This window comes from Hordeum vulgare, chromosome 5H (assembly GCF_904849725.1).
Source record: "Hordeum vulgare subsp. vulgare chromosome 5H, MorexV3_pseudomolecules_assembly, whole genome shotgun sequence".
NCBI classification, from domain to species: Eukaryota; Viridiplantae; Streptophyta; class Magnoliopsida; order Poales; family Poaceae; genus Hordeum; species Hordeum vulgare.
In genome coordinates this window covers 62,483,996-62,556,084 of record NC_058522.1, presented here as the reverse complement: position 1 = coordinate 62,556,084, position 72,089 = coordinate 62,483,996, and the positions used below count along the sequence as shown (strand labels likewise).

At 45.1% G+C, this 72,089-nt stretch overlaps 1 protein-coding gene across 1 annotated transcript; it reads right to left on the bottom strand.

The window, feature by feature from the left end:
* Positions 1-34,610: 34,610 nt before the first annotated feature.
* LOC123397661 (putative FBD-associated F-box protein At5g56440) lies at positions 34,611-36,582 on the bottom strand. Its single transcript, XM_045092198.1, has 3 exons — positions 35,368-36,582; positions 35,107-35,241; positions 34,611-35,003 (listed from the first exon to the last, which is right to left on the bottom strand). The coding sequence occupies exons 1-3, from the start codon at positions 36,328-36,330 to the stop codon at positions 34,656-34,658; spliced, it is 1,446 nt and encodes a 481-aa protein (XP_044948133.1). The 5' UTR covers positions 36,331-36,582; the 3' UTR covers positions 34,611-34,655.
* Positions 36,583-72,089: the final 35,507 nt, after the last annotated feature.

Sequence of the window (72,089 nt, the reverse complement as noted above, 5' to 3'; positions counted from 1 at the left end):
GTTTCGAACGAGAACTCATCTCTTACAAAGGGATTTCATTTTTTTGAACTTATTTGAACTCCATACTTTTTGTGTCTTCAAAATGCACCATTCAAAGGCACACAAAAGTTCAACAATTTCTGACTTCATTTGGTATTCTTCGTGCATTTACTTATTTTTTTTAGCTAGTTGACCCTGAAATTGAAAAGCACTACAAATGAACTCTAAAAATGTTGAAAGTTGGCATGCTATCATCGTTTCACCCACATAGCATGTGTTAAAAAGTTGAGAGGGCTACGACAAAAACTGGATGCACTTCGTGTAAAAAACGGACAATCTCTCTCGATGTATCAGGGTTTCGAATGAGAACTCATCTTTTACAAAGGGATTTCATTTTTTTGAACTTATTTGAACTCCATACTTTTTGTGTGTTCAAAATGTACCATTCAAAGGCACATCACAAAATTTCAAAAATTTCTAACTTCATTTGGTATTCTTCGTCCATTTACTTATTTTTTTTTGAGCTAGTTGACCCTGAAATTGAAAAGCACTACAAATGAACTCTGAAAATGTTGAAAGTTGGCATGCTAGCATCATTTCACCCACATAGCATGTGTTAAAAAGTTGAGAGGGCTACGACAAAAACTGGATGCACTTCGTGTACAAAACGGACAATCTCTCTCGAAGTATCAGGGTTTCGAACGAGAACTCATCTCTTACAAAGGGATTTCATTTTTTTGAAATTATTTAAACTCCATACTTTTTGTGTGTTCAAAATGCACCATTCAAAGGCACATCACAAAATTTCAACAATTTCGGACTTCATTTGGTATTCTTCGTGCATTTGTTTGAGCTAGTTGACCCTGAAATTGAAAAGCACTACAAATGAACTCTGAAAATGTTGAAAGTTGGCATGCTATAATCATTTCACCCACATAGCATGTGTTAAAAAGTTAAGAGGGCTATAACAAAAACTGGACGCACTTCGTGTACAAAACGGACAACATCTCTCGAAGTATCAGGGTTTCGAACGAGAACTCATCTCTTACATAGGGATTTCATTTTTTTGAACTTATTTGAACTGCATACTTTTTGTGTGTTCAAAATGCACCATTCAAAGGCACACAAAAGTTCAACAATTTCTGACTTCATTTGGTATTCTTCGTGCATTTACTTATTTTCTTTAGCTAGTTGACCCTGAAATTGAAAAGCACTACAAATGAACTCTAATAATATTGAAAGTTGGCATGCTATCATCATTTCACCCACGTAGCATGTGTTAAAAAGTTGAGAGGGCAACGACAAAAACTGGATGCACTTCGTGTACAAAACGGACAATCTCTCTCGAAGAATTAGGGTTTCCAACGAGAACTCAGCTCTTACAAAGGGATATCATTTTTTTGAACTTATTTGAACTCCATACTTTTTGTGTGTTCAAAATGCACCATTCAAAGGCACATCACAAAATTTCAACAATTTCCGACTACATTTGGTATTCTTCGTGCATTTACTTTTTTTTAGCTAGTTGACCCCGAAATTGAAAAGCACTACAAATGAACTCTGAAAATGTTGAAAGTTGGCATGCTAGCATCATTTCACCCACATAGCATGTGTTAAAAAGTTGAGAGGGCTACGACAAAAACTGGATGCACTTCGTGTACAAAACGGACAATCTCTCTCGAAGTATCAGGGTTTCGAACGAGAACTCATCTCTTACAAAGGGATTTCATTTTTTTGAAATTATTTAAACTCCATACTTTTTGTGTGTTCAAAATGCACCATTCAAAGGCACATCACAAAATTTCAACAATTTCGGACTTCATTTGGTATTCTTCGTGCATTTTTTTGAGCTAGTTGACCCTGAAATTGAAAAGCACTACAAATGAACTCTGAAAATGTTGAAAGTTGGCATGCTATAATCATTTCACCCACATAGCATGTGTTAAAAAGTTGAGAGGGCTATAACAAAAACTGGACGCACTTCGTGTACAAAACGGACAACATCTCTCGAAGTATCAGGGTTTCGAACGAGAACTCATTTCTTACAAACGGATTTCATTTTTTTGAACTTATTTGAACTCCATACTATTTGTGTGTTCAAAATGCACCATGCAAAGGCACACAAAAGTTCAACAATTTCTGACTTCATTTGGTATTCTTCGTGCATTTACTTATTTTTTTTAGCTAGTTGACCCTGAAATTGAAAAGCACTACAAATGAACTCTAATAATGTTGAAAGTTGGCATGCTATCATCATTTCACCCACATAGCATGTGTTAAAAAGTTGAGAGGGCAACGACAAAAACTGGATGCACTTCGTGTACAAAACGGACAATCTCTCTCGAAGTATTAGGGTTTCCAACGAGAACTCAGCTCTTACAAAGGGATTTCATTTTTTTGAACTTATTTGAACTCCATACTTTTTGTGTGTTCAAAATGCACCATTCAAAGGCACATCACAAAATATCAACAATTTCCGACTTCATTTGGTATTCTTCGTGCATTTACTTTTTTTTAGCTAGTTGACCCCGAAATTGAAAAGCACTACAAATGAACTCTGAAAATGTTGAAAGTTGGCATGCTATAATCATTTCACCCACATAGCATGTGTTAAAAAGTTGAGAGGGCTATAACAAAAACTGGATGCACTTCGTGTACAAAACGGACAATATCTCTCGAAGTATCAGGGTTTCGAACGAGAACTCATCTCTTATAAAGGGATTTCATTTTTTTGAACTTATTTGAACTCCATACTTTTTGTGTGTTCAAAATGCACCATTCAAAGGCACACAAAAGTTCAACAATTACTGACTTCATTTGGTATTCTTCGTGCATTTACTTATTTTTTTTAGCTAGTTGACCCTGAAATTGAAAAGCACTACAAATGAACTCTAATAATGTTGAAAGTTGGCATGCTATCATCATTTCACCCACATAGCATGTGTTAAAAAGTTGAGAGGGCTACGACAAAAACTGGATGCACTTCGTGTAAAAAACGGACAATCTCTCTCGAAGAATTAGGGTTTCCAACGAGAACTCAGCTCTTACAAAGGGATTTCATTTTTTTGAACTTATTTGAACTCCATACTTTTTGTGTGTTCAAAATGCACCATTCAAAGGCACATCACAAAATTTCAACAATTTCCGACTTTATTTGGTATTCTTCGTGCATTTACTTTTTTTTAGCTAGTTGACCCCGAAATTGAAAAGAACTACAAATGAACTGTGAAAATGTTGAAAGTTGGCATGCTATAATCATTTCACCCACATAGCATGTGTTAAAAAGTTGAGAGGGCTATAACAAAAACTGGATGCACTTCGTGTACAAAACGGACAATATCTCTTGAAGTATCAGGGTTTCGAACGAGAACTCATCTCTTACAAAGGGATTTCATTTTTTTGAACTTATTTGAACTCCATACTTTTTGTGTCTTCAAAATGCACCATTCAAAGGCACACAAAAGTTCAACAATTTATGACTTCATTTGGTATTCTTCGTGCATTTACTTATTTTTTTAGCTAGTTGACCCTGAAATTGAAAAGCACTACAAATGAACTCTAAAAATATTGAAAGTTGGCATGCTATCATCAGTTCACTCACATAGCATGTGTTAAAAGTTGAGAGGGCTACGACAAAAACTGGATGCACTTCGTGTAAAAAACGGACAATCTCTCTCGATGTATGAGGGTTTCGAATGAGAACTCATCTTTTAGAAAGGGATTTCATTTTTTTGAACTTATTTGAACTCCATACTTTTTGTGTGTTCAAAATGCACCATTCAAAGGCACACAAAATTTCAACAATTTCTGACTTCATTTGGTATTCTTCGTGCATTTACTTATTTTTTTTAGCTAGTTGACCCTGAAATTGAAAATCACTACAAGTGAACTCTAAAAATGTTGAAAGTTGGCATGCTATCATCATTTCACCCACATAGCATGTGTTAAAAAGTTGAGAGGGCTACGACAAAAACTGGATGCACTTCGTGTAAAAAACGGACAATCTCTCTCGATGTATCAGGGTTTCGAATGAGAACTCATCTTTTACAAAGGGATTTCATTTTTTTGAACTTATTTGAACTCCATACTTTTTGTGTGTTCAAAATGCACCATTCAAAGGCACATCACTAAATTTCAACAATTTCTGACTTCATTTGGTATTCTTCGTCCATTTACTTATCTTTTTTTGAGCCAGTTGACCCTGAAATTGAAAAGCACTACAAATGAACTCTCAAAATGTTGAAAGTTGGCATGCTAGCATCATTTCACCCACATAGCATGTGTTAAAAAGTTGAGAGGGCAACGACAAAAATGGATGCACTTCATGTACAAAACGGACAATCTCTCTCGAAGTATCAGGGTTTCCAACGAGAACTCATCTCTTACAAAGGGATTTCATTTTTTTGAACTTATTTGAACTCCATACTTTTTGTGTGTTCAAAATGGACCATTCAAAGGCACATCACAAAATTTCAACAATTTCCGACTTCATTTGGTATTCTTCGTGCATTTACTTTTTTTTTTGAGCTAGTTGACCCCGAAATTGAAAAGCACTACAAATGAACTCTGAAAATGTTGAAAGTTGGCATCCTATAATCATTTCACCCACATAGCATGTGTTAAAAATTTGAGAGGGCTATAACGAAAACTGGATGCACTTCGTGTACAAAACGGACAATATCTCTCGAAGTATCAGGGTTTCGAACGAGAACTCATCTCTTACAAAGGGATTTCATTTTTTTGAACTTATTTGAACTCCATACTTTTTGTGTGTTCAAAATGCACCATTCAAAGGCACACAAAAGTTCAACAATTACTGACTTCATTTGGTATTCTTCGTGCATTTACTTATTTTTTTTAGCTAGTTGACCCTGAAATTGAAAAGCACTACAAATGAACTCTAATAATGTTGAAAGTTGGCATGCTATCATCATTTCACCCACATAGCATGTGTTAAAAAGTTGAGAGGGCTACGACAAAAACTGGATGCACTTCGTGTAAAAAACGGACAATCTCTCTCGAAGAATTAGGGTTTCCAACGAGAACTCAGCTCTTACAAAGGGATTTCATTTTTTTGAACTTATTTGAACTCCATACTTTTTGTGTGTTCAAAATGCACCATTCAAAGGCACATCACAAAATTTCAACAATTTCCGACTTCATTTGGTATTCTTCGTGCATTTACTTTTTTTTAGCTAGTTGACCCCGAAATTGAAAAGCACTACAAATGAACTGTGAAAATGTTGAAAGATGGCATGCTATAATCATTTCACCCACATAGCATGTGTTAAAAAGTTGAGAGGGCTATAACAAAAACTGGATGCACTTCGTGTACAAAACGGACAATATCTCTTGAAGTATCAGGGTTTCGAACGAGAACTCATCTCTTACAAAGGGATTTCATTTTTTTGAACTTATTTGAACTCCATACTTTTTGTGTCTTCAAAATGCACCATTCAAAGGCACACAAAAGTTCAACAATTTATGACTTCATTTGGTATTCTTCGTGCATTTACTTATTTTTTTTAGCTAGTTGACCCTGAAATTGAAAAGCACTACAAATGAACTCTAAAAATATTGAAAGTTGGCATGCTATCATCAGTTCACTCACATAGCATGTGTTAAAAGTTGAGAGGGCTACGACAAAAACTGGATGCACTTCGTGTAAAAAACGGACAATCTCTCTCGATGTATGAGGGTTTCGAATGAGAACTCATCTTTTAGAAAGGGATTTCATTTTTTTTGAACTTATTTGAACTCCATACTTTTTGTGTGTTCAAAATGCACCATTCAAAGGCACACAAAATTTCAACAATTTCTGACTTCATTTGGTATTCTTCGTGCATTTACTTATTTTTTTTAGCTAGTTGACCCTGAAATTGAAAAGCACTACAAGTGAACTCTAAAAATGTTGAAAGTTGGCATGCTATCATCATTTCACCCACATAGCATGTGTTAAAAAGTTGAGAGGGCTACGACAAAAACTGGATGCACTTCGTGTAAAAAACGGACAATCTCTCTCGATGTATCAGGGTTTCGAATGAGAACTCATCTTTTACAAAGGGATTTCATTTTTTTGAACTTATTTGAACTCCATACTTTTTGTGTGTTCAAAATGCACCATTCAAAGGCACATCACTAAATTTCAACAATTTCTGACTTCATTTGGTATTCTTCGTCCATTTACTTATCTTTTTTTGAGCCAGTTGACCCTGAAATTGAAAAGCACTACAAATGAACTCTCAAAATGTTGAAAGTTGGCATTCTAGCATCATTTCACCCACATAGCATGTGTTAAAAAGTTGAGAGGGAAACGACAAAAATGGATGCACTTCGTGTACAAAACGGACAATCTCTCTCGAAGTATCAGGGTTTCCAACGAGAACTCATCTCTTACAAAGGGATTTCATTTTTTTGAACTTATTTGAACTCCATACTTTTTGTGTGTTTAAAATGGACCATTCAAAGGCACATCACAAAATTTCAACAATTTCCGACTTCATTTGGTATTCTTCGTGCATTTATTTTTTTCTTGAGCTAGTTGACCCCGAAATTGAAAAGCACTACAAATGAACTCTGAAAATGTTGAAAGTTGGCATCCTATAATCATTTCACCCATATAGAATGTGTTAAAAAGTTGAGAGGGCTATAACGAAAACTGGATGCACTTCGTGTACAAAACGGACAATATCTCTCGAAGTATCAGGGTTTCGAACGAGAACTCATCTCTTACAAAGGGATTTCATTTTTTTGAACTTATTGGAACTCCATACTTTTTGTGTGTTCAAAATGCACCATTAAAAGGCACACAAAAGTTCAACAATTACTGACTTCATTTGGTATTCTTCGTGTATTTACTTATTTTTTTAGCTAGTTGACCCTGAAATTGAAAAGCACTACAAATGAACTCTAAAAATGTTGAAAGTTGGCATGCTATCATCATTTCACCCACATAGCATGTGTTAAAAAGTTGAGAGGGCTACGACAAAAACTGGATGCACTTCGTGTAAAAAACGGACAATCTCTCTCGATGTATCAGGGTTTCGAATGAGAACTCATCTTTTACAAAGGGATTTCATTTTTTTGAACTTATTTGAACTCCATACTTTTTGTGTGTTCAAAATGCACCATTCAAAGGCACATCACAAAATTTCAACAATTTCTGACTTCATTTGGTATTCTTCGTCCATTTACTTATCTTTTTTTGAGCCAGTTGACCCTGAAATTGAAAAGCACTACAAATGAACTCTAAAAATGTTGAAAGTTGGCATGCTAGCATCATTTCACCCATTTAGCATGTGTTAAAATGTTGAGAGGGCAACGACAAAAACTGGATGCACTTCGTGTACAAAACGGACAATCTCTCTCGAAGTATCAGGGTTTCCAACGAGAACTCATCTCTTACAAAGGGATTTCATTTTTTTGAACTTATTTGAACTCCATACTTATTGTGTGTTCAAAATGCACCATTCAAAGGCACATCACAAAATTTCAACAATTTCCGACTTCATTTGGTATTCTTCGTGCATTTACTTTTTTTTTGAGCTAGTTGACCCCGAAACTGAAAAGCACTACAAATGAACTCTGAAAATGTTGAAAGTTGGCATGCTATAATCATTTCACCCAAATAGCATGTGTTAAAACTTGAGAGGGCTATAACAAAAACTGGATGCACTTCGTGTACAAAACGGACAATATCTCTCGAAGTATGAGGGTTTCGAACGAGAACTCATCTCTTACAAAGGGATTTCATTTTTTTGAACTTATTTGAACTCCATACTTTTTGTGTGTTCAAAATGCACCATTCAAAGGCACACAAAAGTTCAACAATTTCTGACTTCATTTGGTATTCTTCGTGCATTTACTTATTTTCTTTAGCTAGTTGACCCTGAAATTGAAAAGCACTACAAATGAACTCTAAAGATGTTGAAAGTTGGCATGCTATCATCATTTCACCCACATAGCATGTGTTAAAAAGTTGAGAGGGCTACGACAAAAACTGGATGCACTTCGTGTAAAAAACGGACAATCTCTCTCGATGTATCAGGGTTTCGAATGAGAACTCATCTTTTACAAAGGGATTTCATTTTTTTGAACTTATTTGAACTCCATACTTTTTGTGTGTTCAAAATGCACCATTCAAAGGCACATCACAAAATTTCAACAATTTCTGACTTCATTTGGTATTCTTCGTCCATTTACTTATTTTTTTGAGCTAGTTGACCCTGAAATTGAAAAGCACTACAAATGAACTCTGAAAATGTTGAAAGTTGGCATGCTAGCATCATTTCACCCACATAGCATATGTTAAAAAGTTGAGAGGGTTACGACAAAAACTGGATGCACTTCGTGTACAAAACGGACAATCTCTCTCGAAGTATCAGGGTTTCGAACGAGAACTCATCTCTTACAAAGGGATTTCATTTTTTTGAACTTATTTAAACTCCATACTTTTTCTGTGTTCAAAATGCACCATTCAAAGGCACATCACAAAATTTCAACAATTTCGGACTTCATTTGGTATTCTTCGTGCATTTTTTTGAGCTAGTTGACCCTGAAATTGAAAAGCACTACAAATGAACTCTAAAAATGTTGAAAGTTGGCATGCTATCATCATTTCACCCATATATCATGTGTTAAAAAGTTGAGAGGGCTACGACAAAAACTGGATGCACTTCGTGTACAAAACAGACAATCTCTCTCGAAGTATCAGGGTTTCGAATGAGAACTCATCTCTTACAAAGGGATTTCATTTTTTTGAACTTATTTAAACTCCATACTTTTTGTGGGTTCAAAATCCACCATTCAAAGGCACATCACAAAATTTCAAAAATTTCTGACTTCATTTGGTATTCTTCGTGCATTTACTTATATGTTTTTGAGCTAGTTGACCCTGATATTGAAAAGCACTACAAATGAACTCTCAAAATGTTGAAATTTGGCATGCTATCATCATTTCACCCACATAGCATGTGTTCAAAAGTCGAGAGGGCTACGACAAAAACTGGATGCACTTCGTGTACAAAACGGACAATCTCTCTCGAAGTATCAGCATTTCGAACGAGAACTCATCTCTTACAAAGGTTTATTAAAATTCTTTTTGCATATTTGAGAATTTGACAAAACTATGAAAATGAAAAGTGTTTGAAATTTAGTACATTCCATACATGCATTACATAAAAGGCATAATACATTATTACATTATTGCACCAATTTTCCTATCTATTATTTCTGTTTTCTTCTGGGTCGTAGCCATGGAGAATTTTCATCATTCAGTAGGATGCTTGGGTCAGTTTTCACTTTGAAGGGCGGAATTTCATGAAAATTATTATAATCTTCTGAGATGTCTGTCTTGTCATCTACTCCCACGATGTTTCTTTTCCCTGAAAGAACTATGTGGCGTTTTGGCTCATCGGACGATATCTTCTTTTGCTGATTTTTTTTCTCGTTTTTGTAGACATGTCCTTCACATAGAAAACCTGAGAGACATCATTGGCTAGGACAAATGGTTCGTCCATGTACGCAAGATTGTTGAGATCCACTGTTATCATGTCGTACTTTTGGTCTACAACTACCCCGCCTCCTGTCAGCTTCACCCATTTGCACCGAAACAAAGGGATCTTAAAAGTAGGTCCATAGTCAAGTTCCCATATATCCTCTATGTACCCGTAATATGTTTCCAAACAGTGCCCATTCTCGTCTGTTGCATCAAAGCGGACACCACTATTTTTGTTGGTGCTCTTTTTATGTAGAACTGTGGAATTGTGTAGAACTGTGTAGTGTGCTTGAGAGAAAGAATACCCGTCCATACATACTTTTGCTTTCCTTCCTAGTGTGCCTTTTCCTGTCAGCCTACCCTCATACTGAGATTCAGGAACACCAATCGGCTTAAGGTCAGGAAGAAAGTCCACACAAAACTCAATGACCTCCTCTGTTCCGTAGCCCTTGGAGATGCTTCCTTCTGGCCTAGCACGGTTACGAACATATTTCTTTAAGACTCCCATGAACCTCTCGAAGGGGAACATATTGTGTAGAAACACAGGACCGAGAATTCTAATCTCTTCGACTAGGTGAACTAGGAGGTGTGTCATTATATTGAAGAAGGATGGCGGGAACAACAACTCAAAGCTCACCAGACATTGGACCACATCAATCTGTGTCATTATATTGAAGAAGGTGTGTCATTATATGTAATAATGTAATAATGTATTAAACCTTTTATGTAATGCATCTATGTAATGTAATAAATTTAAAACACTTTTCATTTTCATAGTATCCATGTAAGAGATGAGTTCTCGTTCGAAAACCTGATACTTCGAGAGAGATTGTCCGTTTTGTACACGAAGTGCATCCAGTTTTTGTCGTAGCCCTCTCAACTTTTTAACACATGCTATGTGAGTAAAATGATGATAGCATGTCAACTTTCAACATTTTCAGAGTTCATTTGTAGTGCTTTTCAATTTTAGGGTCAACTAGCTCAAAAAAATTAAGTAAATGCACGAAATATACCAAATTAAGTCAGGAATTGTTGAAATTTTGTGATGTCCCTTTGAATGGTGCATTTTGAACACACAAAAAGTATGGAGTTCAAATAAGTTCAAAAAAATGAAATCCCTTAGGAAGAGATGAGTTCTCGTTCGAGACCCTGATACTTCAAGAGAGATTGTCCGTTTTGTACACGAAGTGCATCCAGTTTTTGTTGTAGCCCTCTCAACTTTTTAACACATGCTATGTGGGTGAAATGATGATAGCATGCCAACTTTCAACATTTTCAGAGTTGATTTGTAGTGCTTTTCAATTTCAGGGTCAACTAGCTCAAAAAATAAGTAAATGCACGAAATATACCAAATGAAGTCAGAAATTGTTGAAATTTTGTGATGTACCTTTGAATGGTGCATTTTGAACACACAAAAAGTATGGAGTTCAAATAAGTTCAAAAAAATGAAATCCCTTTGTAAGAGATGAGTTCTCGTTCGAAACCCTGATACTTCGAGAGAGATTGTTCGTTTTGTACATGAAGTGCATCCAGTTTTTGTCGTATCCCTCTCAACTTTTTAACACATGCTATGTGGGTGAAATGATGATAGCATGCCAACTTTCAACATTTTCAGAGTTCATTTGTAGTGCTTTTCAATTTCAGGGTCAACTCGTTCAAAAATAAAATAAGTAAATGCACGAAATATACCAAATGAAGTCAAAACGTATGGAGTTCAAAAAACCATATTATGAAATGAAATATTGTCATTGGCGATTCATATCTATTATTAAATTAAATATATAAAAAAACCATTGCAGAACATATGACCAAATTAATACAAGTTCATCATCACATTAAAGCCAAAGAACAGTAGTGATCAAATGTTATTATTGCAAAAAATAAATACATAAAGTTCTCTCATAAAACAATATACAACTATGTAAAACATTTAGATGCAACAACAAACGCGATCAAAATCGCAACTAAGGTAACAATTGACCTAACAGCATAATGATACCAAGCCTCTTTATCAATCGCATATTTTCTAATATTCCTAATCTTCAATCGCATTTCATCCATCTTCAAGCGCATTGCATCCATCTTCAACCGCATCGCATAGATCTTCATCTTGCGACCATCGATGACATCGGCGACATGCAACTCCAGTGCCATATTCTTATCCTCAATTATTTTCAATTTTTTCTTCAAGTATTTGTTTTCTTTTTCAACCAAATTTAACTTCTAGACAAGAATTTTTATGTGGGTTGGAATTTCCGGTTCACATACCTCCTAGATTAAAAAAATATATGTCACGTTGGTCGTCATAATTGTCATAAACACTAAATAAAACAAATAGTTATAAAAGATAATATATACCACATCCGAATTATAGACAGGACGAGGGCCGACGGAGGCGGATACCAAAACCATCACACTATGTAATAACAAAAAATAATGAAAGTGAGTAATTTATACAAGTATGTATCTAAATCATACAAGTAAGATTTTTTTTTCTTTTAAAAAGAAGATAAGAACAAGAGGCTCACCACGGTGGTGCTCGCGACGAGATCGACACTGGGCGATCGACAATGTTGAGGACGGCCATGGGACGACACCCTACGCATGTGCAGACTCTAAGAAGTTAATTTGAACATTTCAAATGAACTACACTAGAAGTGAAAGATGAAAGGATGAAGTAGCTAACCTTTTAAAACACTTGTGCAGTTGGTGCACGGCCAAACCTAGACAAATATTAAGGAAAATGGAGCTTGGAAGTCCAGCTTGGAGAGGAGAAAGCTTAAGTAGAGTGGCTCGGGAATTTCATCGAACACGTCATGTGCATGAACTAGAGTGGCAAGAGCATGGCATGGTCACACTTCAACAAACAAAAAACAGGGGATATGGTGGGCAGGGGCGAGGGTTTATATAGGCAACACTTTAGTCCCGGTTCTTGCCACGCCCCGGGACTAAAGGCCCCTGCTTCGCGCCTTCTGGTCTACCGAAAAAGGGCCTTTAGTCCCGGGTCGTGGCTCCACCCGGGACTAAAGGGGGTCTTTTGTCCCGGATGGAGCACCGCCCCGGGACTAAAGGCCCCTGCTTCCCGCCTTCTGGTCTGCCGAAAAAGGGCCTTTATGTTGGGGAACGTCGCATGGGAAACAAAAAAAATTCCTACGCGCACGAAGACCTATCATGGTGATGTCCATCTACGAGAGGGGATGAGTGATCTACGTACCCTTGTAGACCGTACAGCAGAAGCGTTAGTGAACGCGGGTGATGTAGTGGAACGTCCTCACGTCCCTCGATCCGCCCCGCGAACAATCCCGCGATCAGTCCCACGATCTAGTACCGAACGGACGGCACCTCCGTGTTCAGCACACGTACAGCTCGACGATGATCTCGGCCTTCTTGATCCACCAAGAGAGATGGAGAGGTAGAAGAGTTCTCCGGCAGCGTGACGGCGCTCCGGAGGTTGGTGATGACCTTGTCTCAGCAGGGCTCCGCCCGAGCTCCGCAGAAACGCGATCTAGAGGAAAAACCGTGGAGGTATGTGGTCGGGCTGCTGTGCAAAAGTCGTCTCAAATCAGCCCTAAACCCCCACTATATATAGGAGGGAGGGAGGGGAGGAAGCAGCCTCAAAACCTAAAGGTTTGGCCGAAATTGGAGGTGGAGGAGTCCTACTCCAATCCTACTTGGAGTAGGATTCCACCTTCCCACTTGGAAACTCTTTCCACCTTGTGTTTTTTCCTTCTCAAACCTTATGGGCCTTAGTGGGCACTTATTCCAGCCCACTAGGGGCTGGTTTATCTCTTCCCATAGCCCATGAGACCCCTTGGGGCGTGACACCCCTCCTGATGGTCCCCGGCACCCCTCCCGGCACTCCCGGTACACTACCGATGAGCCCGAAACTTTTCCGGTAATGCACGAAAACCTTTCGGTAACCAAATGAGGTCATCCTATATATCAATCTTCGTTTCCGGACCATTCTGGAAACCCTCGTGACGTCCGTGATCTCATCCGAGACTCCGAACAACATTCGGTAACCAACCATATAACTCAAATACACATAAAACAACGTCGAACCTTAAGTGTGCAGACCCTGCGGGTTCGAGAACTATGTAGACATGACCCGAGAGACTCCTCAGTCAATATCCAATAGCGGGACCTGGATGCCCATATTGGATCCTACATATTCTATGAAGATCTTATCATTTGAACCTCAGTGCCAAGGATTCATATAATCCCGTATGTCATTCCCTTTGTCCTTCGGTATGTTACTCTCCCGAGATTCGATCGTCAGTATCCGCATACCTATTTCAATCTCGTTTACCGGCAATTCTCTTTACTCATTCCGTAATACAAGATCCCGCAACTTACACTAAGTCACATTGCTTGCGAGGCTTGTGTGTGATGTTGTATTACCGAGTGGGCCCCGAGATACCTCTCCGTCACACGGAGTGACAAATCCCAGTCTCGATCCATACTAACTCAACTAACACCTTCGGAGATACCTGTGGAGCATCTTTATAGTCACCCAGTTACGTTGCGACGTTTGATACACACAAAGCATTCCTCCGGTGTCCGTGAGTTATATGATCTCATGGTCATAGGAACAAATACTTGACCCGCAGAAAACAGTAGCAACAAAATGACACGATCAACATGCTACGTCTATTAGTTTGGGTCTAGTCCATCACATGATTCTCCTAATGATGTGATCCCGTTATTAAGTGACAACACTTGCCTATGGTCAGGAAACCTTGACCATCTTTGATCAACGAGCTAGTCAACTAGAGGCTTACTAGGGACAGTGTTTTGTCTATGTATCCACACAAGTATTGTGTTTCCAATCAATACAATTATAGCATGGATAATAAACGATTATCATGAACTAAGAAATACAATAATAACTAATTTATTATTGCCTCTAGGGCATATTTCCAACAGTCTCCCACTTGCACTAGAGTCAATAATCTAGTTCACATCACCATGTGATTCCAACGAATCCAACACCCATATAGTTATGGGGTCTGATCACGTCTTGCTCGTGAGAGAGGTTTTAGTCAACGGTTCTGAAACTTTCAGATCCGTGCGTTCTTTACAAATCTTTATGTCATCTTATAGATGCTGCTACTACGTGCTATTAGGAAATGCTCCAAATATCTACTCTACTATACGAATCCGTTTCACTACTCATAGTTATTCGGATTAGTGTCAAAGCTTGCATTGACGTAACCCTTTACGACAAACTCTTTAACCACCTCCATAATCGAGAAAAATTCCTTAGTCCATTAGTTACTAAGGATAAATTTCGACCGCTGCTAGTGATTCAATCATGGATCACTCTCTGTACCTCTCAACATACTTTGAGTCAAGGCACACATCAAGTGCGGTACACAGCATGGCATACTTTAGATTCTACGGCTAAGGCATAGAAGACGACCTTCGTCTATTCTCTTTATTCTACCATGGTCGGGTTTTGAGTCTTACTCAAATTCACACCTCACAACGCAACCAAGAACTCCTTCTTTGCTGATCTATTTTGAACTCTTTCAAAAACTTGTCAAGGCATGCATCTTGTTGAAACTTCTATTAAGCGCTTTCGATCTATCTCCATAGATCTTTGATGCTCAACGTTCAAGTAGCGTAATCCAGGTACTCCTTTGAAAACTTCTTTCAAACAACCTTGTATGCTTTACAGAAATTCTACATTACTTCTGATTCACAATATGTCAACCACATATACCTATCAGAAATTCTATAGTGCTCCCACTCACTTCTTTGGAAATACAAGTTTCTCATAAACCTTGTACAAACCCAAAATCTTTGATCATCTCATCAAAGTGTATATTCCAACTCCGAGATGCTTGCACCAGTCCATTGAAGGATCACTGGAGCTTGCATACTTGCTAGTATCTTTAGGATCGACAAAACCTTCTGGTTGTATCACATACAATGTTTGCTCAAGGAAACCGTCGAGAAAACAATGTTTTGAAATCCTACGTGCAATATTTCATAAATAATGCATCAACAACTAACATAATTCTAACAGACCTTTAGCATCGCTACGAGTGAGAAAGTCTCATCATAGTCAACTGTTTGATCTTGTCGAAAACATCTTTGCGACAAGTCGAGCTTTTCTTAATAGTGACTTATCACCATCATTGTCTGTCTTCTTTTAAAGATCCATTTTTTACTCAATAGTCCTATGACCATCAAGTAGTTCTACCAAAGTCTACACTTTGTTTTCACACATGGATCCTCTCTCGGATTTCATGGCTTCCAGCCATTTGTCAGAATCTGGGCCCACCATCGCTTTCTCCATAACTCGTAGGTTCGCTGTTGCTCAACAACATGACCTCCAAGATAGGGTTACCGTACTACTCTGCAGCAGTACGTGACCTTGTCGACCTACGCGGTTTGTAGTAACTTGATTCGAAGCTCAATGATCATCATCATCAGCTTCCACTTCAATTGGTGTAGGCGCCACATGAACAACTTGCTGCGCCCTACTACACACTGGTTGAAGTGATGGTTCAATAACCTCATCAAGTTCTACTACCCTCCCACTCAATTCTTTCGATAGAAACCTTTCCTCGAGAAAGGACCCGTTTCTAGAAACAAACACTTTGCTTTCGGATCTGAGATAGGAGATGTACCCAACTGTTTTGGATATCCTATGAAGATGCATTTATCCGCTTTGGGTTCGATCTTATCAGACTGAAACTTTTTCACATAAGTGTCGAAACCCCAAACTTTCAAGAAACGACAGTTTAGATTTCTCTAAACCTCAGTCTATACTGTGTCATCTCAACGGAAATACGCGGTGCCCTATTTAAAGTGAGTGCGGTTGCCTCTAATGCATAACCCATAAACGATAGTGGTAATCCGATAAGAGACATCATAGTATGCACCATACCAAATAGTGTCTGGCTAAAACATTCAGACACATCATCACACTATGATGTTCCAGGCGGCATGAACTGCGAAACAATTTCCACATTGTCTTAACTGTGTACCAAAACTCGTAACTCAGATATTCATTTCCATGATCATATCATAGACAGTTTATCCTCTTGTTACGACGAACTTCACTCTAAAACGGAATTGAACTTTTCAACATTTCAGACTTGTGATTCATTAAGTAAATACTCCTGTATCTACTCAAATCATCAGTGAAGTAAGAACATAATGATATCCACTGCGTGCCTCAGCACCCATTGGACTGCATACATCAAAATGTATCACTTCCAACAAGTTACTATCTTATTTCATCTCAATGAAAACAAGGCCTTGCTCATGTGGTATGATTTGCATGTCACTAGTGATTCGAAATCAGGTGAGTACAAAGATCCATCAGCATGGAGCCTCTTCATGCAATTTATACTAACATGACTCAAGCGGCAGTGCCACAAGTAAGTGGTACTATCATCATCAACTCGTATCTTTTGGCACCAATATCATGAACATGTGTAACACTACGATCGAGATTCAATAAACCATTGAAGGTGATTATTCAAGAAAATAGAGTAACCACTATTCTCCTTAAATGAATAATCATATTGCAATAAACACGATCCAATCATGTTCATGCTTAACGCAAGCACCAAATAACAATTATTTAGGTTTAACACCAATCCCGATGGTAGAGGGAGCGTGCGACGTTTGATCATATCAACCTTGGAAACACTTCCAACAGGTATCGTCACCTCGCCTTTAGCTAGTCTCCGTTTATGCCATAGCTTACATTTCGTGTTACTAATCACTTAGCAACCGAACCGGTATCCAATACCCACATGCTACTAGGAGTACTAGTAAAGTACACATCAACATCATGTATATCAAATACACTTCTTCCGACTCTTGCTAGCCTTCTTATCTACCAAGTATCTAGAGATGCTCCGCCTCAGTGACTGTTCACCTTATTACAGAAGCACTTAGTCTCGGGTTTGGGTTTAATCTTGGGTCTTTTCATTAGTGCAGCAACTGTTTTGCCGTTTCACGAAGTATCCCTTCTAGCCCTTGCCCTTCTTGAAACTTAGTGGTTTTACAAACCATCAACTATTGATGCTCCTTCTTGATTTCTTCTTTCGCAGTGTCAAACATCGCGAATCACTCAAGGATCATTGTATGTATCCTTGATATGTTATAGTTCATCACGAAGCTCTTACAGCTTGGTGGCAGTGACTTTGGAGAACTATCACTATCTCATCTGGAAGATTAACTCCCACTTGATTCAAGCGATTGTCATACTCAGACAATCTGAGCACATGCTCAACGATTGAGCCTTTCTCCTTTACTTTGTGGACAAAGAATCTTGTCGGAGGTCTCGTACCTCTTAACAACGGCACAAGCATGAAATCACAATTTCATCTCTTTAGAACATCACTTATGTTCCGTGACGTTTTACAACGTTTTCGACGCCTTGCTTCTAAGCCATTAAGTATTTTCGTACTGAACTATCGTGTAGTCATCAGAAACGTGTATGTCGGATGTTCACAACATCCACAGACGACGCTCGAGGTGCAGCACACCGAGTGGTGCATTAAGGACATAAGCCTTCTGTGCAGCAACGAGGACAATCCTCGGTTTTACAGACTCAGTCTGCAAAGTTTGCTACTATCAACTTTCAACTAAATTTTCTCTAGGAACATATAAAAAACAGTAGAGCTATAGCGCAAGCTACATCATAATTCGCAAAGACCATTAGACTATGTTCATGACAATTAGTTCAATTAATCATATTACTTAAGAACTCCCACTCAAAAAGTACATCTCTCTAGTCATTTGAGTGGTACATGATCCAAATCCACTATCTCAAGTTCGATCATCACGTGAGTCGAGAATAGTTTCAGTGGTAAGCATCTCTATGCTAATCATATCAACTATACGATTCATGCTCGACCTTTCGGTCTCATGTGTTCCGAGGCCATGTCTGCACATGCTAGGCTCGTCAAGCTTAACCCGAGTGTTCCGCGTGCGCAACTGTTTTGCACCCATTGTATGTGAACGTTATGTCTATCACACCCGATCATCACGTGGTGTCTCGAAACGACGAACTGTAGCAACGGTGCACAATCGGGGAGAACACAATTTCGTCTTGAAATTTTAGTGAGAGATCACCTCATAATGCTACCGTCGTTCTAAGCAAAATAAGGTGCATAAAAGGATTAACATCACATGCAATTCATAAGTGACATGATATGGCCATCATCACGTGCTTCTTGATCTCCATCACCAAAGCACCGGCACGATCTTCTTGTCACCGGCGTCACACCATGATCTCCATCATCATGATCTCCATCAACGTGTCACCATCGGGGTTGTCGTGCTACTCATGCTATTACTACTAAAGCTACGTCCTAGCAAAATAGTAAACGCATCTGCAAGCACAAACGTTAGTTATAAAGACAACCCTATGGCTCCTGCCGGTTGTCGTACCATCGACGTGCAAGTCGATATTATCTATTACAACATGATCATCTCATACATCCAATATATCACATCACATCGTTGGCCATATCACATCACAAGCATACCCTGCAAAAACAAGTTAGACGTCCTCTAATTTTGTTGTTGCATGTTTTACGTGGTGACCATGGGTATCTAGTAGGATCGCATCTTACTTACGCAAACACCACAACGGAGATATATGAATTGCTATTTAACCTCATCCAAGGACCTCCTCGGTCAAATATGATTCAACTAAAGTTGGAGAAACTGACACCCGCCAGTCATCTTTGAGCAACGGAGTTACTCGTAGCGATGAAACCTGTCTCTCGTAAGTGTACGAGTAATGTTGGTCCGAGCCGCTTCGATCCAACAATACCGCGGAATCAAGAAAAGACTAAGGAGGGCAGCAAAACGCACATCACCGCCCACAAAAACTTTTGTGTTCTACTCGAGAAGACATCTACGCATGAACCTAGCTCATGATGCCACTGTTGGGGAACATCGCATGGGAAACAAAAAAAATTCCTACGCGCACGAAGACCTATCATGGTGATGTCCATCTATGAGAGGGGATGAGTGATCTACGTACCCTTGTAGACCGTACAGCAGAAGCGTTAGTGAACACGGGTGATGTAGTGGAACGTCCTCACGTCCCTCGATCCGCCCCGCGAACAATCCCGCGATCAGTCCCACGATCTAGTACCGAACGGACGGCACCTCCGCGTTCAGCACACGTACAGCTCGACGATGATCTCGGCCTTCTTGATCCAGCAAGAGACATAGAGAGGTAGAAGAGTTCTCCGGCAGCGTGACGGCGCTCCGGAGGTTGGTGATGACCTTGTCTCAGCAGGGCTCCGCCCGAGCTCCGCAGAAACGCGATCTATAGGAAAAACCGTGGAGGTATGTGGTCGGGCTGCTGTGGAAAAGTCGTCTCAAATCAGCCCTAAAACCCCACTATATATAGGAGGGAGGGAGGGGAGGAAGCAGCCTCAAAACCTAAAGGTTTGGCCGAAATTGGAGGTGGAGGAGTCCTACTCCAATCCTACTTGGAGTAGGATTCCACCTTCCCACTTGGAAACTCTTTCCACCTTGTGTTTTTTCCTTCTCAAACCTTATGGGCCTTAGTGGGAACTTATTCCAGCCCACTAGGGGCTGGTTTATCTCTTCCCATAGCCCATGAGACCCCTTGGGGCGTGACACCCCTCCTGATGGTCCCCGGCACCCCTCCCGGCACTCCCGGTACACTACCGATGAGCCCGAAACTTTTCCGGTAATGCACGAAAACCTTTCGGTAACCAAATGAGGTCATCCTATATATCAATCTTCGTTTCCGGACCATTCCGGAAACCCTCGTGACGTCCGTGATCTCATCCGGGACTCCGAACAACATTCGGTAACCAACCATATAACTCAAATACACATAAAACAATGTCGAACCTTAAGTGTGCAGACCCTGCGGGTTCGAGAACTATGTAGACATGACCCGAGAGACTCCTCGGTCAATATCCAATAGCGGGACCTGGATGCCCATATTGGATCCTACATATTCTACGAACATGTTATCGTTTGAACCTTAGTGCCAAGGATTCATATAATCCCGTATGTCATTCCCTTTGTCCTTCGGTATGTTACTTGCCCGAGATTCGATCGTCAGTATCCGCATACCTATTTCAATCTCGTTTACCGGCAAGTCTCTTTACTCGTTCCTTAATACAAGATCCCGCAACTTACACTAAGTCACATTGCTTGCAAGGCTTGTGTGTGATGTTGTATTACCGAGTGGGCCCCGAGATACCTCTCCGTCACACGGAGTGACAAATCCCAGTCTCAATCCATACTAACTCAACTAACACCTTCGGAGATACCTGTAGAGCATCTTTATAGTCACCCAGTTACGTTGCGACGTTTGATACACACAAAGCATTCCTCCGGTGTCCGTGAGTTATATGATCTCATGGTCATAGGAACAAATACTTGACACGCAGAAAACAGTAGCAACAAAATGACACGATCAACATGCTACGTCTATTAGTTTGGGTCTAGTCCATCACATGATTCTCCTAATGATGTGATCCCGTTATCAAGTGACAACACTTGCCTATGGCCAGGAAACCTTGACCATCTTTGATCAACGAGCTAGTCAACTAGAGGCTTACTAGGGACAGTGTTTTGTCTATGTATCCACACAAGTATTGTGTTTCCAATCAATACAATTATAGCATGGATAATAAACGATTATCATGAACTAAGAAATATAGTAATAACTAATTTATTATTGCCTCTAGGGCATATTTCCAACACTTTAGTCCCGGGTCGTGGCTCCACCCGGGGCTAAAGGGGTCATTAGTCCCCGATCGAGCCCCGAACCGGGACTAAAGATCCACCTGTATAAGCGGGAGTTAGAAAATTTCGAACCCAAATCATCCATTTCTCTTCTTCTTCCTCTCGTTCTCCTGCCCGGCGCGGCACAGCGACGAACTCGACGATGCCGCCAGGCTGCCCGCCGTCCTGCTCGCCGCCGCCTACCATCCTCCTTGTCGTCGCCATCGTCCTGCTCGCCGCCGGCATCCTCCTCGCCGCGCGCCGCCCTCCTCGCCGCGCGCCGCCCTCCTCCTTGCCACGCGCCGCCGTCCTCCTTGCCGCGCGCCGCCGTCCTCCTCGCCGCGTGCCGTCGACACCTCCGGCCGGTAAGCCCCCCGCCCCCTCCTCCCCAACACTCCGGCCAGTAGAAGAAAAGAAGAAAAAGGAGAAGAAAAGAAGAAAAAGGAGAAGAAAGGAAGAAAAAGGAGAAGAAAAAAAAGAAAAAAGGAAGAAAAAGGAGAAGAAAGGAAGAAAAAGGAGAAGAAAGGAAGAAAAAGGAGAAGAAAGGAAGAAAAAGGGAAGGAGATGAAAAGAAGAAAAAGGAGAAGAAAAGAAGAAAAAGGAGAAGAAAAGAAGAAAAAGGGAAGAAAGGAAGAAAAAGGAGAAGAAAGGGAGAAAAAGGAGAAGAAAGGAAGAAAAAGGGAAGAAAAGAAGAAAAAGATTTTTTGTCATTTAATTCCTATTGTTATTAGGTTTGTGCTAGATTATTAGGGTTAGTAATATTTAGAATTAGGAAAAAGGAAAATAAGAAAAGGAGGAGAAGAAAAGAAGAAAAAGGAGAATAAGAAGAGGAGGAGAGGAGAAGAAGAGGAAAAATAGAAGAAGAGGAGAGGAGAAGTAGTAGAAGAAGAGGAGAAGTAGAAGTAGAAGAAGAAGTAGAAGAAGAGGAGAAATAGAAGAAGAGGAAAAATTAGTTTAGGGTTACAAGAAGAAGAAAAAAAATTGTCATTTAATTTTTCTATTATATAGTGTATATGCTTAAGTGTTAATAGTGTTTCTTAGATTATTGCTTAATTTTGCTATTGTATATGCTTAAGTGTTAATAGTTTAATTTTGCTATTGTATATGCTTAAGTGTTAATAGTTTATTTTTAGCAAGAAAATTAATAGAACTAGTTTAATTTTGCTATTGTATATTCTTAAGTGTCCGGGACTGGGCTCCGCCTGGCTGGTATTTTAGAGTTTAGGTTCTAGCCCAGACTCGGGACTAAAGGTCCTCCTATATAAAACGATACTTCGAAGTTTCCAACCCCTCTTATATAGTTTGTTAGTTTATTAGTTAATCAAATGTACGTTTTTTGCAGAACTATGGATCCACATATCAGGAACCTCGAAGAGGAAGAACTTCTCGAAGATATAATCAAAGACGGCCCTGACGTTGAACCAGCTGAATCTCCGTCGTCATATCTAAACGACTCTGGATATGGAATGGAGGTCGAGCGACACGAAGATGAAGCTGATGGGGCAAGAGATAGGTCCAATGACGGAGAAGGTGATAGCTCCACTGATGGAGAAGCCGGTGGAGAAGCCGCTGAAGAAATAATAAAGTCCGGCGAGGTATACATATGAAGTTCGACAATCACTTGTAATATGTGAAAAATATTGGAGAAAAGCTACGAAACGAGGCCCGACTAGAAAGTTGGATGCACGGACGCATTACACCTTTGAGGTGATATTGCCTACGGGCGAACCCAAGCTTCCTAAGAATGCTGCTGACACATTCAAGAAGCAATGCGGAATTTTTGTTAGGGATCACGTCCCGATCAGCGTTCGGGAGTGGAGCAAGCGCAAAGGGGCAGCCGATAGTGACTATGTCGCCGAAAGCTACAAAGATAATCTTTGGAATGATCTCATGTCACATTTCAACCTGCCAGAATGTGAGAATGAAGACGTCGCACACAAACTGAGGGCCAAAGTCAAGAAGTGGACTCTAAAGAAGATGGCCGAACTGTTCCGTAAGTGGAAGAAGAAGCTATGGAAAAACTATCTGAAGACAAAGAAAGTGCCAGTATTCGAGGGGTATCTAGCCAAGCAGGCGAATCACTGGAAGGCATTTCAAGAGTACAAGGAGTCAGAAGATGCCCAGGCATTATCAGAAAAGAACAAGATAAATGCCGACAAGAAGAAATATCACCACAAGCTGGGGCCAGGGGGCTATGAGACTGCCATCCCAAAGTGGGATAAGAAAGAGCAAGATCTGCTAGATAAAGGCATCGTACCTGAACCACTCCGTGATGAGTGGGAATTGAGAGCAAGAAATTGGTTCCTTGTGCATGGTGGGTCGTACGACGAAAAAACAGGGGACCTCATCTGCAGTGACGGTCTTAGGATACCCAGGGAGAATTGGAAAAGGATAGTGAAAGAAATTAAGGAGGGAAAAAGAAAGTTCACTGCAGATAGAGAGAAAGATTTGCTCGCACTGGTCCTCGGCAATAACGAACATGGAGGACGAACGCGAGGCTTTGGTCCTTCTTACCCGTGGTGGCTTGGGTTTGCCAGAGACCAAGACACTTACAGAAGCCGAGAGAGAGCAAAGAAGCAGCAGCAGGATGAGGAGAATGACAAGTTCAACCAGTTGCTTGCCAGGATTAACGAGCAACAGAAGCAGATTGATGAGCTTAGAGGAGTAGCGCACCAGGAAGATCGTGCACTTGATATTACCGGCACCCCATCTAAGCGGAAAAGCAGCGTGGCTGAATCTGAGGCCCCGCCCGACGATGCACGAAGAATGATAGAGGGCGGTCCCGGCTACCCCGTGGATGGAATCAAGGAGTCAACATCATGTGAACTCCATCAGAAATTCAAGAACATATACATGAAGGTGGCCGTCGGAAAAGCTTTACCTTCTGGCCCTGATGCACGCTGGCATGGCCGTGAGATTCCAGCTGGCTTTGCTAAAGTCGGGGTGGATGAAATCCTGACGGGGTTTCATGATATGTACCTCGACATAGCTGGACCCGAAGATGAGAGGACACTCGGAGAAGTACTGGGTGGAGTCATCCTATGGGACAAGAACTACATCAAGCTTCCAGGCTCGGCCCCAAGCACAACACCGCCTCCAAGCCGTCGCAGGTCACCTACACCTACATTACCTCCAAGCCCTCCACATGACGTCGGCCAGCACAACACGAGTCCATCTCGATCACCGACGCCGGACTTGGGTCGTCCGTCTCCGCCGCCGACCGCTCCGGATACTAAGCGGGAGTGTGCCACCAAGAACGCTCCGCCGACGATTCCTAAGCCATGGAGCCCCCCAAAGCGCAAACGGTCGCCCCTCCCAAAGGTACGTCATGCTAATCTTCCTATCAGACCTTATGATCGTACCCCCGAGGAAAACGCCAGGATAGCAAAGGAACATCATGATGCGCAGATGAAAAAGAAGGAACCCGAGCCCCGCCCGGAATACACCGAGAATGAAATAGCATTTGCAAAATACTTCACGACCCTTCCATCACAGTATGACTTACACCATAAGCCTGATGACTATACACGCACATTGCAGAAGGAAGTGAAAAAGAGCAGATCACCTCCAAGCCCTCCACATGACGTCGGCCAGCACAACACGAGTCCATCTCGATCACCGCCACCAGACTTGGGTCGTCCGTCTCCGCCACCGCCCGTTCCGGATACTAAGCGGGAGCGTGCCACCAAGAACGCTCCACCGACGATTCTTAAGCCACGGAGCCCCCCAAATCGCAAACGGTCGCCCCTCCCAAAGGTACGTCATGCTAATCTTCCTATCAGACCTTATGATCGTACCCCCGAGGAAAACGCCAGGATAGCAAAGGAACATCATGATGCGCAGATGAAAAAGAAGGAACCGGAGCCCCGCCCGGAATACACCGAGAAGCAAATAGCATTTACAAAATACTTCACGACCCTTCCATCACAGTATGAATTACACCATAAGCCTGATGACTATACACGCACATTGCAGAAGGAAGTGAAAAAGAGCAGATCACATGCAAGTGCAAGTGGGAGCACATCAAGTTCAACTACAAGCAAGAAAAAATCAGACGTTCCTCAGCTTGGACAACAGGCCAAACAGTCGATCCCACCCCTCAAGGTGTTAACCGAGAATGTTCCCCCTCCGGTGCAGGGGCTAGCTTTTGAAATAGCAAAGGAGTTGTCGGCTGAATGTGGTGTCTCGGTTGAAGATTTTCTCGCTTCCCAAGACGACAGGATACCCAAGGCTGTGGTAGCCCCTAAGCCACAGTTTGTCATGGGTGAGCCTTTGGTCAGCAAAGATGATCTCCCAACAAATATGCGTTACTTGCATCAATGGTACTTAAGTGAATCAAAGAATGGGAGAACGATGATCGTGCTGAGTGTCCCACGGGAGTACTACGGCCGCCCCGAACAAATCCATATCGACTTTGATGAACTCTTCCAGATGTACAATGCCGACGCCCTCGACAAATAGCTTATGACTTGCTATTGTCTATAAGTTTTTCAATTCGTTGTCTACGTATAACTTGTTTAGTTATTTCAATTCATTGTCTGTATATAACTTGTACTCTATTATGCAGAATGAAGATTCTGGATTGTAAAAGTAAGAACATCCTAAATATTGGGTTTATTGACCCAGATAAAGTACATATAGTGACGCTAACTGATTATCCCAAGGAGACGGAGGAAAACCTTCTAAGGTTTCTAACAGATCAAAAATTTATGTGACCACATACTGTTTCCATACAACTTCAGGTGAGGGTCTTTACTCTGTTGTGTCCATTCACTTATAAGTGTAATTGATAAGTTACTGACACACACACACACATATATATATATACATGTGCAACTTTCATTGGATTCTGTTGGACATTCAAATTGATAAGGGAAGAGTTGATGCCTTCGACCCATTATCGAGACCCTTGGAACAGTTCCAAAGCCTGCAGGACATGCTCCAAGGGTAATTTCAATCATTCTTGCGCTCTATCGGTCTCTTTCGATGATTTTCTGATATATCAATTAATGAAAAACTTAGCAAATTATTATCCTTGTCGGGCAGGGTTTGGAAGCGGTTCAAGTGCGTGATTCCCGGTAACTTTCCTGAGAAGCTGACCTTTAGAGCGGCTCAGGTAAGTAGTAGTATGATATACTTCTATTTTCAATACACTTATGATGCTAGATTATTATTTTGATTATATATATTCTATTCTCGTAAAGTGCGACCAGCAGCCACGGGGAACGCATCTATGCGGATACTATTTTTGCGAGACCATTCGCACGTTTACCTCTGAGCACGAGGATCACAGATTCCACGTAAGCAATGAACATTCACACCTCTATTTTTACCCGTCATTCTTTGTTATCATGATTGATATTCATATTCATCTCCTCTTTTTATATAGCACACGGCCATGACGATGAAGGTCCTACCAGAGCAACGCGCGATTGCTGTTGCAGAGGAGCTTGCGACCTTTCTGAGGACGAAAGCTATAGATGACAAAGGACGATTTAGTGTAGCTAGGGGCCATTACTGATGTTCATCCATGTAACCGAATAGACGGGCTCTAGTCCCGATAATTCAGATCTCCATATACTTGTATATATATGCTCGCTTGTAAGATAAGTTAACCTTATATATATATATGCATAATTATTTCTATTTAAATTATATGAAAACTAATTCCCGAACACCAAACGAGGCATCACGTTAATATCCCGAACACCTAAACCCCAAATCCCCAAAACCCAAAAATAATTTCATTAAAGAAACACAAAAATAAGCAAAATCTGAAACTCTTTAGTCCCGGCCCATGTAACGAACCGGGACTAAAGGTCCTCCCCTGGGGCGCTACGAGGCGCCCACGTGGAGCACCTTTAGTCCCGGCTTGTAACAGGGTCGGGACTAAAGGTTAGGCCTTTAGTCCCGCCCCTTTAGTCCCGGTTGGTGAACCGGGACTAAAGCCCCTTACGGGCCGGGGCTAAAGGCCCCGTCCCCACTAGTGCCATCTCTTCCTTTATGACTTTCCTGGTCCTCCCGTGCTTCCGGTGTATCTTTTGACTTCCCATACAAGCCTAGGAAGCCTAGAATATTCATGCAGAGATTCTTCGTCGGGTGCATCACGTCGATTGCCGAGCGGACCTCATGGACTTCCCAGTAGGGTAGCTCCCAAAATATAGATTTCTTCTTCCACATGGGTACGCGCTTATCAGGGCCGTTCGGAACAGGTTGGCTGCCAGGACCCTTTCCAAAGATTACTTTTAAATCTTTGACCATATCAAATACTTCAGCACCAGTATGGATGACAGGCTTCCCCCGGGGTTCTACCTTGCCATTGAAATGTTTGCCTTTTTTCTTTAAGGGATGCTTGGGCGGAAGAAAACGACGATTGTACGGGTACACATTCTTCCTATATTTGTCCAGATATATACTTTCTGTCTGATCCAAACAATGCGTGCATGCATTGTATCCCTTGTTTGACTGTCCTGAAATGTTACTAAGAGCAGGCCAATCATTGATGGTTACGAAAAGCAACGCTCGAAGGTCAAATTCCTCTTGTTTGTGCTCGTCCCACACACGTACACCTGGTTCGGCCCACGGCTGTAAAAGTTCATCAACTAATGGCCTTAGGTACACATCAATATCATTGCCGGGTTGCTGTGGACCTTGGATAAGCACTGGCATCATAATGAACTTCCGCTTCATGCACAACCAAGGAGGAAGGTTGTAGATACATAGAGTAACGGGCCAGGTGTTGTGACTGCAACTCTGCTCCCCAAAAGGATTCATGCCATCTGTACTCAGACCTAACCATAAGTTCCTTGCGTCAGCTGCAAATCTCGGGAACTCTCTCTCGATTTTTCTCCACTACCGACCATCAGCGGTGTGCCTCAACTTATCGTCTTTCGTACGATCATCCATGTGCCATCGCAACAACTTCGCATGATCTTTATTTCTGAACAGACGTTTCAACCGTGGTATTATAGGAGCATACCACATCACCTTGGCAGGAACCCTCTTCCTGGGTGGCTCGCCCTCAATATCAGCAGGGTCATCTTTTCTGATCTTATACCGCAATGCAGAGCATACCGGGCATTTATCCATATTCTCGTACTTCTCACCGCGGTAGAGGATGCAGTCATTAGGGCATGCATGTATCTTCTGCACGTGTAATCCTAGAGGGCAGACAAGCTTCTTTGCTTCATACGTGCTGGCGGGCAATTCGTTCTTTCCTGGAAGCATCTTCTTCATCAGTACGAGCAACTTTTCGAATGACGAGTCAGTCACACCGGTCTCTGCCTTCCACTTCAGCAATTCCAGTGTGCTACCCAGCTTCTTCTGGCCATCTTCACAAGTTGGATACAACAATTTGTTGTGGTCCTGTAACATCTGCTCGAACTGCAACCTCTCCTTTTCTATGTCGCAACCTCGCCGTGCATCAGAAATGAGCCGGCCAAGATCATCAGCGGGCTCATCTGGTTCCCATTCTTCATCCTGATCTTCTTCTTCATTGTCTTCCATTGCGGTATCATCATACTCAGGGAACATAGATCGGTAGTTGTCATCATCGTTCTCTTCTTGTAACATCCCAATCTTCTTAAATTCGGATGTTAATAGATCATTCGTATGCATCTCATATTTTATGCATTATTTTTGCTCTTCTGAAAATTCTATTCGTTATGTAACTTTGGGCAATTTATTGGAGTGGAGATAATCGTTCTCTTCTTGTAACATCCCAATCTTCTTAAATTCGGATGTTAATAGATCATTCGTATGCATCTCATATTTTATGCATTATTTTTGCTCTTCTGAAAATTCTATTCGTTATGTAACTTTGGGCAATTTATTGGAGTGGAGATAATATGACTTCTCCCCTGTGAATTAAAGTGCATAATGTTTCGAATTTTATTTTGGAGTCACCAATTTGGTTTTGCAAATTTTCTAAAATCCGAATTATTTTTTTTGTTGAGTTTTTCAATCGCGTTGTGTGACCTATTGCATAAAACTCATTTTCGAAAGTTTGCATTAGGTGGAACTAGGATTTCCATAGATATTTTATGTATATATATATATATATATTATATATATATATATTAGTTGTATATATATATATTATTCTGTTTTTTCCTAAGTATTCTAGTGTTCATATATTAGTACATATTTTTTTTCTAGTAGTTGTTAGCTAGGAAATATTTTTTTTTACTTTTTTGCTGCTGTTTGTTTTTTTTCAAAAAAAAAAAGGAACCGGCCAAGCCTAGCCAAAGGGCTCAGCCCAGCCTTGCACCACAGCCCCATCGCCCCAGGGGTTTCCCAGCGCCGAGCCAGGCCACGAGGCCACATGCAGCCGGCCCCACCCGATCCTCTCTCTCCCCACGTAACTTCCCTCTTCTTCCTCCCTCCCTTTCCTTCTCTCTGCCCAGACCAAACCGACATCTCCTCCCTCTCTCTGCGATCTCCCTCCCCCAGTATTTCCTTCCTCTCCTCCCTTATCTCTTTCCTTCCTCTCCTCCCCTTCTTTCTCTGTTTCTCCTGCCCGAGACCCACTCCCCCACGTCCCCCTTCCTCTTCTTCCTCCCCTTCTCTTTCCTTCCCAGTACAAACCGAAACCGAGCAGCTCTCCTCTCTCCCTCGTGATTCCCTTCCCAAAGCCCTCCCCTCCTTCCTTATGCACCCCCTCCTAGGCCTATATAAACCCCAACCCCCGGAGACCCCGTTCCCGACCCTAGCACCGCCGCCACTTCACCCCGCCGCGCCTCCACGAGCCGCCGCCGCGGGCAGCAGCAGCAGCCCGAAGCTGCTGCACTTCGCCTCGCCAGGAGGAGCCCCTCCCCGAGCTCTCTCTCTCCACCGCGCCTCCCCCGAGTAGGAGCACCTCCGCCGCCGCCTCCCCGAAGCCTCCAACCCCGCCCAGGAGCTCCTCCCTCGCCGGCCAACTCCCCCTCGCCGGTGCAACACCTCTGCCCAGCAGGTAGCAATCTCTCTCTCTCTCTCTCTATATTGCATGCATTCAATCTCAGCCCTTAGATCCCATGCAATCCCATGCAATGGCTATGATTAGAACACTAGTACCCCTTCGGTTATTCTCAGAAAACCAGCAGGTTTTTCTTGCCACTTAAGTATTAACCAGCAGACTTGCTAGTCTTCGGCCGTTTGCCCGAAGCTATTCAACAAATGCCACTGCATCCAGTAGAAACTTGCCACGTGTGCCTCTCATTAGCACTAGCAGTTTTGTAACTTTCTGTCCAGATTACAAAAACAGAAACTTTCAATTCTGTTTCGGCCACAACTTTTTATCCCTAAGTCCAATGACATTGATTCTTTTTCCAGTAGCTCACAAATTTCCTGTAGTTTTTAAAAACATATAATTTGTCTATGTTTGAATTTTTTTAATATAAGTTAGAGCAGATTTAGTTTAAACACTGTTTTCCCTATTCCAGGAGTTTGAAAAATGATATTGAGTTGATTCTTTTTGCTACTGTTTTCTAGTGATAAAATGTTACTGTGGTTGAAGTTTCAGAAGTTTTCAAGTATTTTTACTGGTGTTTTCAACAGAAACAAGTTTCTGCCATACCGGCGCGCGATAAATTCTTTTGCGTAGTCTTTTGCAAATCATTGCATGTGATGTTATTTTTACTCGTGGCATGATTGAATTGCCTATGGTGTGCTTTGTGTTTTTTATCGGTAGATCATCCGGAGTGCGAAGCGTGTTACTTCGAGACGCTCGAGCAGGACAACTATCATCAAGGCAAGTTATCTTTGTTCATGTTATTTTTACCTATGTTTTCAATGCGTAGTAGATCACCTTATTTGCCCAATTTGCATGCTGCCTAGGTACTTGGAAACTTTAGTCATAGTTGTAGTATCATGTGGTAGGAACACCAACACCCCGATACTTGGCCCCGGGACGACAATGTTATAGTTTCTATGCTTAAGTAGACGGGTTATCGATTGAGTTTATTCCACGAGTGATGCGAGGTTGATATAATAATCAAGACCGGACTAAGACAAGATTTTCAAGACCTCGGACGCAATGCAACACTGGGTGAAGGACGGTTGACCGGCTCCCTGGAAAACCTAGTGGATGCCCGGGATGCTGGAGAGGCCATGTCATCCTGCGGAAAGCTTCACCCAGGCTCAAAGAGACGGACGGATATTTTCAAGACTCAAGGCTTACCTGCACAGCCACAAGTCATTATGGGCTCTGGCTTGGTTGGACAACACGGCGACTCTGGACAGGCGGTGCTAGCAGATGTAGACGAACGGTAGGAATGGATGGGCACCGACAGCGATTCAGAGGGACCCGTTGAAAGATCATGTTTTGATCATCCGGTCTTCAAACACCCTGAAGTGCGAGGACAAATCCGGAGGCGATCAAATCTTGTGGGGAATGTATGCAAAACTCTGCAGAGTACCCAACCTAATCGATTAGCCGTGTCCACGGTCATGGACAACTTGAGCCGAAGGCATTGAATTTCCCATGAACTCTCGACACAACTTAATAATGATGTGGGTGTTAACAACTATTCGGGTACGAGAACTGGTTGGCGGAACCATCTCGTTAACAACAAACATGGTAGTAATATTTTGCTTTCAACCCCTTTTGTTGTAGGAGAAAATTGGCTTTATGCAAAACTTAGCTCCACCGGACAAATATGCATGTAGAGATAGTTGATCATTATTTTACTCTCTCTCTTGATGATTTGCCAGGATATTCAATATGCTGACCTACACGGCTGCAACGTATCATGTTGCAGAGTACTTTTCCGACCAGGAGTGAGGCTACGGTTCTACGCTCAGCGACATGCCCTTGGAGTCGGATGGACTCGTCTACCTGATGCTTCCGCTTAGTCTTCGTTAGATAATCTCATGAGATGGCCTTCAGCCACTTTATTGTACTCGTTTGTTGTAATAAAGTACTCTTTATGAGATTTCGATTAATAAAGCTGTGTGATTGCACTCTTGAATATATACATTATGTACTGTGTGTGTACCAGCATGATCTTGGGATGGTACAGAAACACCAGAGGCTTGACTCGTTGAGTCGGGTCGCTATACTTCTTCTTCATCGTCGTCTTCCATCATAACCCCTCTTTCTCCGTGCTTGGTCCAAACATTATAGCCCGACATAAAACCGGACCGAAGCAGGTGGCTCTGAATGACTCTTGAGGAAGTGTAATCCTTCTCATTCCAACATTGAACACATGGACAAAACATAAAGCCACCACCATTCTTGTTCGCATCGGCTGCATCTCGAAAAGAATGCACGCCTTCTCTGTAAGCGGTTGTGCGTCGATCACCGTACATCCATGGATGGCTCATCTGCGTTATACGACAGTATATCAAATACAATCACGATCCTAAAAATTAGTACCGCACGGTCTAAACAAGGAAATATAGTTGATAAGCTTTTAAAATAAGTAGAAATAAAGAGGAAGAGGTTTAAGCGTGGCTCAGGCATCTCATATCGTAGTTGTGTTTGGTGAACTGAAGCGGCATCGCTCTAACACACATTTCAACAAACACCTCTAGTGCATGAAAAAAAATGGAGAGCTAGCACACACCCACACTCTTCCATCCAAGAAAAATGCAAGGAAGAGGGGAGAGGGGGGCTGTGCTATATATAGGCAGAGGACTTTAGTCCAGGTTTGAGACACAAACCGGAACTAAAGGTGGCGCACATGCGGGCTGCACCCCGCGTAGCCCTTTAGTCCCGGTTTGGGACACAAACCGGGACTAAAGGCTCCTTACGGGCCGGGACTAAAGCCTCGAAGGAGACATTGCGATTTGGGGCGACGTGGCCGGGCCTATAGTTCCGGCCCAGAGGCAGGCCGGGACTAAAGGTCCCGGCCAAAGGCCCGTTTTCCACTAGTGTTAGTTCATTCCAACAGGAAATCAAGTTTGTTGCTGAGTTCACTAAGTTTATGCAAGGGAAACAACTTCAAGCCTTCAAACACAACCTAAACCTTGACACGTTGAATTTGAGGGAGGATGCTAAAGAATAGGCTTGTAGTTTTGTGTAACGTGATATGTTGTCACATGTTACGATTGTATGTGTGCGTGCACATAACAAACCGTGGCAGGTTGTTAGCCAAGGATCGGCCTTATCCTATCCTGTATAAATGGGAGTAGGAGGAAAGGCTAGCAACAACATGTGCCGATTGTATTCTTTGTTCTTGGTATTTAACACGAATGTGTCCCTGCAGAAGAGCATACACTTCATGTCAAACTACTTTCAAACATTTGCCATAAGTATATATTTATATTTCCATAATGAAAAATAGAGTATTTCTTTCACAGTAGACCACCTTGGTTTTGTGCAAGCACAATCGTCTAACAGAACCATGCCTTATGTCTTCTTATTACATAGAGGAAATCACTCCTCAAATTCTGAATTGGCACCATCTCTCTAATTCTAGCCTTTACTACTAATAAATAATAACATACATCTATTTCTACTATCCATTAAAAATTCAGAGAAATACTAGAAAATCTCAATAGAAGGAACTCTAACCCCCTATTTAGCACATCAGAAAACCAAGACCCAAGGGTTTTTAAGAAATTACCCACCCATACCTTAAATTATTGTGTCGGATTGTTTTTGCCGTGTACGTGCAATATAGAATTTCAGTTATAGCAAAATAGTTCTGCCTTGTGCCTATTCATTGTTCGGGCCTGATAAAAAGTCAGTGATCCCATCGAAAGCTATGTTTGTTACTCTGATAAAGAAAATTTTCTTATGTAGATTGATCGGTATTTGAATGTGCTTACAAACTGTGGGTATATGATGGTATTTGCCCATTTTCAGTTCATACATAATTTTAGTTTTCTTTTTCCGTTAAACTGAAATTTTCATCAAACAGTTGTATTTGCCTACACAACTCATAATAAATTTCAGATTTCATTTATGTCAATTTGTTTGATAAACATGGAAATTGTATTGCAATTATGTTGTAGTGTACATTGAAAGACAGAACTAGAGCATCATATGACAATAGTGACATATATAACTATAGCTTGGTATTCGTGTCTTTTTTTTGGCTCTGATTTTCTTACCACAAGAAACACGCTGTTATATGGTGGATTTACGTATATTTTGCTTGATTTCCCCTTTTGAGGGTTAAAGCTAACTATCGTTAAAAGTGATACTTCGGTTGGGAAAGCATTGTAAATACTACTCGCCCAAATATGCATTGCGCAATCACACACCCATCATAAATTGTTTTATGCGCTAATATGAAAACTCATGAGTTACCAATACAACACACATCCATATGTACATTTTCCGAAAGCTAATCTGAATTGCACATATTAAGAGCAAGGATGAGGATGGCAACATTGACAGAATAAATAACAATCCGATAGAGCCATACAAACTTAGTAACTTTAATGTCCCTGGTTATATTTCTAGTAGAACAAGTGTTTTACAATTGCATGTAAACTGCTACAAATTTAAAATATTTTCCTGTATACATAAATTGTAAATGTTACTGATACACACATCTGAAGCCTTGAGTCGAAAGTTAATATGTGCACCATGTGAAGCCATGTTCTCTAGTTGAAGCCTATGACGATGTATTGCCAAGAACTTATCATCGTTCGTCTTTACTAAAAGTTTCATCTTTTCTAGCACTCTAGCATTGAGTACGAAAAAAGTAACAAAATCAATGTCAGATTTTCTGCCCCGATAATAATCCAATACTATTGTTTTCACATGGATGTCAAAACATGTGCTGGTAATGAGACCCCGGTATTTACGACGCCACAAATTGTTTTTCCATGATTTCTGGCACTGAAAAGAAAAATCGTCAAACCATGTATATAAGAACTTCACAACAACAAGTAGATCAATAAAGAAGCCAAAGAAAATGTAGTATCGGTAAACCTATCATCACCTGAATGTACAACTTCTCCAAGCACGGGAAGGTTGTCAACAATTCAATAACCATGTCCAAATTAAGAGTAGCCATACCAAGAACCAAACACTTGATTTTGCACGCCACAGTTGCAAGGCCACGAATGCGCGGTCCCTTCATCAAAGCATAAAATCCAAAACATTAGACAGTAACATACGTAATTTCTGTATATATGCAGTGAAATGCAAGTTATTAGAAGGTTGACGACAGTAAAAAAAAATGAAGAAGAAGATCAGCTACCGGATGATGACGAATATCTGTGGAACCAAGCACGAGCCTCATGGAGTTGGTACAACCTAGGGTCTCCAACTTAGGCACGGAAAGCGTGGCTATATGCAAATCATGGTTGTGTTCAAGATGGATTAATGTTTGAAGATGAGAGGCACTCTCGATAACGAGTTCCTCTATGGATGGATCTGGCGAATGATTATCAACTGCAATGGTTCTAAGGGTAAACGAATTGGTCCGGAGGCGACGGGCTCCAGTGCACCGAATAATTAGCAAGAACTCGAGAGAAGGGCTGCGGGCAACCATGCTGTTGAGTGAGAAGTCCGAGAGGTAGACATAATGAAGAACGAGCTTCTTAAGCTGGGGGAATTGAATCCCCTGAAGTGCGTCGTCCGTGAGTGTGAAATGTCCGAATTTGGCAACACAGAGGGTGGGCGAGAAGCGGAAGATTAATGCCGGCACCGGCATCGGCTGCCAGTTGTGCCAGCGCCGACGGTAGAACTCAAGCTCCTTGAGTTTATCCAGAGTGGAGGACAGGAGACAGGCGTCGACGGCAGCATCGTTGTCCATGTCGGTGGACAATTCTGGGCGAATGGAGAAGCGGTGGCAGACGCCTTGGTGGGAGGAAATTATGCGTTGTAAGACATCACCGAGTTTACCATCATTAGAATGGACGATATCAGCGCAGTCGATGTTGAGAGGAAGAGAGCGCCAAAGGGGACGCCAGCGTCTCGCGAGGATCTGCGTGCGGCAGCCTTGCTTGATGGGGAGGAGCGAAATTATCTTAAGGAGCATGTCGTCGGGGAGGTCGCCGAGGTTTCTCATGTGGTGGAGATCTCGTCCATCTCCGCACCCATCGTGTTCAGCCGCTCCGGGATCGGGCGGTGCCGCCAGAGGCCGATAGCAATCGACCTCGAGTGCGGCTGACTTCCTCTTCCGGGTAGCCGTACTCCTACTACTACCGCCGGCCTCCATCCGTTTGGCAGAGATCGGCCGTGGGGAGAATTAGGTTCTGTGGTGGAGGTCGGGATCGGAGAAGGACTGAGATGCTAGGGCCAGATGCGGAGCGGCCGAAGCAACCTCGATCGCTTCTGAGGAGAGTGTGTGTTTGACACTTTGACTGCTGGCTTACTACGATGGATGACAGACGAACCCCATAAATAGGAAACTGGCGGATGTGAGTAAATGGAAAGGTGTCGTGAGCAATTAGAAACTGCCTAATGTGACATGTGCGCATGCATGAGAGCCAACCTGCACTGGGCGGCCCCTTGACGCTGCCAAAACAACGCAGCCCAACAGCTAGCGTGGACGCATGCTTCCCAAAGAAATACGTCGACAGGTGCAGAAACAATTTGTTGCATTAGACCATTTTCACCACACGCGTGATATTAACGTCGTGATGGATAAATTACATTTTTGCGTCCCCTTCACGCTGCCAAAACCCCGCTGCTCAACAGCTAGCGTTGACGCATCCTTCCCAGAAAAATACTCCCTCTATTCTAAAATAAGTGACGTAAATTTAATAATAAATTATTAGTACAAATTTTATACTAAAGCATCCATACTTATTTTGAGATGGAAGTAGTACGTCCTGAGAGCTGCACCTTTAATTTGTTAAGGAAGAGAAAATCGTGTCAAAGGTCGCGACAGTGAAAGCACCTATCTCCACCCGTTCGGGTCAGGGTGGACACGGTCCGGACCGGTCCGGTCCCGGTCCGAGCCGTCGTTTGGACCGGCCGCCGGCGGTCCGGACCGGACCGGACCGAGCAGCATGACGGTCCTGATTTCAGGGACCGGACCGGCGACGAAGAAGCCCAGGCCGGACCGAGCGGACCGGCCAACGATCACCGGCGACGACTTGCATGGGTTGATGGGTGTAGCGGCGAGGCATGCGATGTGCGGGAGTGCTGTGGTGATGTGGGTGACATGCGCGAGCGCTGGCGGCAAGGTGGGTGACTGTCTTTCTCTGTTATTTTTTGTGTTCTGTTCGAGCTGGGCATCAACGTTTTCCGGTTCAGCTCCAGCACCAGCAGTTCATGCAGCGTGCTGTCAGCCGCATGAGGCTGCGGGCTAGCTCGACACAAAAATGGAATCGCGAGCGGACGGTGATCGCCGGAGAGACGACCGGAGGGGAGGGAGACAAACACAGAAGTTTTTCCGTCCTCAAACACCTTGTCGCGCGAACGGCTTTTCTGTTTTTCACCTGGTCTAGAACTCCAAAGCTGATGCGCTGCACACACTACAGCGACGGCGAGCAGCGGCAACCTTAAAGACACGGTGGTTCATCCAAGGGCTGCCGATGGCCGTGAAGACGAGGACCAGCGGCTGGCACTGCTTCTGCATCACTGCATGTGCTGCTGCTGGTGCATACGTGCGGGCAGAGGAGACAGCCGGGAACAGAGGAGACGACGACGAGCAGAGGAGGCGGCGGAGAGCAAAGGAGACGACCACGCGAGCAGAGAAGACGGCGGCGAGTACAGAAGACAACGGCCCGAGCAGAGAAGACGTCGGCAAGCAGACGAGACCTCGGTCCTGCGAGCGGTCTCGGTTAAAAACCGGACCGGACCGACGAAGTGGCGGGCCGAAATCTGCAGCCCTGACCGGCTGGATTTTCTAGCGGGCCACGAGCGGGCCACGAAGCCCGCTCGCCACGTCCAGGCTGACGTTCGGGTTCGCATTCGTCATTTCAAAGATCGCTCAAAAGGTTTTTTTTAAATTAAATCGTCCCAAATTCGGCAAAATCCCATTCAAATTCAAACGAAATTCATAGTTTCATTCAAATTTATACAAAAACTGAAATCAAAACATAACTAAATATTTAACTAAGCTTGAACTAAGCTAAAACTACCGCCCGCCGCCGCCGCCTTCTATATGCCGAGGAGCTTGTAAGAGTTGGTGTAGTCGTCGTTGCCGTCGTCGCCATCGTCGCCGTTGGCACCTGCGCCGCCACCGTCCTTGCTGCACCTCTGTGCTGGGTCGCCGAGGCGAACGGGGTTCGAAGGCGCCGGCGCCTCCTCGCCGCTTTTGTCAAGGATGAGGACGACGCCCTCCTCGCGGCCGCGTCGACAGGCGGCGATCTCCTCCAGGGCGCAGCGCTAGCGGTCCATTTCTTCCCAGACGTAGTTGTCCCATGCCCATTTCAGGGCGGCCTCGTCGTGAAAGCTGGCGGCGGCGGGTAGTCGTGCCTGGGCATGTTGCCGTCCTTGATGTGCTCGAGGATGGCCTTCAAGGTGCGGTCGGGGACGCCCTTCCAGTGGCGCCGCCCCTTAGAGTTGTGCCGGCCGCGGGGCTCGACCCCGTTGGTGGCGGCGAGCTAGTTGGTCGGACGGCGTTCAAATAATGCCGTCCACAGCGCGTTGCTGTCGGGGGCGTACCTTGGGAGGTTGCGCGAGTTCTCCGGCAGGCCGGACCGGATACACGCAATCCCCGTCCGTCGCTCAGCTCCGATAGGCTGTGCTGCCACCGGGATGCCGCCGGTGCTTAGCCTCCAAGACCCCGGCATCCGCATGTCAAGACCAGGGCGCAACGCTAGCGGTCCATTTCTTTTCAGACGTAGTGGTCCCACGCCCATTTCAGGGCGGCCTCATCATCCGCGGCCATGGCGAGGTGCTCCTGCTTGACGGGCAGGAGCCCCGACTCCGTCTTCGGCTTGACGAGGCGGGAGAAAACGTCAGGCTCATTGATGATGATGTCGGCGCTGCGCATGCGCGCGGCTCTGGCTTGACGGGGAGCGGGAGCAGGATGACGAGGACGTCGCCATCTCCATCCTTCTCGGCATCCAGGAGCTACCGTGGCGGTGGGAGAAAGCTCGCGGCGGAGGGTAGTCGTACCTGGGCGTGTTGTCGCCCTCGATGTGCTCGAGGACAACATCCAAGGTGCGGCTGGGGACGCCCCACAAGTGGCGCCGCCCCTCGGGATTGTGCTGGTCGCGGGGCTCGACCCCGTTGGTGGCGGCGAGCTAGTTTGCGGGACGGCATTCGAATAACGATGTCCACAGCGCATTGATGTCGGGGGCGTACCGCGGGAGGTGGCGCGAGTTCTCCGGCAGCCCGGACCGGATGCACGCAATCTCCGCCCGTCGATCAGCTCCGGTTGGCGGTGGTGGCACCGGACGCCGCCGGCGCTCAGCCTCCAATACCCCAGTACCCGTATGTCTGGCGGCGTCGGGTACTCCGCCTCGTAGAGGAGGCGGGCCTCGTCCTTGTGGAGGTATCGGCAGCCGAAACCATTGGAGGCCGCTCCATCGCGGGGTAGCGTTCGACCATCGTTCTTGGGGACGAGAGGGAGAGAAGGCGTCGGTGGCGAAGAAGAAGAGGAGAGAGCGTCGGCGGGGAGAGGTGTGTGGCCACCGACGGGGGGTGGGTCTCCTTATATAGCGGCGGGCTGGTGGGTACGTGGAACGGCGGCATGTGAGCGCGTGGCAGGAGCCGACAGGACGCACGTCGCCGGAACGTGCGTCGCCGCGCCTTCACTGCGCCGCCCGTGAATCAATGGAAGGCTGACCGGCGACGCAACATTTGCATTGATTTCCGCGAAAAACGAAGCGATGAGGACAACGACTGCGCGTTCACTCGCTTGCTCGGCGGGACAGCGCTTTTTCATGCCAAAACCGTTTCCGCCGGCGTCCCCGGACGACCCCATGCTGGGTTCGGCTTAGGACTGCTGGGGCCAATTTAGACCCGAACCGGCGAAAAACGGGCTCCTATGCTTTGAGGAGACGGTGGATGTAGTGGACCGCCGGGACGGTGGCGAGTCAGCGAATGAGCATGTAGCCTGATGCGTCGTTTATGGGATTCCCAGCTTCTTTAGACAGTAAGGAGGGGCAAATATATTACAGTGTTCTGACAGTTTTGTTTTGACAGTGGCGATGGTATGATAATTGAGAAGGATCGTGAGAAGGGCATGGCTTCCTCCACGGTTGCTTCTTTTCTGTTCCATATTTCATGTCAATTGTTGCTTCCTCCATATTCCTCTCTATTTTTCATCGCTCCCCAACAATGCATCATCCAGTTCTCCATCATATCAAAAATTAAAGATGAAGACCATCAACCAAACCGGAGTTGCATATAGCCAAAAATCCGGCCGGGGGTAGATATTCATCATATATAACAACGATAAGGCTGGAGATATTGCCTCGCAGATTTGAACAACAGGGAAACCATCAATTTCTGGTTAAGACAAGGTCTGTAGAGATTAAGAGCATCTTGAATGGAAGATTTGGAGATGTAAAACTGGAGATGTAAAATTTTACATCTCCAAAAAAAGGCAATTCCAACGGATTGATGTAAATTTGTGATGTAAAAGGGCAACTCCTACAGATGATGCACATGCAGATGTAAAACTAGTTGAGCTTCGGACCTTCTTCGGCGTCATGGCGGCGGTGGGGTGGCGGCATGCGAATCAAGTCGGTGGCGGCAGTGGAACCGGACGGTGGGTGAGGCGGCAGTGTGGTGGTGCGGGGCGGCGGGGCTGTCGGCTAGGTGGCTGTGCTGGGCTGCGTGTCGACAATGCTATGGGTGGGGCAGGCGGCGGGGCTGCTGGGGAGACAGCAGTGTGGTGGTGCGGGGCGGCGTGGCGGGGAGCAGGGGCAGAGCAGGCGAGGCGGCGATAGGGACGATGCGGAAACCTCGACCACATGGAGGAAAAAGGGCCGATTTGCGGCGTGTGACGGTGGCCGACGATCGAAACGCATGAAAATGCATGAAAAATACCAAATGAAGTCAGAAATAGTTAAAAAATGATGATGTGTCTTTGAATTGTGCACTTTGAACACACTAAAAGTCTGGAATTCAAATAAGTTCAAAAAAATAAAATCTCTTTGTAACAGATGAGTTTTCGTATGAAACCGTGATACTTCGAAAGAGATTGTCAGTTTTGTACACAAAAGTGCATCCAGTTTTTGCCGCAACCCTCTCAACTTTTTAGCACATTTTATGTGGGTGAAATGATGATACCATGCCAACTTTTAACATTTTCAGAGTTCATTTATCATGCTTTTCAATTTAAGGGTCATTTAGCTCAAAAAATCAGTAAATGCATGAAAAATACCAAATAAAGTCAGAAATAGTTGAAAATTGACGATGTATCTTTGAACGGGGCATTTTGAACACACAAAAAGTCAGGAGGTCAAATAAGTTAAAAAAATGAAATCCCTTTGTAACAGATGAGTTTTCGAATGAAACCCTAATACTTTGAAAAAAGATTGTCTGTTTTGTACACGATGTGCATCCAGTTTTTGCCGCAACCCTCTTAAATTTTTAGCACATGCTATGTGGGTGAAATGATGATACCATGCCAACTTTTAACGTTTTCAGAGTTCATTTGTAGTGCTTTTAAATTTAAGGATCATTTAGCTCAAAAAAATCAATAAATGTATGAAAAATATCAAATGGGCCAACGGATCCCTGTTCTGGCCACCAACCGGTACGAAAGTACTCTTCTTTCCGCCCTTTTGGTCCAGCGGAAGTGTGGCTTTAGTACCAGTTGGTGCCACCAACGGAATCAAATGTTTCGCATATAGTGCGGGAGTTGTCGAAATTGACCTTTAGTCCCGGTTGGTGTAACAAACCGGGACTAAAGTGATGCTTTGGTCCCGATGTGAGCCATCAACCGGAACAAAGGTGTTCATATATTGCGGGAGTTGTCAAAATTTCCACCAACTTCCATTCCCCCGTTCTCTCTTCGTCGACGTCGCACCCGAGCTCGTCACCGCCAGCCCGAGCCTCCTCCATGAGCCCGTCGTCGCCGTCGCCTTCGCTCATGAGCCCGTCGTCGCCCCGAGCCCATCGCCATCGCCGTTGCTCCCGAGCCATCGTCATCGCCGTCGCCCCCGAGCCATCGCCGTCGCCGTCGTCCCGAGCCCATCGTTGTCGCCGTCGTCCCTGAGCCCATCGTCGTCGCCGTCGCGCCGTCGCCGTCGCCCCCGAGCCCATCGTCGTCATCGTCGTCACCCGTCACCGCCCGTCGCCGTCGTCGCCGTAGCCCCCGAGCCCATCGTCGTCGTCATCGTCGCCCGTCTCCCATCGTCATTCCGAAGACCGCCGTCGTCGCCCATCGACGCACCGGTAGCACGTCCATCGATCTCCGTCTCCCTATTTGCGAATCCATGTGTTTGAGAAGACATAGTCTAATCGCGAATCCATGTGTGTGTATTTCAGTCGTATTAGAATATGTTGGGTACATTTTTGAACTCCCCAATGTGACACAAATTATAAAAGTTATAAAAATATTTAAATTAGATTAAGTTACAATAGCAAATAAAGTTATAAAAATTATAAAAACATTTAGATTAAATTAAGTTACAAATTAAGTTTTATGTTAATATTTGGGATTATGTATAAAGGGATTCCCCCACTTTGTAATATTTGCAGAAACAATGGATATTTCAAGAGACATGGAAAAAGAACAAATTTTGGGGGATATAATCCACGGAGACGGTAATTTCGAATTTTTTCTACATGGATGGTCTGGAAGGAAAGGATTACAGCTTCGCTGATCGAACAATGGAGGAGAAAGGACATTATCATGATGGCTTCGGTGACTACCGAATCCCGGAGGAAGGAGACCATGATGACGGCTCCGGTGACCGAACGCAGGAGGGAGCTATTGAAAAGTCCAGATCGAACCAAACTTCGGTAACGAGACGAGGACCGATGAGAAGGTTGGGCAAGGATCAAAAGTTCGCGTCACAGAACTCTCGAACGATGGCCTACCGATTGACCCAAGCGTACCAGGGACGCATTTTCTGCTAAGTGCGGAGCTATTGTCAGGGACAACATCTCGATCAGCATCAAGCAATGGAATAAGACTAAGGGCGACAACGTCCCTGAAGGTGATTATGTCACCAATAGGCTGGATGATGATCTTTGGACCGCGTTGAAGGAAAATTTCACTCTACCGCGAGAGGAGGACAGGAATAAACCAGTTATAGAGCCACTGGTCAAGGTGTGTGCTCTTAACAAGATGGTTGAACTATTCAGGAGGTGGAAGAAAGAGTTGAAATCAAAGTATGTCGACAAAGGGAAGAATTCAGAATTCGTCGGCCGATTTGCGAAGATGAGAGATCACTGGCCCGCATTTGTGGCCTACAAGACATCGGACAAGAGTAAGGAAATGTCAGAGAGAAACAAGAACAATGCTGCAAAGAAGCAGTATCACCATCACACGGGGTCAGGGGCTACCTCAAAGGCCGTCTGTTGTGGACAAAGCTGAGAATGAACTGATTGCTAAAGGGGTCCAACCACAGACATGGAACTGGCCTGACCGTTCAATGAATTGGTTCTTCGGGGTTGGGGGAACTTTGGACCCTGAAACAGGGAAGTGTCATTGGACGGACGAGCAACTTGCAAGACCCATCAACAAGATTCAGCAGTGTATCACCGCAGCGCAGGAAGGGGCGTTCTTTCCTGAAAGAGAGAAGGATGAGCTCACTGAGGCCCTAGGGAATGCTGAGCACCCTGGACAAATACTAGGCACACCAGGCTCCGTTCCATGGAAGGTTCAGCCGGTTACAGAAGCCGAGCGAGAAAGAGGAAAGCGGAGCTGAGCGACATGCAAAAAATCAATGCAAGACTACAAAATCTAGAGGAACTTGAGAGCCAGCGAGCTGCCTACCAGCCATCTCAGCGGCACGAAACTACCCCAGAATTTACCCCGCCATCTCAGCGGAGAAGCAGCGTGGCTTCCACGGAGCTCGTTCAGCCTGACTTTACGGCTCCTAGCTACCCCGTGGATACTGTCACGGAGTCGCAACCTTGCGAGCTTTTGACGAACTGTCGGAACCTCACTTTCAAGGCTGCTATCGGCGTTGTTGCACCTCCTCAATCCAACAGAACTTTTCACTGCCTTCCGATTCCACGTGGCTTTGCTGTTGTGATGGTGGATGAAGTAAAGGAGGGTTGAGCAGCTCGAGCTTGACCACCCTACAGGTGAAGATGAGAATAAGTTGGTTCATGCTTTGAGGAGTACATGTCTATGGCCGAAGGAGTACATCAAGCTTCCAAACTGGACACCTCCTCCTCCGACGACGACGAGTGATCAGGGCACTCCTCATCCTCCTCCGACGACTAATCAGGGCACTCCTCATCCTCCTCCGGTGAATGATCAGGGTACTCCAGCTCCTCCGACGCATGAGGGCACTCCGCCTTCTTCTTCGGATCCTCCCCCTGCGCGTGAGGGCACTCTGCCTCCTTCTTCGACTCGTCCTCCGGCATGTCGGAGCAGTCCGCCTCCTTCTTCGGCTCCTCCTCCGGTGCGTCGGAGCACTCCACCTCCTTCTTCGTCTCCTCCTTCAGCACATCGGAGCAGTCCTCCTCCTTCGGCTCCTCCTCAGGCGCGCCATAGCAGTCCTCCTCCTTCGGCTCCTCCTCAGGCGCGTCGAAGCAGTCCTCCTCCTGCGGCTCCTCCTTAGGCGCATCGGAGCAGTCCGCCTCCTCCGCAACGGCGGAAGATAGACGTCGTCGCCGCTCCACCGAAAAGTACACAAGTAAGAAAGATGGCTCCTCCTCCTCCTCCTTCTCTCAAGCGGAAGATAGACTCCGACGCCGCTCTGGCGGCTAGCAGTGATGCAATGTTAGCAAAACAAAGAAGTGGGAAAACAATTCCCTAGCTCGGACAACATAAGAAGCAATCATGCCCCCCACTCAAGGTGTCAAGCGATATCGTCGTCACTAATGATTCGGGGTTGCTGCCCGGTACCAAACCTGGTGATTACGTGAACGATTCAGTAATTTATGAGATAGCTGAAGTAACAAATAAAGAAACATATGAATACATGCTCGGGAAGCCTTTCGCCAAACCTGGTCATCCTCCTCTAACACCGAGGATGCACGAATTGCATGAGTGGTACATGAACATCTTCAGGGTGACTAGGAAAGACTCTATCTATATGAGAGTAAAAAAGATCACGATTTCATTGGAGCTTCAGTGCTACTTGTTCAACTTGAGGAGTTATTTCAGTTATGCAATCAAGTGGCCCTCGACAAACAACTCTTGACTTCCTACTGTTTGTACGTATTACTTCAATACTTAAGTCTCTAGCTCAGCTCGTTCATTGCATGTATCTATAATTATCCTCACTATATATATTATGCAGATTGAAGATCATCGAATTAAAAAAAGCAGGAATCTTCGACGTTGGGTTCATTAGCCCAGAATCGGTAAATGTATTGTCGGTACGAAATGAAACCAAAGAGACCGAGGTTAAGTTGCTAAAGTCATTGCTTGCAAATCAAAACAAAAGGGAAGTGAGTGTTGATGTCTTCTCTGTATACTCAGTTTTGCTTACTCGAGGTTAACTAAATGTAATTGATGAGTTATATATTCGTACGCTGTTACCACTTTATTCTGCTATCCATTAAGCTTGACGGGGCAAAAGTAACTGTCTTAGACTTGAGACATAAAGATCCCGAGGATTATGCGGACATGACTGCAATGCTCAATAAGTAAGTTCACTCAATAACGGGACCATACCGGCATGCAACTTTCGTTAATTTCCTGATATCAAGTAATCATTTTCTTTGCCTCGCAGCGTTTGGAAGAAGATTATCAAGCTTGCTCCCGGTCTAAAGAAAGAGTTGCAATTTATGCACCCCCAGTAAGTAGTACTAGCTAGTTTCGCGCATCTCTAATTGATTTAAATTTTCATCAATATATCATTACAATGCTTGCCTATCAGTTTGATTGAACTCTATTCTCGTAAAGTGCTTGTACTAGGTAGTTGGGACTGAAAAATGTGCATACTAGTATGCGAGTTCATTCGCCTCTCGACCTCTGGGCGGGGCATCTCTCTCGAACAATTTGAAGTACGTAAATAATATTCACAATTTTATTTTATATATTACCATCAATTGTGTTGAGTTTTATTCATATATATGCATGTATTGAACCCCTTCTTTAAATTAGATCTGAAAGAAGTGGGATGAACCCCTATGAGATGATGGCATACGAGCAATTCAAGATGAATTGACGGGATTCTTTCTTGACCATGTCATACCTAAAGACGGTGAATACCATGTGAGGTATTTATGATTGGATCTTAGGTAGATGATGTTAGGCATTGTAAAAGATGTTATATTCTAAAAGATGTTAAGGATTGTAAATGGTTTCCTTCATTTTTCTTATCATAGCTAGAGTCATGTTCTCTCTATATGTATAGTAGCTACCGTCGACCAAGCACGGAAAAAGAGAGGACACTTCTCTCTATTAGCTAGCTAACACAATATGAAACCACTAAATTAACTCTCCAACCCCCCCCCCCTCCCCCCCCCCCCCCCGCCCCCGTTCCAAAAAAAACCCATCTCCGGCCAGATGCTGACGCGTGGATGTCATGTTGTCCCGGTTGGTGTGACCAACCGGGACTAAAGGCCCTCCTGCCCGGGCTCCCCGCAATGTCCACGTGAAGACCATTCGGTCCCGGTTCGTAAGCGAACCGGGAATAAAGGTTTTGGGCTTTAGTCCCAACCATTTAGTTCCAGTTCAAGAACCGGGACAAATGGGCCATTTTCTACTAGTGGGACAGTCCCCAGTGAGGAGGACAGCCCAAGAAACACTCGCACAATGTGATGAACGCAACAAGGTGTGCAATATCATTCGGAGGAAGGTGATGGAGTTAAGCACCAAAAAATTTCAAGAACCCGCAGATGAATGGTTCGGGAGGCAAAGCAAAACCTCGTTCTACATGGGTGGTGAGAAGAACTCTCTCACCTTCGCGCGGCTCCGGCTCGACCTCCTCCGCTGCTAACCTCCAGGAATCGACGACTATCAATCCGTCATGGACGAGATTCAAGACATCAATCTCCTTGACACATGACGGGAGAAAATCCCCCTGGATCCAGCCCGGCGGCATCGCAGCCCGAGCTCCCGACGACTTCTTGGCGCTGACTCCCTTCTTGGCCCGCTCAAGTTTGCTCGTCTTCGATTTCGTCATCTCGACGATGGTGGCGGAGGCAGATCTAGGCGGATCTCGAGAGGAAGAGGAGGATGGGAAAATAAGGAGATTGAGAAGGAGCACTGTTCTAACCGTAGCACCGACTCGTTTTATAACCGCCCGAGTGAGTCGCTGATCCATGGGCCTGAAGATCTCTGTCTATGCCGATGTCAGAGGGATCACGATACGTGGTGATAAGGACGGTGTGTTAATTGAGGCGTCGTGCTCTCATTTACCCCGGTTGTTGCGTCATCGCCGCGCGCGGCACGCACTTACAATTTTTTTTAATCCCGTGGAATCCGGGACTGACAGAGCGATCCGTCACATCAAAGGATCCAGTTAATCACTCGGACCAATTTTTGCTATCATATTCACTCGGAAATATTTCAAGACATAATCAATCAGGGTGAATGGCAAATATTTCAATCAAAGCCCGTTTCTGCCAAGCCTTGATATGTGTTCCTAGTTTGAAATGTTCAACGGAATCTACATCGACCCCTTTCCACTCAAACCCCGATCCATTCGGGGGCTAATGATGGGGATATGTACCTAGGATAGGTTCATAGGCCTGACCTAGAGGTCCTACCCAAGGGCACATCATTAAGGACTTAAAGATTTCAAAGAATATTCCGACTGATTCGCCATGAGTCACTCGGTAGAGCATCCACTCGGATATTTTCTCTATCCACTCGGCGGAAGACTTCCACTCGGAAGAATATGAAGTCAGTCGACCATAGAAGTTCAGAAGTCTCTCCATGGAGACCAAAGGACAGGCATTCGGATGGTCAACATAAGTAACATTTATTACGTACATTATCAGTAACACACACCTGTGTCTTCATTACTCGAACCCTTGGTTGCTTGGGCCTTGATGAGGGGTAGAGCACTCTATATAAACCACCCCTCCCCTCTCACACAATGGTTCGCACCCCCTGTAACACACACTCCACACGACAAGAGCTCCCGAGCACTGAGACATAGGGCTGTTACCTCCACGAGAGGGGCCTGAACTCATACATCGTGTGTACAAGCTTGCCGTAGCTAGGACTCTGCCCTCTCTTTTCGTACCCCTCACCTCTACTGTCAGGTCCGTTCCCACGACAGTTGATCCAGGTAAACCTGACCCCACTCTCTCAAGTTCCCGAAGGCCCAGGTCCGCGATGCAATCGTTGATAATCTGCATCCTTGGAAAGTTTACCAAATTATTGCTTTTAACTGTCTCCGACCTTCATAGTACAACACGATGGATGGAGCCACAGAATTTTCACCTTAATGTTCTGATTCCAACTTTTGTGTAATAGAGTAGCTATATAGATAGTGGTTAGATTGTAGATGATGGTGACAAACTTACAAAGAGGACCCCGATACTGGGACGATGTACATGAGGACAGAGAAGAAAAGCACAAGAAACTATTGTCATGGCATTGATTTCGAAATTACTGCCAAGGCAAGCAGTTTTCATGTAAATCTATTTTTTTGTTAAAACGGCTACCACATGAGCGTTTTTCTGCTGCACGACGACATTTCTGGATGAAATTTCTTGAATACGATGAAGAGTTCTTTGGCGTAAGGTCCATACCATATCATTCTATTTTGAATTTCTTGGGACGTTTTACCCCTTTTTGTGTATCCTTTTGATTGCCCACTAGATGCTTTTATTACTGTGGTCTCTTATAGTTACATATCATGTAGTTAGTTTTTTCCCATCTGTACCTCTGTCTAGAACACGTGTCTCTTCGGGGCACGACATATACACATAAATACGAAAGATTAGTGAGGTCTAAGGCAGGTAAACGTCCAACTCACTTCATGAGCATTTGGTTATCTTGACGTTTAGGGAGGACAGTCATGAGATAGGAACACACCCATCAAAAGATGAACAAGAGTCACATGGAGATGTGATCGGAAAATTGGCCTACCCATTGAAGTTCCCAGTCAACAGTCATGTACACATTAATGACGTTGAGTTAATTTATGGATCTTGAATCACTAGGCGCCCTTCTAAGATGGGCGCCTCCATTAGGCGCCTAAGCACAGGGGCACCCAGGGCTGGGCCTTGGTCCTCTAACTTCTTCTTGCAGAAAAACCATCTCCTATTTCTCCTGATTTTTTGGGGACTTCTTTAGTGGTGATTTCCTGAAATTACAAAACAATAAAAAAGCGGCAATGAAAACTTGATTAATAGGCTAATTCCTGAAAATAGCTTTAAAACATTACAAACTTAAAGGATAATAGGCATGGACAGAAGATGTAAATTGGTGATGTAAAAGGGCATCTCCAACAGATGAATCAAATGTAGATGTAAAACTAGTTGAACTTTGTGACCTTCTTCAGCGCCATGGCAGCGGTCGACAAATCAGGGAGGGCGCCGGAGGTGGAACCGAGCGGTGGGCAAGGTGAAGGTGCCGTGGTGCGGGGTGGCACTGCTGCGGGCAAGTCGGCGATGAAGTGGTGTGCGGTGGTGTGGCAACGGTGCTGTAGGCGGGGCTGCTGGCGAGGTGGTGGTGCGGTGGTGCGGGGCGACGCAGCAGGGTACTGCGAACATCACGGGCGAAGCGGCGATGGGAACAAATCGATTGGCGGACACGTCGACTATGCGGCGAAAAAGCGGCTGATTCGTGGCGTGCTGACGTTCGAAACACGATGGAACCGGCGACGGTGCTGGTGAAGTAGGCGGATGTGGTACGGGGCGACAATGGCGGGGTGCGATGGTAGTGCTGGGGCTGGGAGATGGGATTGTGGAAGGATAGTGAGACGACACTCGGTGGTTGGCACGCGACTGGCATTTTTTACATCTCTTGTAGGTGAAGATATATATTTGCATCGCATGGTGTTATATTTTACATCCACGAGAGGCAGAGATGTAATGTTTATTTTTGCATCTACATCATCTGTTGGAGATGGGTTTTAGGCCTAAGTGGCTAACATCAATCTTTGAACAAGATTATTCTCGAAAGTGACTTAGTTGTGAATTGGCCAACAGTATAACATGCCATGACTTATAATCCGGGGTTATAATTTTGTGATAGGCAAGATGCATGATAATTAACCAACTATTTAACAAATTGTATGTTTTGCAAAAGAATTTTGTTACTAACATGTTTCATAGAGAGAGTTGAAAACTTCATTATATATATCGTTATGCCATATTAAAGTGATAATTGTGCCTCGTGTATTTATATATTTTGCCTTGAGTTCTTCAACCTCGCGCAACTGGCTTTCCAAGTTGGTATTTCTCTCCTTTCGCCCACCAGCGTTATAGTATGACGACCATTTCGTGGACAAGCCTTTGCCGGCCACACGACCAGCTGACGACGGCTTACTGGACTTATCCTTGTTTTTCATTATGTTAAACGCCCTATTTAAATTGGTGTCCCAATGGGAGCTCTAAGACGACCCCGTGCTACTGCTTTCAGGGTCCCGCGGAAGGAATGAACCATTTAGAAATTTGGCTTCATTAATGCAACCATATGGATCTAATTACGTGGGGTGTATTCCTTACCAGAACACGCTCAAGCGTCCTGGTCTTCGCATCCGTGGTAAGCTCCTTTATTACTGGGTCCACCTTGTACCGGGCCGTGACATAGTTCCTGGTCTACTTGTCACCGTATTTCTCGAAGCGGGGTGGTAGGCCTTGCTCGGCACGCTCCGCGTCCTCCTTGTCCCATATAGGTTCCGCCACTCTGTAACCGTCGGGACCGAGTTGGTGGACCCCTCAGTTCAACTCCCGCATTTCTTTCCCCCACTGACTTGATTCCGCGGTTGCCTTGCGCACTTCATCTTGAACTCCTTGTAGTCATCTTCGCTGATCGAAGGATTTTTCGCTTTGATCTTCTCATAACTATCACCTTTGTCAATCATTCTCTTTACCACGCTTCTCCAAGTAGACAGGGCCTTGCTCATCTTCGTGAGGGCGGCACTGTTCACTTTATTCCTTGAGAGGCGTGTGTTTGCGATGTCACCGGGGAACTTGTATCGTTCGTGCAGCTTCGTGAAGAGGAGATTGCGCAAATTCCCTCGGTCCTTATGCCTTAGGTTCTCGGTGTTGATCGAGAAAGTGCTCCGAAGAATGCACCCGAGCTGAACCGCGTACCCCTTGACTATTTCTTTGGGCGCCGTTGGATACCCGTCGGAATTCACTTCAGTAAATTCCTCCTTTACGGTGCTGAGCACGTTCGGGCGCCGGTCCTTCCGTTGCCTCTTCGATTAGCTGCCATCTGTGCGTGCGCTGCCATCATCAGTGGTGGCATCCTCGGCGGCACCATCAGTGGTGTCATCCCCGACGCCACTAGGGGTTGTGTACTCGGGATCGGTGTCTTCCGCGGCGTCCTCATAGCGGTGAGGTTCTTCCTCCATCTCCTGGGACAGCTCCCAGAATGGCTTGCCCGAACCGCCGGCCTCATCGTTGTGGGCCATGTTTCGCTCTAAATAGGAAAAAAGTTTGGTCAAAAAGTTGGTTATTGTCAAGGAACAAGATCATGGTCTCATCATTTAGGGTTTGTCGACATAGAGGCATCCTAAAAGCTGAGCTTTTATCATTTAGGGTTTGTCGACGCCGAGGCACCCTAAAAGCCTAAGCTTTCACCATTTAGGTTTTTATCGACACCGAGGCACCCTAAAAGCCAAGGTTTTATAATTTAGGGTTTGTTGACGCTGAGGCACCCTAAATGCTAAGTTAAGTTTTCATCATTTAGGGTTTATGAATGCCGAGGCACCCTAGGTTGACTGATATATATGGGTATCTTCTAATAATATACCCTATCAAGAAAAGGGAAGGAGAATTCTAAGTTGGGCCTAATCACTTGGCTCTATTGCCACCTATGGTTTAATGCAGCAAGAATAAAGGGGCAGTTGATCCTACTTAATGAAGTACTAAGATACCCCGGCCCATGCATTAGTCGCAAGTACCCCATATGTCCTATTTTTAGCAAAGTCATGCTAAAATTCACGGAAAATTTCAGCATGACCTTTGCTGAAAATAGGACATATGGAGTACCCGAATTTGCCGGAACGGAAGTTAATCGACATTCCGGCAAACTCAATGGCCTCTCGGGGTACCTGGAAAAAAATCTCGACACGATGGTCGGAAACAAAACCCAGCAAACTAGCAGCACAATGTGCCTCTACTTTCATATGGATGAAAAGGACACAGACCATATGGTCCTCTTATTTGGTGTGTTGTTTCTCCAGTTTTTAGTTCTGTTCCATTTCATGTTTAGTATCCTTTGGTTAGTCCCCTATCATACTAATATAATCAATCTTTTATACTACCTTGAAGGCTAGAGCACTGGTCTTGTTTCTGAATCTGCCAAAGGTTAGTGCACTGAACGTCATTGGCTCCTGCACATAGAGCCCTACAGTACTGTTAGTATGGACCATTGCATTTGCTGTATATCTACCAAAGTCGTTCAGTATTCATTGGTGCATTGGTCAGTGGTGGTACTGTGTCACTTCTTTCTAGTATTGATATTACATGTACTTGCTTGTTACATTTCTACCGCGATGATCATTCAGCTAGCAAACTTTATACCAGGAGCAGTATCTAGCAAACCTACGAGTGGCCTGGCAACTTGGCAAAGCATGGCCTGCTAATTTGTAACTTATGTCATCCAATCTTCAAAAAACCCCATTTTCCTGTCCTGAACTAGTAAAAGTAAGATTATGACTTCATTTTCCTGACTATAAACTGTACCGTACTTGACATATTTTTAATCAATTTCGAATATAGCCTTAGGACAGTATGGTGCATCAGATATTATGTGTTAACTAAACTTATAGCCATTCAAATCAGCCCTCTATACAAGTCCTTCCAGACCTATATATTTGTATCATTTCAGAACAAAAAAGGAAAAGTTATGTAATAGAATGTAGTAAGTGATGCCATTTTCCTATTTTTTTAGCAAGCATCTTCCTATTTAACTGTACATAGCAGCTGTTGCATCATGTATGGCTGACGAGCGATGGCTACTGGAGTACCTAGCAAACACAACTTACTACAAATTCTACAGCATTCAGAAATATGATGTTGACAGTTCTTTCATTACCAACCCAGTATATATAGTTACAACCATAAATTACTGCTACAATCAAATCAGCAGACTAAAATTCAGATGGACAGAAAACATTGTAGACAAAAGCATTGGACGACACATAACGGAAACAGAGATTGCCAACAGTTCATGTTGATTTTTTTCTTAAGGAAAAGGTAAAGCACCTACCCTGTTCTGCAATAAACTGACAGATGGACTCCACCTAGTGCTGTCGTTCTCTTGCAGATGAAGGCTGGTTGACAACTCTTAGAAATATCTGCACCTGGGAGATTTAAATATGCAAAGAGAGGACTAAATTATGTCTTTGAAAAAGTCATCCATCTAAAGGAAGCAAGATCGATAAATCATTGACGAAGCAAGACAAACGTGTTGCTCCCAATTTGATAAAGTGAACAGAGAAGATGAAGACATATGGAAGCATTACATTTAGTTATAAATATATCAAAACCTGGAAGTGGTTTTTTCAGAGCATACACAGCACCGAACGAGGAAAAATGGAAGTGCACAATAGACCCCTGACTCATTAACACATATCCTGGTAATTAAGATTTCCTTACCTCTATTGCTTACAAGCTCTGCCCACAACCCACCAGCACCAGCATGGTTGATCTCCTACAGATAAAACCAAAAAATGAATTGAATCACTAATTGGTGTTGAGCTTATCCGCTTTGCAGCAAAATCAAATTAAACCATTTTTCCAAGATCCATTTTTTTTAACCGAGACAAACTGGGACAGAGCCGCACTCTGTAATCCTATGAGATTCAGTTAACCAATATAGTTGCAATATAGTTTAAACTATAACCAAACAAAATGTCCTTACTGAAATTTTTATGCAAAGTTTTACGAGGTGGCTAGTAGAAACTCGAACAAAGAGCGCAGATTTTTCCGAGATCGCAGTTTAACAAGCAATTCACCAAGAGACCCTTATTCTCACCTCAAAAAAGATGCCGAACATCTTGTCAGGCATCTTCCGCGCAGTCTGCAGCAAGGCGTCCACGCTCAGCTGCCCGGCCTAACCCGCCACGAACCTAACAGAGGACGACGCCCAGCACAAGGCACACACCACTACCAGCACACAACGGAGCCGATGATACGCCCTCAGCGCAGCCATTGCGCTCATCCGAAGCCCCCAGCTCAAATCAAAGAACAGAGTACTGATTACTGAACGCACAACCTACATATATAGCATGGGCTATGGCTCATGCAACAAGAGGCTAGAAACGTACTGCGTCAAGTAACCAGCAATTTGAGCAAAAAGTTGTTCCATGAGTGGAAGCAAAGCTGAGGATTTAAACTAAATATAGTGCTTCCATATGTCATCCAAACATATCAGGAGGACCTGAAGATTCTTCAGTCCAAACAATAGCTGAATAGCTGCCGGTATACCCTTTTACAGACAAAATCTCTTGTCGAAAACACAAGACGGGAAGCATCAAAACTAGCAGAAGTATACCTAGCTAACATTCTCAATGATCAGGAGTTTTAGGAGTTCAATGATTAATCACACAGATGAACAAATGACATGCTTATCTCCAGAAAAACCATGGGAACTACTAGTTTTTACCTGGCTATTTACTGGTGCTGCGCTGCAGGGGCGGAGGAAGGGGCGCCGCCGGTGGAGAGGACGAGGACGGCGTGGGTCTTGCAGGGGGACTTGAGGTGGCGGCCGAGGACGGTGAGGTCGGGGAGGTGGTGGCCCTCCGCGGCGGCGGAGCTAGGGTTCGGGGAGACGGCTGGCGCTGCTGGGCAGTGGAAAGGGGGTAGGGGGGAGGCCGTGGGAGAAGAGAGGAGGGGGCGGTTGGGTGCGCGGCTTCGGGGCTGGAGCAAATCCTAGCGCCTCCAGAGCTCTGTGGGCTGCGTGGACGCAGGTGGGGGAAGGGGTGGGCAGGGACGAGGGCGCGCGAGGGCAGCCGGCTTAGGAATGGCGCACCCCGAGCGGTGCGCCATTAGAATGTTTTTTTATATAGTAATGGCGCATGTATATGAGGTGCGCCTTCTCTACGTTGTTATTCTCCGAAGTAGTAGCGCAGTGGTGTGTGGGTTTTGCCTACTAGTAGGAGGTGGCGGGTTCGATCCCCCCTCAGCACCCTTTTTGGGGTTATTTTCGTTCGACACAGTAGCCATCAGAGAGTATTCCCTACTCTCTTGCACATTGTTGTCGAGCAGATGCTTCTCAGCCCAGTGGTTTGATGCAGGATTGAGTACCAGGGGGACAGGGTTCGAATCCTCTTCCCCCCTCCTTTTATTTTTTTCGATGCATTGTTTTCTTGTGCTGGTTGCACCTTGGTGTGAGAAGTTGATGATGTGGTGTGCATCACACCATGAGGGTGATTTATATTCCCTCACAACAACATCTAGTGCCTAGTATTTTTTTTTTGATTTTTGCAAGTAGATGCCTATGAATAGGAGTTGAATCTTGTGAATAGGTGTTCTAGTCGTAAGTATGCCGACGGCGGTGGCGGTGGAGCGGGGGAGGGCGCGGGGGGTGCTCGACGGCGTGAGTGATCTTGCGAGGGGTGATAGCGATCGAGATGGAGGGGATCGAGATCGAGTGTCCTCATGAATATTCAATATTTTTTCATATTGAATATGAAAAAATATCATCAAATTTGAAAATGTCGAAATACAATCGAGAAATCAAGGCTACAATTTAAATACAATCGATCTTAGCTAGCTATTTCTTCACAATCTTCTTGCCCTTATTTTTTGTAAATGGAGTTCTTCTCTTGAACGGACGTCCTTTAGGTAGGGTGGTCCTGCTTCTTCTTGTGGTGTATGCTGGTACTTCATCATCGTCGTCATGTTCCATCTTTGGGTCGCCGTACTTGTCGAAGTCTTGCTCATTGGCGACTCCATCCATTCCGATGATCTTCCTTTTGCCTCTCCTCACGACAACACGACTGGGCTTTGGCGGGTCGGTAATGAAGAAGCATTGGTCCACTTGGGAAGCCAGTACCCATGGCTCATTTTTCGCGGTGATGTTTGCGCCCGCGGTCTTGGATTTGGCTTCGGGTATAACCATGGTGGGGAAATACCGATCTTCTTTTATGACGCTCTTGGCCCATCTGACACGGAACATCGGGACCTTCTCTCCAGCGTAGCTCAGCTCCCAGATCTCCTTGATCCTTCCGTAGTATATGTCCTTGTCGTTACCGGTGTAGGATTCCATCGTTATCCCGGAGTTCTGATAACCATCGCTCTTCATGTCCTTTCCCTCGGTGTAGAATGTGTAGCCGTTGATATCGTACGCCTCATACGTCATCAGGTTGTGCTCGGCGCCCTGCGACAAGGCGAATATGATTTGTTCTTCCGCGGAAGAATCCTCATGTAAAGGGTACGACAGAAGCTTCCGCTTGAACCAATGCGTGAAACATGAGTTGTGCTCTTTGATTATATCTCCGTTCGTCCTGTGTTGGCCTCGGTCATTGTACGTCTTCTCAATAAAGGTTTTGTGCTCTACGACCCAAGGATCGACCACGTCTATGTGTTGTAGCGCGACTAGGTTTGCTCTTTCAAAGTCGGCGAGTCGACCCTCGAAGTCGACATGCATTTCACGGCGACCCTCGCGGTGACCCCATCCTGCGAGCCTTCCGAGGTGCCTGTTGACGGGCAGACCAACGGGGTTCTCGATGCCTAGATAATTTGTGCAGTAGGAGATGCACTCTTCAGTCAGAAAGCCCCTGGCTATGCTTCCCTCTGGACGTGACATGTTGCGAACGTATCCTTTAATGACACCATTCATCCTTTCGAACGGCATCATGTTGTGCAGGAATGTCGGCCCGAGTTAGATGATATCCTCCACGATATGGACCAGCAGATGCACCATAACGTCGAACAATGCGGGCGGGAAGTACATCTCAAGCTCGCATAGTATCACCATGATCTCTTCCTGTAGCCTTCTGAGTTGCCTCACGCCAACCGACTTCCGAGAGATGACGTCGAAAAAGTTGCATAGGCCAAATAGCGTTTCACGGACGTGCGCGTCCATGATCCCACAGATTGCAACTCGAACTATCTGCGTCATCAGCACGTGACAGTCGTGAGACTTTATCCCGCTAAACTTCTGCTTCACTGAGTCTAGGTATCTGCTTATCTTCCCCGCGTAACCATAAGGAAGTTTTACTCCTACGAGGCAGGTGAAAAACTGATCGATCTCCTCCTGACTTAGAGTGACGCACGCGGGAGGGAAGTCATTTCCGGTCTTCTTGGACTTTTTGCCTTTGCGACGACTTTCTGTGTCCTGCTTCGCCTCATCATCATCATCATCATCATTATTAGCGTGAAGCTCCTCCCTGATGCCCATTGATTTCAAGTCTGCCCTTGCTTTCGGTCCATCTTTGGTCCTCTCTGGCATGTTGAGCAGGGTACCAAGCAGACTCTCGCACACGTTCTTCGTGATATGCATGACATCAAGGCTGTGAGGCGCACGAAGGATCTTCCAGTACGGCAAGTCCCAGAAAAGAGATCAAGTTTTCCATACCTTCAGCAGCGGCTCTGGCGCCTTTCCCGGCGGTGGGCACTCTTTCCAATTTTTCAAAAACTCGTATATTTCCTCGCCGTTCCTCATAAGGGGACGTCTTCGGGGTTCGGTTTCACCATCGAACAGATCCTTGCGTTTTCTCCATGAGTCATCGTCGCGAAGCCACCTTCGATGTCCCATGAACACGGTTTTTGAAGACCCGGGATCTCTATCTAGCTGGCGATACATTGTGTCATCCATGCACCTGACGCATCCAGAAAATCCGTGGACCACCTGCCCCGTGACATATCCGTAACCGAGATAGTCGTACACCGTCGTGAGCAGTGCGGCTCTCATAGGGAAATATTCTTTCTCTGCGGCGTCCCACGTATTGGCTGGCGTTTTCCACAGCGTGTCTAGCTCCTCTTTCAGCAGCCCCAGATATAGATTGATGTCGTTCCTCTTCGTGCACAACCAGGGGGAAGGTTGTACATCCACACAAATACAGGCCAGGTGCTATGTGTGCTTCTCTGCTGCCAAACGGATTGACTCCATTGGTGATCGCGCCCAGCACGATGTTCCTTGGATCGTCCCCAAATTCTGGGTATTCGTAGTTCAACGCTTGCCACTTGCTCGCATCCTTAGGGTGACTCAGCATCTTGTCTTTTTTATTTATCTCCGTATCATTTCCGTCATCTTCTCGCTTTTTCTCCTCCCTATCCGCGTGCCAACGCAGGAGCTTTGCTACCTCAGGGTCCGCGAAATACCTTTGCAGACGAGGAGTGATCGGAAAGTGCCACACCACTTTTCGAGGAGCTTTCTTCCTCTTCTTGTATCGACTGACGCCGCACACCGGACATATGGTAGACTCCGCGTCCTCGTCCCGATAAATGATGCAATTGTTCATGCACACATGGTATTTCACGTGCGGTAAATCCAGAAGACACACGATTTTCTTCGCCTCCTCGAAACTGGTTGGGCACTTGTTCCCCTTGGGAAGACGTCCGTGCCAGAATGACATGTTCTCGTCGAAGCATGCGTCGGTCATTTTGTGTTTTACCTTCATCTCCAGAGCCATGAGCGTTACTTTCAGGCGGGTATCCTCGAGCCTGCATCCTTCATACAATCGAGTAACCGCGTCTATCTCCAGTTGATCCAGCTTGGCTTTCTCTCGGGTGGCAGCTCTTGCGTTATTCGTCTGCTTGAGAAGCAGCTCTTGAATATGAGGGTCCTGCACCCAGGCCATCGATGGTCCATCGTCGTCTGCTCCGGCATCTTCATCTTCATGATCATGCCCTTCGTCTGCTCCGGCAACTTCCTCATCATCATGTCCGGCGGCATCTTCTACATGATGACCGTGTCCTGGAGATTCTTCGTCTTCTTGCCCGCCCTCGCCGCAGTTGTCTTGCTCATGCCCTTCCTCATTTCTTTCCCGGCCCCCATGGACGACTTCATAATCATCTTCATCACCTTGCCAAAGATATCCATCCATGAAAACACGGAAGAGCAGGTGGTCCCGCACCTTTACGGAATCCGGGTCCATAAGGCTCTTCAGCTTGTATCTTCGACATGGACATCTTATCTCCGTCTCGTTCTTTTGACGCATCTCGGCCTTCGCGGAGCTCAAAAACCTATTCACGATGCCTTCGGTCATCGTGCAGACCATGGTCGCCTGCGGGGTAGAGCAAAACGATATTTTAGAACCAAAAAAAAATTGGCATGACTTTGCCTAAAAATAGGACAAAAAAGAATGCATAGTGCCAAATTCTCGCCGAAACGGAAATGAATCAACATTCCGAGGAAATATTGGCAACTATCGCATTTCAAATACCGGTACCTGCAAACACAAACATATATGCAACACCACAAACATATGCAACACCACAAACATACGTAGATCTAGCTAGGCCATAAAAAGTGCATGTGCACATAGTTGGAGGGAGCAAAAAGTAGATCTACAACATAAAAGCTTTCCCCTTACTTACCTATCAAAAAAGGTAATTTAACCACTTAATTTGGGTGAATCTATGATGCAAATGAGGTCAGGAGGAGGAGGCACCCGAGACAAGCTTGGAGGAGGAGGTGGAGAGAATGAAAGTGGGGAAAGTAAGTGTGGTAGGTGGTTGTCCAAAATATCTAGCTGGTCCCAGGTTACTAATGGCGCACCACCTACATATGCGCCATTAGTAACCCTGGTTACTAATGGCGCACCTCCTCTGATGCGCCATTAGTAGTTCTGCAAAAAAAAGTAGTGGTGCACCACCAATAGATGCGCCATTAGTAACACTGGTTACTAATGGCGCACTAGCAGTGGTGCGCCATTAGTAGTTTGCAAAAAAACCAATTTTTTTTTATAGTAGTGGCGCACTACCAACAGATGCGCCATTAGTAACCCTGGTTACTAATGGCGCACCAGCTGCTGGTGCGCCATTAATAGTTTTCCAAAAAAATAAAAAATAAAAAAATAGTAGTGGCGCACCGAGTGTGTGGTGCCCCATTAGTGTCCATCACACTAATGGCACACCTGCACATGGTGCGCCACTACTATATAGTAGTGGCGCACTGCTTGTGTGGTGCGCCATTGGTATCTATATCATCTATAGCCTTTTTCCTAATAGTGAAAAATAGAGTATTTCTTTCACTGCAGACCACCTTGGTTTTGTGTAACCTCAATCGTCTATTCATTGTTGGAGCAAAATATTTATGTCTCGGGCCTATTCATTGTTGGAGCCTTATAAAAAGTCATTGATCCCATCCAAACTCATGTTCGTTACTCTGATAAAGCAAAATTTCTTATGTAAATTAACCATGTATTTGAATGTGCTTACAAACTGTTTGGTATATGATGGTCTTTACTCCTTTGGAGTTCATGTTGGAAATATGAGCAATTTACCAAATGATTTTATTAAAAGAAAAGCAAAGATAAACCTAACCATCATAACTAAGACGGAACAAGATATGCAATATAGAGATGAAATGACAGAAGACAGGTGCACATATGATCTAAAAAAGAACATATGCATAACCGTTCTATATAGACAAGGTACCATAGAAAGTGATGAGCAGACACGGTACATATCTAGAAGAGATACTATAGCAAAAAGTTGCGATAGAAACTGAAAGAAGAAGAACATGAGTACGTACTGAGTTGCAGCAGCAGAATTGGTGTTGGCGTTGTCGTTGGCCATGTTACCAGAGAGGCGGTCGACGTCAGGGAAGTAGTCGTCGTCCAGGAAGAAATCGTCGGTGTCCGTGATGGAAGCTAGTAGTCGCGCTGAGCGCTCCCCAAAAACCTTATCGCCCTTCTCCCGTATAGGACTCGAAGAGACGGAGTTTCGGAGGCCTACTGTCCCGACGAACGGTGCACGGCGCAAGACGGGACGAGGAAGAACGTACCAGCAGCACAGAGAAAGGAACCGGTGGCGAGAGGAACTTCTGATGCGTTCTTCTGGAGAGGAGCGACCTCTCTTTTATAGGCGCAGGAGAAGAAGGCGAGAGACCAGCGACGGGATACGAAACGAACAAACAACAGCGAAACTGCAGCGTTCGGTTTCAATATCCACTAGCAAAACATTCAGCTTCTCCGAGTGGACTTTTAAATACAAGTCATGTGTGACAAAAATTAAGTTTGGCTCGGCTCATTCCCGCAACCCGCGGCGCGTTGCGTCGCGTCGTGACGAGGCGGGCGGCGGAGGAGGAGGAGCACACATGTATGTCTCTATTGTTCTCAAGCTCATACATGTGTGGAAACATCCTCCCTTATAAGAAGGTCCAACTCCCACTAAACTAGCAATGTGGGACTAAGCATTTCCACCTCTTGACTTGCACAAATGGGCTGCGTGGGCCTCTAGGATTTATTAGGAATTATATATTGGGCTGGCCCAAATAATTGAATAAAATTCCAGCAATCCCCCACCAGATCCCAGAGGCACACAAAAATTTTCCTTTGGTTCCAAAACACTATTTTATATACCGATACTGTAGTGGAGACTATTAAGTTGAACTTCCACCTAGAACTCTATGCTACACTAGGAAGCAACTTGAACAGTGGACTAGGCCTTGAACTGCAAGTTTTCTGCGAAACTGGATTCACACAGAGGTTTGATCGATACTAGGCTACCATAGGACTTCCCCGCGGGTGGAGCTTATGCGTCATACTCCGAGACCTTTCATGAGTTTACTAGAGAGAACCTTACTCTCATAGATTGCGACGTTAGCAATCAGACTCATATAGGTATGTTCTTCAAAAGATGTTCTGCAGGATAACATCTCTACTTCAATAAGCCACTTAGAACATATTAAGATGTACATCAACCTGCCATACAGTTTTAGGAAAGTATAGCATCTTCATGGAGTGGTATTATTAATGATAAGGATACTCTCCTCTCAGTTGACCAACAGCTTGTCTTCCACATCTAATTCACGGGATCTCCGATCACAAAGAATAGGTTACCACTGTGAACAACTCAAATTGTGGGTCTCATACCCATCTCCCTCGATGCATTTTCTATCACATTACATGATAGACCCTTAGGAAAAGGATCTGCCAGATTTTTAGATGTTTGGATATAATCCAATGCAATAACTCTGGAGTTTCTCATTTTCCTGACAAATTTTAACCTTCTCTGAATGTGTCTTGATGACTTCATGTTATCCTTTGAGCTGCTCACTTTCGTGATCACAGTTTGATTGTCGCAGTTCATAAGGATACCCGGTACATGTTTCTCGACAACCGGCAAGTCACTCAAGAGCCGGCGAAGCCAATCTTCTTCGACCGTAGCTGTATCTAGTGCTATGAGTTCTTCTTCCATTGTTGATCTTGGTAACACCGTTTGCTTGCAAGACTTCCAAGAAACAGCGCCACCTCCATGAGTGAATACATATCCGCTCGTGGCTTTTATCTCATCAACATTAGAGATCAAGTTTGAATCACTATACCCTTCAAGCACCTTTGGATGTCTAGTATAGTGAATTCCATAATTTGAAGTGCCTTTCAAATAACACAAAACTCTCTCTAGAGCTTTCCAATGCACATCTCCTGGTTTTGAGACAAACCGACTCAATTTGCTAACAACAAAAGAGATGTCAGGTCTTGTAGCAATGGCTAAGTACATAAGCGAGCCAATAATTTGAGAGTATTTCAATTGGTCTCTAGCAATTATTCGATTGTTTCGAAGTAGCACGCTCGCATCGTATGGTGTGGGAGAGGACTTGCAGTCACTATACCCAAAGCGACTCAATATCTTTTCCACATAGTGAGATTGAAGGAACGTAATCCCCGTCTGCATCCTCATCGGATCGGGAGCGGGAGCCGCACGACGAGGACATCCCCGTCTCCATCCTCATCGGCTTCCAGAAGCTGCCGCGGCGGCGGGAGAAAGCTGGCGGCGGAGGGTAGTAGTACATGGGCGTGTTGCCGCCCTCGATGTGCTCGAGGACGACCTCCAAGGTGCGGCACGGGACTCCCCACCAGTGGCGCCACCCCTCGGAGTTGTGCCGGCCGCGAGGCTCGACCCCGTTGGTGGCGGCGACCTAGTTGGCGGGACGGCGTTCGAATAACGCCGTCCGCAGCGCATTGCTGTCGGGGGCGTACCGCGGGAGGTTGCGCGAGTTCTCCGGCAGGCCGGACCAGATGCGCACAATCTCCGCCCATCGCTCAACTCCGGTGGGCGGTGGTGCCACTGGGATGCCGTCGACGCTCAGCCTCCAAGACCCCGGCACCCGCATGTCTGGCGGCGCCGGGTACTCAGCCACGTAGAGGAGGCGGGCCTCATCCTCGCGGAGGTGCCGACGGCCGAAACCATTGGCGTCCGCTCCATCGTCGGGGTAGTGTTCGACCATTGTTCTTGGGGAGGAGAGGGAGAGAAGGCGACGATGGTGAAGAAGAGGAGGAGAGAGCGTCGGCGGGGAGAGGTGTGTGGCCACCGGCGGCGGTGGGTCGCCTTATATAGTGATGGGTGGGCGGGCACATGGAGCGGTGGCATGTGAATCCGTGGCAGGAGCCGACGGAACGCGCGTCGCCACGCCTTCACTGTGCCTCCCGTCAATCAATGGAAGGCTGACCGACGGCGCAGCCTTCGCATTGATTTCTGCGGGAAATGAGGTGATGAGGACGACGATCGCGCTGCCTCTCGCTGAATCGGCGTGCCCAGTGTGTTTTCGTGCCAAAAATGTTTTCGTCAGCGCCCACAGGCGACCCCGCGTTCATCCAGTTCTTACATTTTTGACAGTGGCGATGGTATGAGAATTGAGAAGGGCATGCATGGCGTCCCCCACGGGTGCTTCTTTTCTGTTCCATATTTCATGTCAATTGTTGCTTCCTCCATCTCTTCCTCTCTATTTTTCATCGCTACCCAACAATGCATCATCCAGTTCTCCATGAAATCAAAAATTGAAGATGAAGACCATCAATCAAACCGGAGTTCCATATAGCCAAGAATCAGGCCGTGGTTAGATATTCATCATATATATAACAACGATAACGCTCAAGATATTGCCTCGCGGATTTGAACAACAGGGGACGAAACCATCAATTTCTGTTTAGGCCAGGGGTTGTAGAGATTAAGAGCATCTTGAATAGAAGATTTGGAGATGTAAACCAGGAGATGTAAAAAAGTTACATCTTCAAAAAAGAGGCAATTCCAACGGATGATGTAAATTTGTGATGTAAAAGGGCAACTTCAACAAATGATGCAAATGCAGATGTAAAACTTGTTGAACTTGGGGACCTTCTTCGGCGGCATGGTGGCAGCGGGGTGGCAGCAGGCGAATCGAGGCGGGCGGCGGCACTGGAACCGTATGGTGGGTGAGGCGGCAGTGTGGTGGTGCGGGGCGGCGGGGCTGCCGGCTAGGCGGCTATGCTGGGATGCGCGGCAGCGGTGCTATGGGTGGGGCAGGCGAGCGGGGCTGCTGGCGTGATGGCGGTGCGGTGGTGCGGGGCGGTGTGGTGGGGACCTGGGGCAGAGTGGGCGGAGTGGCGACAGGGATAATCAATCGGCGGACACCTTGACCGTGTTGAGGAAAAGGGCCGATTCGCGGTGTGCGATAGTGGCCGGTGATCGAAACGCAGCGGAATCGACGGCGGGGGTCGTGGAGGGGGCGGATCTGGCGTGGGGCGAAGGTGGCGTTGTGCTGCTGACGGAGGAAAAGGATGGGGTTGAGGAAAGAAAGTGAAACGACGGTTTGCAAGGGGCTGGCATTTTTACATGTGCTGTAGGTGGAGATGTATATTTGCATCGCGAGGTGTTGTATTTTACATATCTAAAAGGCAGAGGTGCAATTATTCTTATTTTTACATCTACATCATCTATTTGAAGAAGGATTATTAATTAAGACTTCAAGATGCAAAAAATTGCTTTGTTATTCGTACTTGGACTTCTCTTCAAGAAGCAGAAACATTTTAATTTTCTTCCTATGTGAACAATTTTTTTGTTCTCTTCAAGCGTAAAAATAAGAATGTTCAAGTGGAGAAGGAGAAAAAAGTAGATCTCCATCAAATGCGCCATTTTTCACATCATTAAACCAAAAATTGCAACGATAAAGATGTAATCATTGGTAGCATTGCAGAGTAATTAAGCAAGCAAATCATAAAAACTCACGTCATCCGGATGTCTTTGTCATGTGCTATATAATTAGTGTTCATAAGAAAGTGTTACTACTTGTTCGCCTCCCTCTCACCCCCACTTATTTCCTCACCCAATGCATGCAAGTTTTGCTCATTTCTTCTTTGCCATCACGAGCGAAATGGAGATACGAAAATATCACATGTCAATTATGGGATCTTGAAGCATGCTTTTGCAGGAGAAACACATGATTTCGATCATCGTAGTTCAAAAATTTGCATGACGCACCCACTCTGCCTCAGTTGTGATGCACTAACGATAATGACCAACGAACCTGGATCGGTGGAAGTAGCAGATATACATTGATATAACTACCCATAGGGCAGATTCACTACAAAAGATATATGGTCAACGAGTATAATCTTTCTACAAATAACTAATCGAATGATGACACTCAAAAAACGGACATCCAAATAGATTGGTACCACCCCTCCGCATTGTAGCTCCTCCGAGGGACCAATGAGCGGAACACTATATCCTCCCCCCCTACGCCATAGAGTGATGTGGATGCCGGATGTGAGGTTTCCTCTTTGGGGGGTAGCGACCCCCCTCCCCGTGTGATTATGTATGAGATATATGTATGTTGTAATATTTGAAGGACATGTGTTTCTCAGTACGACAAGATGGATGGAGCCAAAAAAAATTCACCATAATGTTTTGTGTGTCAACTTTGGTGTAATAGAGTAGCTATAGAGATAGCGGTAAGATTGCAAATGCGAGGAGGGTGTAAATGGGAACAGAGAATAAAAACTGAAGGAACTATTGCCACGGTATTGATTTTGAAATTGTTGCCATGGCAAGCCGTTTTCATATAAATCTGTTTTTGTTAAAACGGCTTCCACATGAGTGTTTTTCTGCTGCCACGGCGATAATTTCGGTTGACATTTTGTGAATACAATGAAGACTTGTTTGGCGTGAGGGCCATACCATATCTTGCTATTTTGAATTGATTAGGATATTTTATCCCTTTTTGGGTGCACCCTTTTCATTGTGCTTTAGTCGCTTTTATATCAGTGTGATCTCTCACAGTAAAATGTCGTGTAGTTAAGAGTTTTCATATGTGTAGCTCTGTCTAGAACAGGTATCTCTTCAGGGTATGAAATATACACATGAGTATGAATAATTAGTGAGGTGTAAGTCCTGTGAACGTGAGGCCTTTCTTCATGAGCATATGGTTATCCTGACGTCCATGCAAGAGAGTCCTGAGATCAGAGCACACCCATCAAAAGATGAGCAAGAGTCACATGGAGATATGATCAGCAAGTTCGCCTACCGATTAAAATACATCGTCAGCAATGATGCACTCATTAATGGTGTTGGGTTAATTTATGGATCTTGAATCACTAAATATCATTTATGAGAGATATTGGTTTGAGCGGAAGCACACTTTAGAATTCAATAAGTAGAATCAGTCGTGCAATTAATCATGACCCTTATTGAAAGTATATTTTTTATTATAGTTGTAGAATAATGGATCGTGGTTCCACCTTTTTAGTAGGCACCGGAGGCCACCAGGGGCTAGGGGAGCCCCAGAGAGTCTAGGCCCCCATTTAAGTTCGGTGCCTACATTTGGTGCCTAGGCACTAGGCGGCAACTAGGGTTGGGCCTTGGTCTTCTGATCTTCTTCTTGCACAAAAATCATCTCTTGTTTTTCCTATGTTTTTGCGGACTTCTTTTGTGGTGATTACCTGAAATTCCAAAAACAACAAAAAAGGGCATTGAGCATTGGATTAATAGTAACTCATTTACTGGCCCTCTAGGGTCTAGTTCTTATCCTTGTCGACCAAGGTTGGACACTCGTTGGCCTAGATTTATGTCATCGTATTTGTCTGCATATTCCGTAGGCAACTCCAACAAATGATGTAAATTAGTGATGTAAAAGGGCAACTCCAACAGATCATGCAAATGCAGATGTAAAACTAGTTGAACTTGGGGACCTTCTTTGACGACATAGTAGCAACGGGCTTGCGGCAGACGAATCGGGGCGGGCGCCGGCGGTGGAACCAGGTGGTGGGCGAGGCGGCGGTGCGGGGCGACACGGTGAAGGTGCTGCTGGTGGGACCGGCGGGGCTGCTGGAGAGGCGGCGATGCGATGGTATGGGGCGGCACGGCGAGGTGCTTCATGCGGGGCAGGCGGAGCGGGTGGGGCTGCGGGCGGGGAGGCTTCTGGGATGAATCAATCGGCGGCCAAGGCGACCCTGCGGGGAAAAACGGCCGCCCCATCTCACACCCTTGAAAACGCCATATCATGGTTGATGGAAATTATGTCCATGAAACTAGCCGGACATTTCCATCCACTCGACAGACAGAGTGATAAAAGTACCCAAGTACAAAAAGGGACCCCGAGTTCAAGTTCTTAAGACTACTGCCCGTCATACAGGATCGATAGTATCCTCGAGTAATACACCTAGTGGGTGCACTTAGCGTGCCCCCACTGGATACGACACCACTCGACCAGGTCTGGCCTATCCGAGTCAAAAAAAGAGACAACAGATATCTGGAACAGTTTCAATCAGACCCCCGCCGATGCAAGCACTCGACGACGGTCTCGACGGCTACACCCAGTGGGTTCACTCAGAGTGCCCCCACTAGACTTATCGTCACTTGCGCGGGTCTGCCCTGTCGAGTGTTAACGATTATCGAGAACCAATCAAAGACCCCTGCCGATGTCTTCATCATTCGACAGTGGTCTCATGGACTACACCCAGTGGGTGCACTCAGCGTGCCCCCACTGGATCAAAAACAGGCATGTATACACCGAAAGAAAACACCCACTGGGTGTAAAGACAAGATGGACGAAGTCCAATCGGAAATGAACTTATAATCCCACTTACTCGGACATTAGCATGAAGTGCCGAGCTGGCGTTGTATGCAAACCTACTGGCTTCATACGCCTCGTTGGTTCGCATCATGATTTGCTCTGCCTGGATCATGGCCTCCTTCCGTGCTCCAGTTTGGTCTTCTGGAACATGTTGCAGAGTGAACGCGGACATTGGAAGAGTCTACACAATGGATGAGGTCGCAAGAGTTGCTGGAGGTTTTTCAATAGACACATGATTCACAACAGTCGAAGTCGCTGGAAGGGCACTCAACGGCGGGATCTCACGCCCAGTGATCACTCGGGGCGGGTCTCCAAGTTCCAGAGGCAATTTAATAGTTGACCGGCGCGGTTCTTTATCATCTTCCAGATAGATGACATCAGTAGCTATTAGTCAGTAACATGAGTCGGTCCAACCGACCAATTTTATCCAGAAAGCATAACAGAATGAAGATTTATTATACCTCGTTGGGCGGTGACTACGTTTGTAGCATCCAAGTTCATGGGATCTTCATCTCCAGGAGGCGACGTCACCGAGGTAGGACCTTTGGCAAGCAAATTCCACTTGCACATCAAAGGCATGAAATTTCACAATGGAAAAAAAGAAAGAGGTAAACACTCACGTTGAAGTGACTGGCATAGCAATCCTCATTCGGGGCAGATCCTTCCAAGTCTTGGGAGCGTCAGGTTTGCGTTGTTTGGCAGGCTTCTCTGCCGACTCAGTTGTGGCGGCTCGGTCACGCTTCACGTTCCTAGTGCTTGACAACAAGGTCTTTCTAGGGGTGGGCAGGGACGAGGGCGCGCGAGGGCAGCCGGCTTAGGAATGGCACACCCCGAGCGGTGCGCCATTAGAATGTTTTTTATATAGTAATGGCGCATGTATATGAGGTGCGCCTTCTCTACGTTGTTATTCTCCGAAGTAGTAGCGCAGTGGTGCGTGGGTTTTGCCTACTAGCAGGAGGTGGCGGGTTCGATCCCCCCTCAGCACCCTTTTTGGGGTTATTTTCGTTCGACACAGTAGCCATCAGAGAGTATTCCCTGCTCTCTTGCACATTGTTGTCGAGCAGATGCTTCTCAGCCCAGTGGTTTGATGCAGGATTGAGTACCAGGGGGACAGGGTTCGAATCCTCTTCCCCCCTCCTTTTATTTTTTTCCTTTTATTTTTTTCTATGCATTGTTTTCTTGTGCTGGTTGCACCTTGGTGTGAGAAGTTGATGTTGTGGTGTGCATCACACCATGAGGGTGATTTATCTTCCCTCACAACAACATCTAGTGCCTAGTAATTTTTTTTTTTTGCAAGTAGATGCCTATGAATAGGAGTTGAATCTTGTGAATAGGTGTTCTAGTCGTAAGTATGCCGACGGCGGTGGCGGTGGAGCGGGGGAGGGCGCGGGGGGTGCTCGAGGGCGTGAGTGATCTTGCGAGGGGTGATAGCGATCGAGATGGAGGGGATCGAGATCGAGTGTCCTCATGAATATTCAATATTTTTTCATATTGAATATGAAAAAATATCATCAAATTTGAAAATGTCGAAATACAATCGAGAAATCAAGGCTACAATTTAAATACAATCGATCTTAGCTAGCTATTTCTTCACAATCTTCTTGCCCTTATTTTTCGTAAATGGAGTTCTTCTCTTGAACGGACGTCCTTTAGGTAGGGTGGTCCTGCTTCTTCTTGTGGTGTATGCTGGTACTTCATCATCGTCGTCATGTTCCATCTTTGGGTCGCCGTACTTGTCGAAGTCTTGCTCATTGGCGACTCCATCCATTCCGATGATCTTCCTTTTGCCTCTCCTCACGACAACACGACTGGGCTTTGGCGGGTCGGTAATGAAGAAGCATTGGTCCACTTGGGAAGCCAGTACCCATGGCTCATTTTTCGCGGTGATGTTTGCGCCCGCGGTCTTGGATTTGGCTTCGGGTATAACCATGGTGGGGAAATACCGATCTTCTTTTATGACGCTCTTGGCCCATCTGACACGGAACATCGGGACCTTCTCTCCAGCGTAGCTCAGCTCCCAGATCTCCTTGATCCTTCCGTAGTATATGTCCTTGTCGTTACCGGTGTAGGATTCCATCGTTATCCCGGAGTTCTGATAACCATCGCTCTTCATGTCCTTTCCCTCGGTGTAGAATGTGTAGCCGTTGATATCGTACGCCTCATACGTCATCAGGTTGTGCTCGGCGCCCTGTGACAAGGCGAATATGATTTGTTCTTCCGCGGAAGAATCCTCATGTAAAGGGTACGACAGAAGCTTCTGCTTGAACCAATGCGTGAAACATGAGTTGTGCTCTTTGATTATATCTCCGTTCGTCCTATGTTGGCCTCGGTCATTGTACGTCTTCTCAATAAAGGTTTTGTGCTCTACGACCCAAGGATCGACCACGTCTATGTGTTGTAGCGCGACTAGGTTTGCTCTTTCAAAGTCGGCGAGTCGACCCTCGAAGTCGACATGCATTTCATGGCGACCCTCGCGGTGACCCCATCCTGCGAGCCTTCCGAGGTGCCTGTTGACGGGCAGACCAACGGGGTTCTCGATGCCTAGATAATTCGTGCAGTAGGAGATGCACTCTTCAGTCAGAAAGCCCATAGCTATGCTTCCCTCTGGACGTGACATGTTGCGAACGTATCCTTTAATGACACCATTCATCCTTTCGAACGGCATGATGTTGTGCAGGAATGTCGGCCCGAGTTAGATGATATCCTCCACGATATGGACCAGCAGATGCACCATAACGTCGAACAATGCGGGCGGGAAGTACATCTCAAGCTCGCATAGTATCACCATGATCTCTTCCTGTAGCCTTCTGAGTTGCCTCACGCCAACCGACTTCCGAGAGATGACGTCGAAAAAGTTGCATAGGCCAAATAGCGTTTCACGGACGTGCGCGTCCATGATCCCACAGATTGCAACTGGAAGTATCTGCATCATCAGCACGTGACAGTCGTGAGACTTCATCCCGCTAAACTTCTGCTTCACTGAGTCTAGGTATCTGCTTATCTTCCCCGCGTAACCGTAAGGAAGTTTTACTCCTACGAGGCAGGTGAAAAACTGATCGATCTCCTCCTGACTTAGAGTGAAGCACGCGGGAGGGAAGTCATTTCCGGTCTTCTTGGACTTTTTGCCTTTGCGACGAATTTCTGTGTCCTGCTTCGCCTCATCATCATCATCATCATCATTATTAGCGTGAAGCTCCTCCCTGATGCCCATTGATTTCAAGTCTGCCCTTGCTTTCGGTCCATCTTTGGTCCTCTCTGGCATGTTGAGCAGGGTACCAAGCAGACTCTCGCACACGTTCTTCGTGATATGCATGACATCAAGGCTGTGAGGCGCACAGAGGATCTTCCAGTACGGCAAGTCCCAGAAAAGAGACCAAGTTTTCCATACCTTCAGCAGCGGCTCTGGCGCCTTTCTCTTCTTTCCCGGCTCTGGCGCCTTTCCCGGCGGTGGGCACTCTTTCCAATTTTTCAAAAACTCGTATATTTCCTCGCCGTTCCTCATAAGGGGACGTCTTCGGGGTTCGGTTTCACCATCGAACAGATCCTTGCGTTTTCTCCATGAGTCATCGTTGCGAAGCCACCTTCGATGTCCCATGAACACGGTTTTTGAAGACCCGGGATCTCTATCTAGCTGGCGATACATTGTGTCATCCATGCACCTGACGCATCCAGAAAATCCGTGGACCACCTGCCCCGTGACATATCCGTAACCGAGATAGTCGTACACCGTCGTGAGCAGTGCGGCTCTCATAGGGAAATATTCTTTCTCTGCGGCGTCCCACGTATTGGCTGGCGTTTTCCACAGCGTGTCTAGCTCCTCTTTCAGCAGCCCCAGATATAGATTGATGTCGTTC

Bases quoted from the DNA above. Each gene is read 5' to 3' on its own strand.
- LOC123397661 (XM_045092198.1), bottom strand. From the start codon at position 36,330: ATGGAGGCCGGCGGTAGTAGTAGGAGTACGGCTACCCGGAAGAGGAAG. The intron at 35,242-35,367 runs GTAGCTGATCTT...GCTTTGATGAAG, and splicing joins CAGATATTCGTCATCATCCG to GGACCGCGCATTCGTGGCCT. The intron at 35,004-35,106 runs GTGATGATAGGT...TTTTCTTTTCAG, and splicing joins TGGAGAAGTTGTACATTCAG to TGCCAGAAATCATGGAAAAA.